Genomic DNA, 72089 nt, shown 5'->3' on the forward strand with positions numbered 1-72089 from the left:
TGTTCATATGGGCTGTTAGCACTGTTCCCATTTTCATGGTTTTATTTCATTAGTTAGGCTGGTACTGCAATCTTAAATTGAAGACAATAGCCTTGACTACAAAATTTGGGCTAATATTTGACAGTCCTAAGGGAGTATTGCACTGACAGGAATGTAATATTTTCTGTTTTGCTCACTAATGCCCTTCGATACCTCGTTTGGCATAGTCTTGAAGTACTTTGAAGTGATTGCCTTTTGTCTGTTGATTAGTCTGCAAATATTGTGAACAAGCCAAGTGTGGCCACACCACTCTTCCGTAAATCCCTAATAGTTGGCGATTTTGATTGACATTTGGTCAAACGGAGGGAGAAGCACAATCTATATTATCATTAATAATCCTGACTCATACAAAGCAGTGGGAAGAGAGGAAGCATTATTCTCAACAGAAAGGGCTCTTGAACCAAATTGTTGACTCAGTCTTATTAGAAGATGAATAGGCGAGAAGGCAGCTTGGCTGCACTTACTCAGGTTTAGTAGTGTGCACAATCATGAATATTAAAGAGGTACCGACATCTGCCGATTCCCTTCCATTGCCATTTGTAGGTTTCAAGTAAATGGTGTGTGTAACATGATGACAATGGTGCGATATGTGGAAATATCTCAAAGGCAAAGTGGCCAGATACTAAAATAATCTTCCTTTCCTCAGCACAGAGAGACCTCAGAGCTGTGCAGAGGAGAGGTTGTCAAGAAAACAACCTCTCCCTCAATGTTGCTAAAACAAAGGGGCTGGTTGTGGACTACAGGAGGGATGGAGACGGGCTAACCCCTATTGACATCAATGGATCTGGGTTGAGAGGGTGAACAGCTTTAAGTTCCTCGGCAAACACATCACCAAGGAACTCACATGGTCTGTACACACTAGCTGTGTGGTGAAAAAGGCACATCAGTGCCTCCTTCAACTCAGACTGTTGAGGAAGTTTGGTATGGGCCCCCAAATCCCAAGAACATTCTACAGGGGTACAATTGAGAGCATCCTGACTGACTGCATCACTGCCTGGTATGGGAACTGTACTTCCCTTAATCACAGAACTCTGCAGAGAGTGGTGCAGACAGCCCAGTGCATCTGTGGATGTGAACTTCCCATGATTCAGGTCATTTACAGTGACAGGTGTGTAAAAGGGGCCCGTGGGATCATTGGGGACCACAGCTATCCCAACCACAATCTATTCCAGCTGTTACCATCCAGGAAGTGTTACCACAGCATAAAAGCCAGGACCAACAGGCTCCGGGACAGCTTCTTCCACCAGGCCATCAGACCGAAGAACTCAAGCTGACTTGAGTGTACTCTATATTACATTGGCTATTTTATTTATTATAAATTACTATGATTGCACATTGCACGTTTAGATGGAGACATAATGTAAAGATTTTTGCTCCTCATGTAAGTGAAGGATGTAAGAAAGTCAATTCAATTCAAGCAACAAACAATCTGCTGGAGGAACTCAGCAGTTCAATGAGTATCTGTTGATACATTAGGTTGAAACCCTACATCAGGACTATGTTTGTTTCTGGTAAGGATGTAAATGTCTCTTGACCCTGTTTCTTGTAAAAACACCATCTTTTTGCCCCGTTTCTCAGTCTCCGCTACATTGCTCTCAAAACGAGGCCTTCTATCTAAAATGTTTTTTTTTCAGGAAATGTGGCTTCCCTTCTACTATGGTTAATGGCACCTATTCTTCCATTTCTTCTCTTCCTCAGCATTCTGCACTCTGTTACTGCTTTTCCCTTGTATTACCTTGACGTGTGACGACATGCAAAACAAAGACTTTTTTTCATTTTATCTTAGTACCAGTCACAATTATAAACCAATTTACCAATTTGCCCTCCAAACAAAACAGGGATAGAGTTGCCTCAGTCCTCACCTTTCACCGAATGCGTTTCCACATCCAAGACAATTGATGCTAATGCAGTGTAACCCAAAACATCAACAACTCCTTTCCTCCCACCACAGATGCTGCTCAGCCCACTGAATACCTGCAGATTATACTTTGTTGACCTGCATTCCAGCATCTGCAGCATCTTGTATCTCCAAGACATGCAGGTAAACCTGGATCAGAAGGCCATAAATGGAAGATAGTTATCGAAAGTTCCAATGAGAAATTTAGGAGAAAGTTCTTTGGCAGAGAGTGGTACAAATGTGGAACTCACTATCAACTAGGGAACACGAGATCCCGCAGATGTTGGGGATCCAGAGCAACACACAGAAAATGCAGGGGGAGCTCAGCTGGTCAGGCAGCATCTACGGAAATGAATAATCTGCCGATGTTTCGAGCTGAGAACCTTCATCAGGATTGGAAAGGAAGGAGGAAGACAGGCTAGTAGGTGACAGGTGAAGCCAGGTATATGCGGAAGGGAGGATGAAGTAAGAAGCTGGAAGGTGATAAGTGGAAAAAACAAAGAGCTGGAGAAGGAGGAAACTGATAGGAGTGGAGAGTGGAATATGGAAAAAAGGAAGGAGGATGGGAACCAGGGGGAGATAATTGGCAGGTGAGGAGAAGGTGTAAGAGGCCAGAGTTGGAAAATGAAGAAGAGGGAAGGGGGAGGGGAAAAATACCAGAAGTTGGAGGAATAGATGTTCATGCCATCTGGTTGGAGGCAACCTGGATGGATTATGAGATATTTCTTCTCCAGCCTAACACTGGCCTCATGTAGCAGGAGGGAAGGCCATAGACCAACATGTCAGAACAGGAATGGGGCTAGGAATTAAAATGGTTGGCCACCAACAAAATGAGCATCCCAAAGAGCTTCATAAATAATTCCTGAGATATGACCTTATTTCCTCAGGTTAAAACTTTATTCCCTGGAGCACGGAGAATAAGGGCATATCTTACAGAGATGAGGGGTATAGATATGTTGAATGCATGCAGGCTTTTCCCCCTCATACTGGAGGTCATAGGTTTAGAAGGAAAGGTGAAATATTTAAGGGGAATCTGAGAGGAAAATTCTTTACACAAAGAGTGGTGTGATTGTGAGACGAACTGCCAGCAAAGGTGGTAAAAACGGGTTCAATTGTACAATTTAAGATAAGTTTGGATAGGTATATTGATGGGAGGAGTTTGGAGGACTATGCTTCGAGTGCAGGTAGATGGGATTAGGTAGAAGCTCAGGTTGGCATGGGCTAGATGGGGCAAATGGCCAGTTTCTGTGCTGTAGTACTCCATAATATATGGCTTTTCAAGTTTAGTCACTATTGTACTCTCAAAAGCTATAACCATTTGGTGCACAGAAACTCCACACAAAACAGGAGAGGGCTTTAAGTGACCAAATGATCTGATTTATTTGATGTTGCTTGTCAGCAAAATTGTCTGAGCAATAAACTCGTGGGAGAAATTATTTGCTCTCCCACGATTTAGTGTCATTAGATATAAGATAAACACACGGGGGAGGAAAGAGCAACATGTTATGGTTGATACATCTTAGAAGTGAAAAAAGAACAGAAATTTGAGTTATGATCTTGGCAAACTTTCTCCTCTGGAAATATGGATTCAAAACCCATTCCAGGAGGATGAGGTGAGTTTTTATTCTTACCACTATGCAGACATAACAAGAAACTAATTTGGTTGAAAGCAACTCGCTGTACTTTGAGAGTGTTTGCAAATATGAAAACTGCCACAATGAGAAATTAATGTGTATCAACATGGATAAAGATACTGAAATTCAGTGTTACCTATTCTGGGATTGGAGTTAAACCATGCAGATGTTTAACTCAAGAGAGAGTGTGAATTTGCTTTGCTGCTCCTATTCTGGGAGTGTTTATGGAGGAGAGACAGAGAGAGATTTACCCTGGATTCACACTTTCTTCCTTTGGGAATGTTTGATTGGATGATGTAGAGGGAATTTGATTCTCCCTCTCTAACCCATTCTGTTCCTTAAACAAGCAATGTTTCATGGGATAGTATAGCTTTACTCTATATCAAACATATGTTACAGTTCTGGGAACAAGGCAGTGGGAGATTTATTCTATGTTCCAGAACTGTGACGTGAGAATGCAGAGGGAGCGTATGGAGAAAGTTTTGCTCCATTTAATTTAATGCAGTACGTGACCAAAGAGCACTTGTCATGAATATAAATAAACACAAACCTCTAATGCCTGGCACTGAGAAACTCAAATCAATATGTTAACTCTCAAAAAAAAAGAAACAAGGGAGGTTGAGGAGCTTTAGTACATGTTGGGAATCTATGTGATCTTCTTTAGACTCTCCAATTCTATATCTTCTATATGCTGCAAAGTCAGAAGCTTCCCTTTAGTATCAGTTGAAAATATTATCATTGATGCTTTTCTTCTTTCCTTCAAACACTGCCAGAAACTCACTCTCTCCCATATTGGTCTTCTCATTTTTCCTTCCTGATCTCGGCTGACTCATATTCATTGGGGTGGCACGGTAGCGTAGTGGTTAGCACAACGCGTTACAGTACAGGTGGCGCGGGTTCAATTCCTACCGCTGCCTGTGAGAATTCTGCATGTTCTCCCTGTGACCGTGTGGGTTGTTTCCTCCGGTTTCTGCCCCCCAACGGTCTGAAAATGTACCTGTTGGCAGGTTAATTGGTCATTGTAAATTGTCCCTTGATTAGGCTAGGGTTAAATCGGGGGTTGCTGGATGGTGTGCCTCGAAGGACTGAAAGGGCCTATTCCTCATTGTATCTCAATAGATGGATAAGTAGATAAAACTTTTCATAAAGCCACAAGTGAATCATCAATTGCTAAGGTCACTTTAGTTCAGCAAAGCATTGATAAGTTACTTTTATGTCTCTGTGTCCAATACATTTACAGTAATCCCAGATCTAAGCAATGAACTCCAGTGTATTAACCAATCATTTATCTAGCCCTGGATTGGTTGAACTACTGCCAGCCATTTTTTCCACTTTATTGTCAACCGACCACTGCAATTGTTAAATAATAGAAGATGCTTTGGAGGATTATAATCAATGCTTAAAGCACAGAGAGAATCTAAAATATATGCATGATATCAATATGTATGAGAGCAAGCTGTAGAAATCTGAAACAAAAGCAGAGAAGTAAGAACATAAGACGTAAGGACAGAGTTAGGCCATTCAGCCCATTGATTCTTCTCCACCATTCCATCATGGCTGATTTATTATCTCTCTCAAACCCATACTCCTGCCTTCTCTCTTTAACATTTGACACCCTTACTAATCAAGAACCTATCAACCTCTGCTTTAAATGATCTAGTCGCTACAGCTGTCTGTGGCAATGAATTCCAGAGATTCAACACCCCCTCTGGCTAAAGAAATTTCTCCTCATCTCTGTTCTAAAAGGATGTCCCTTTATCCTGAGGCTGCACCCTCTAGTCCTAGACTTCCCCACTATAGAAAACATCCTTTCCATGTCCACTCTATCTAGGTCTTTCAATATTTGATAGTTTTCAATGAGATCCCCCTTCATTCTTCTAAACCCCAGCAAGTACAGGCCCAGAGCCTTCAAACACTCCTCCTGTAGGATGAGCTGCATAAAAGTACATATAGCTCAGTGGTACCTGGAATAGAAATCATTTTGTAGGTTGAAACTTGAGCCAAAAAGAAACTTGGTTATCCTTGAGCTTACACTACAGGATTGGACAAGGATACGACCTACGTTTCTTTACTCTGTCCCAAGCAATTACTATCAATTTGTGCCTACATACAAAAATTCCCAGACAATCCACGTTAGTACCAATTATTGGATAAATATTGGCCATAATATAAGGAATACAAAGCTTCCTTACCTTCAAGCAGCACCATGGGAACCATTTTTCATAATTCATTCTCTCTCTTACATCAGGACTGGAGAAAAAAGGTTGAGGAGTCAGGGTAAGTGTCCTTTATGCTACTGTGACCCTCAGATTTCCGTTGGGATCAATAAAGTATATATCTATCTGTCAGCTGATAACCAGAGAAAGTCCCTTTCATTCCCTGTCTGTCCTTTATGCCGAGCCTTGTGCTCACTGTCCATTAAGTGCTGATGTTAGATAGCCAACATTGCCTGCTGCAAGAAATAGTTTTAATCTTCTTTACAATCCATTCACTTTCCTGGTCGAGAACCCCATGAGATTCAATGCCTCATTCCTGGACTAACTTTACTTGATCCAGTATGAAGTTATACTACATACAAAGATGGCCTGAGTTTAGACAAGAGTAATGCCCTGGTTCATATTTTTACTGTAATACTGTATGTATTTCATTTAGCATTTCTGTAAGGGCCCTCTGTTCTGTTTTCTGCTTGTTTGGGTTATTGCTGAAGATAAAAGATGTGGAGAAATGTGTGCCATTCAATTAGAATGGTCGAATTAAGGGAGGTTTCTCTGATGAGGGACACCAAGTTTAATCTTGGGCTTGTGCTCGGTGGGAGATGGAGAAGACGCTGGGGAGAACCGATCGCAGAACTGGTGGGAGGCCCATATGTTTCAGATGGGTTGTGAGCGACGTTGGGAAGGTGGTGTGTGCTTTCACATTGACCGAGGGCCCAGCATGTGAGCAACAGAGAAGTTCAAGATGAGCTCCAACGTACACATTTGACTGTTTAATTAGAATGGGCCCTTTTCTTTTTGTTATTCTTTACTAACCCTTCAGTTAAGATTCATAAATATAATTCCTCTAATCGTATGCAGTGTACTATCAGATATTTCGTGGCACTAATTTGTAAGAGTAGCAAATGACACAGCATCCACACAAACTGGGGATGGGGGCGGGATGAGCCATATCAATCTCATGAGTTTGGCGGGACTTGAGAGTGTCTTCCCCAGACTTTTCACAGCCAAGGAAACTAGGGGGTTTCATAAGAATATTTATTTGGAGTTGGTTGTGTAGGCAGAGGAAGTGGAGCTGATCCAGCGATCAAAATTCTCCTAGACATTGTGGCATAATGACAAGGCTGTGAACAATTTTGTTCAATCTAAAGCATTTACCAGGGACAGGATTGAAGCTGCTGACCAGGTAGCAGAGACTGATGTAAAGACTAAAGTTGTATTTAAGTCATAGATCACAGAAACAGGTCCTTCAGCCCACAATGTACTATACTGACCATCGAGTACTTATCTATATTAATCCCGTTTGCTAGCATAGCCGTATCCTATGTCTATAGTCTATGTCTTGGCAAGTCAAGTATTCATCTAGATCAGGGTTCCCAATTATTTTTATGCCATAGACCCCATCATTAACCGAGGGATCCATGGACTTCAGGTTGGCAACCTTTGATCTAGATACTTCTTAACTGTTCTGACAGTACCTGCCTCCACTATGGCTCTCAGGCAAAGCATTACAGATTCCAAACATCCTTGTGTGACAAAAAGATCCTCCTCCAATCTCTTCCAAGCCTCTTTCCCTTGTCATAAAGTCAAAGCCAAAGTAAAATTATTATCAAATTATGTATATGTCACCATTTACTACCTTGAGATTTATTTTCTTGCAAGCGTTTACAGGGAAAAGAAAAAGAAATGTAATGGTAATTACACAAACAGGAGAAAATCTTCAGATGCTAGAAATCCAAACCAACACACACAAAATGCTGGAGGAGCTCAGCAGGGCAGGCAACAACTATGGAACAGAGTAAACAGTCAACATTTCAGGCCAAGACCCTTCGCCAGGACTGGAAAGAAAGAGCAAGAAGGTGGGGTAAGGGGAGGAGTAAGTACAAGATGGTAGGTGAAACCAGTAGAGGGAGAGAGGTGGGGAGTTCATTGGCGAAAGAGGCAAAGGGCTGAAGAATGAAAAATCTGATAGGAGAGGATAGAAGACCATGGAAGAAAAGGAAGGGGAGGAACACCAGAGGAAGGTGATGGGCAGGTAAGGAGACAAGGTGAGAGAGTGGAATGGGAATGTTGAAGGGCAGTGGGGGGGGGCATTACTGGAAGGTAGAGAAATGGATGCTCATGCCATCAGGCTGGAGGCTGCCCAGACGGAATATGAGGCGTGGCTCTCCCAAACTGAGTAGCCCCATCACAGCAGTAGAGGAGTCCAAGGACTGACGTGTCGGACAGGGAATAGGAAGTAGAGTTGAAATGGGTGGCTACTGGGAGGTCCTATTTTTTTCCAGTGGATGGAGTGTGGGTGCTGGGCAAAGTGGTCTCCCAATCTACGCTGGGCTTCACCAACATACAGGAGGCTACACCGGGACCATCAGATACGGCAGATGTCTCCAACAGTCATGCAGCTGAAGTGTCACCTCACCTGGAAGGGCAGCATTGCACCCTGAATGGTAATGAGGGAAGAGGTGCAGAGGAAGGTGTGGCATTTGTTCTGCTTGCAAGGGTATCAGGAGGGAGATCAGTAGGGAGGGATGAGTGGACAAGGGAGTCCTGTAGGGAGCAATCCCTGCGAAAAACGGAAAGTGACGGAGAGGGAAAGATGGGCTTTTTGGTGGGATCCCATTGGAGATGGCAGAAATTACGGAGAATAACGTGCTGGATGCAGAAGCTGGTGGGGTGGTAGGTGAGGCCAAGAGGAACTCTTTCCCTGGTGTGGCAGTGGGAGGATCTTTCCTTCCCCCCCACTCCCTCCAGCTTTCTGTTTTCTGCAGGAATCACTCCCGATGTGACTCCCCTGTCCATTCGTCCCTTCCCACTGATCACTTACTCATGCAAGCAGAACAAGTGCCAAACTTGCCCCTACACCTCCTCCCTCCATATCATTCAGGGCCCTAAACAGTCCTTCCAGTCGAGGCGACACTTCAGCTGAGAGTCTGTTGGGGCCATCTACTATATCTGGTACTCCTGGTGTAGTCTTCTGTATATCGGCGAGATCCAACATAGATTGGGAGACTGCTTCGTCAAGCACCTTTGCTCTGTTTGCCAGAAAATGCAGGATCTCCCGGTAGCCACCTATTTCAACTCTTTATTCCATTCCCATTCTGTCATGTCAGTCCATAGCCTCTTCTACTGCCTTGATGAAACCACACTCAGCTTGGAGGAGCAACATCTTATATTCCATCTGGATGCCTCCAACCTCATGGCATGAACATCGATTTCTCCAGCTTCTGGTAATCGTGGCCCCCTCCTTCACCATTCCCCATTTCTGTTTCACTCTCTCACCTTATTTCCTTACCTGCCCATCACCTCCCTCTGGTGCTCTTCCCCCTTCCCTTCCTTCCATGGTCTTCTATCCTCTCCTATCAGATTCCCCCTTCTGCAGCCTTTTAATCTCTTTCATGAATCAACTTCCCAGCTCTTTACTTCACCCCCTCCCCCTCTCCTGGTTTCACCTGTCACCTGCCACCTTGTACTGTTTCCCCCCCAACCTTCTTACTCCAACTTCTCCTCTTTCTTTTCAGTCCCGATGAAGGGTCTCAGCCCAAAAAGTCGACTGTGTTCTCTTTTCCATAGATGCTGCCTGCCCTGCTGGGTTCTTCCAGCATTTTGCGTGCGTTACAATGAAAGTTACAGAGATTGACAACAACCAATGTGGAAAAGATAACAAACTGTACAAATTAAATTTTTAAAAATATATCATTTATATTGAGAATGTGAATTTGTAGAGACCTTGAAAGTGAGTCTGTAGGTTGTGGAGTCAATTCAGAGTTGAAGTGAGGGAAGTTATCCACACTGGTTCAGGTGTATGATTGTTGAAAGGTAAACACTGTTCCTAAACGTGGTGGTGTGGGACCTCAGGCTCCTGTACCTCCTACCTGATGGTAGTAATGAGAAGAGGGTATGGCCTAGATGGTGGGTGCCCATGATGATGGACCTTTGCCCTAAAGTTTTAAACACTTCTCCCATGGAGAAAGTTTTATATCACCTACCATACCTATGGCTTCAATAGTTTGTTATATCTCTATCAGGTCTCAAATTTTGGTGCTCAGTAGGATAACGGACAAGAACAAAATTAGGAATGTGGTGTCACGGTGGCCATTGGCAGGACTGGACCCAAGTGCGGAGGAACGGCAGACTCTCTCTGTCACGGTGAGTGCTGGCAATGACTCGACCCAGGAAAAGAGGAATGGCAGACTCCCCATGAAGAGACAAAAACAAGAGGCTGGGCACAGGAATACCAACAGGGATAAGAGGCACAACTGAATAATATCAGGATACAAATCATTTTCCACAAGCACACAGGGGATTCCACTTACCAAGCACAATGAGAGTGCTCTTTAAATAATCATAGAATCCCTGAAAGACGTGCTGATCACAATTAACTTGATAAAATAGAAACATGGAAAGCCTACAGTGCAGTACAGGCCCTTCGGCCCACAAAACTGTGCCGAACATGTCCTCACCTTAGAAATTGCCTAGGGTTACCCATAGCTCTCTGTTTTTCTAAGCTGCATGTACCTATCCAGGAGTCTCTTAAAAGACCCTGTCATATCCACCTTCACCACTGCCACCGGCAGCCCATTCCATACACTCACCACTCTGCGTAAAAAAACTTACTGCTGACATCTCCTCTGTACCTACTTCCAAGCACCTGAAAACTATGCCCTCTCGTGCTAGTCATTTCAGCTCTGAGAAAAAGCCTCTGACTATCCACACAATCAATGCCTCTCATCATCTTGTACACCTCTATCAGGTCACTTCTCATCCTCTGTCACTCCAAGGAGAAAAGGCCGATTTCACTCAACCTATTCTCATAAGGCATGCTCCCCCGATCCAGGCAACATCCTTGTAAATCTCCTCTGCACCGTTTCTATGGTTTCCATGTCCTTCCTGTAGTGAGGCAACCAGAACTGAGCACAGTACCTCAAGTGGGCTCTGACCAGGTCCTATATAGCTGTAACATTACCTCTCAGCTCTTAAACTCAATCCCACGATTGATGAAGGCCAATGTACCATATGCCTTCTTAACCACAGGGTCCTATGGACTTGGACCCCACGATCCTTCTGATCCTCCACACTGCCCAGAGTCTTACCATTAATACTATATTCTGCCATCATATTTGACCTACCAAAATGGACCACCTCACACTTATCTGAGTTGATCTCCATTTGCCAAGGTTAAACAGAAAGCACTTGGGCTTAATGGCTCTAAAAGTTAGTAAATACAGGTGCTTCAGAAACCTTGAAGCCCAACGCTCTATAGCAAGCTGCAAAGCTCATTGCATGTGGTGTCTGGGATTCGAAGGCTGTGGATTGGAGGTTGGAAGGGACACTTAATATTGAGACCCAGATATGCAGAGCTCAGAGCTGGCCTAGTTAGCATACTGTATGGACGAACACACATAACTAGCTCAATTTCTCTGCTCAGCCTGCTATTTCTTCCCATGTTACCATAACTTTACATAGAAAGCCTTGACAGTGACATATAACATAATTATTGATCCTCAAATCCAATCAGGGGAAAAAAGCAACAAATAAATCATTCCTTCTTGTTGCAAGCCATCTTGAATTCTCCTTCTAGACTGAGGCAGAAGAAAAAGCTATTGATTGACAGTGGCCTTCATTAGTGGTGACATAAAAGTCCTTAACAGCATTTTCATTGTCCTATAGATTCCTCCCACACAATTTGCTTCAATCAATAACCCACCATGACAGCTTATTTACTGTTGTTTCAGCAAACAGAAGTAAATTAAAACCATCTTTGGCACATCGCCTGGACATGTCGAATAATGTAACAGTTATATATAAACACACTCACAAAAAAATTAAAATTGAGCTTTACAAGTCTATCCTGGAGCTCTAAATCATTTTCCCATTAGTATTTCTGTCTTCCAATGAGCTGATTCACATAATGGTTCTCAATCTCTTCACACTGACGTGGTGGCTATGCCATAGGGATCATTGATTTAATAGTGGATGCTCTGTTAATCAATAGGGAATTCTGTTGAGTTCTAGAGATCCGAAGCTTGAGGCAACATCTGTGGCTCAGTTAGTGGCCCTTAAACTTTCATTCAAGAAGTCAGGGGCTCAGCCTGGTGAATGGAAATCTGGGCCGCCACCTCGAGGCAGTGCTCTCGAGTGGCACATTTCAGATAATATTATTATTATTATTGGTGTTTTTTTTCTCAGCTCTAGCTGATAAAACCTGAGGTACAAGCATAGTCAAGCACACTCATTTGTCAATTGCTAGGAACTTTTGGACTAATCTCGTGGTGTTTATTATTTTAGCTTTCTGAAGTTTTACATAAAAATTGCTGTGAAGGCCTAATTGTTCAATACTATTGTGTAGTGTCTTTGGGATGGAACCAGTTGTGGATATTACTATTTGGACAATGTGTATCCTGTTCACGTTCCATAGTCTTTCAATTTCCTCTTTTAATTCAGCTTATTTCTGATGTTTTTCACTTACTGATTTCTGTATGTTATGTGTGTCTGGAATGGCTGTATCTATTAAACAAGTTATTATTATTATTATTCACAGATGCAGCACGTAACAGGCCATTCCAGTCCAATGAGCTCATATGACCCAATTACACCCATGTGACCAATTAAGCTACAAACTCACTCATCTTGGAAAGTGGGAGAAAACCAGAGCACCACGAGGAAACCCACATATTCACGGGGATAACATACAAACTCCTTACAAACAGTGTCAGAATTCAACTTAGGTTGCTAATAGCTTTACGCCAACCATTACACTGCTATGTCAAAGTGGCCTGCTCCTTCGGGACCACAGAAAAGTTTTCAAAGTGCCGTAACTTATGGTTACGTTGATAAACTCCCAATGTGCGACTGTGGTGTTGGAACTCAAGAGTGAATGAACGACAGACTCCAATGTAGAGACAGCAACCAGAATTTATTCATAAGATTTCCAATGGAATATCAGTGGCTCAGCTGAGCAACAACTCAAGATGCAACATTCTCAAAATTTAGGAACCAACATTTACCGCTAATCGGGCATCCACTTAAATAATACAGTAACATGGAATCCCTGAGCCTTAACAAGTTTAGACAGAAAGCAACAGGACACCGCATTACAAAGAGCGAATCCCTTGGGGAAAACACAAGGAACTCTAAATGATTAATGACTCTCATTAAACGACAATTAACCATTTCAGAAAACCTCGTAGCCCAGTGCTCTCCAGCACCCCACACAGGCCTGAAGAGTTCATTACAGACACTAAAGTAGGCTATTTGGCCATTGGGTTCATGCTGGGGAGAAGTCCCAAAGTCCGTTTCCCCCTTTCTTTCTTTCTCTCCAAATTATTTCTACTGACACAAACCATCAACGCACTTCTGGTTATTTTTGATGCTATTATCCTACTTCAAGTTGTAACTTTGAGGAGCCAATTAACTTACCAGCATATCTTTGGGATGTGAGAGCAAACAGGAATAACTGGGGAAAATCCATGTGGGTACTGATGTGGCGGGCAGTAAGGCAAAATGCCTCACAGCACTGGTCAACTAGTTTCAGTCCTGGACTCTGATGTTGTCTGTGTGGAGCTTGAGCACTTCTTGCTGTGACTGTGGGCATTTCCCTGACCGATCCAGTTTCCTCTCACATCCATTTGGGCAGGCAGTTGACTGGTCTCTGTAAGTAGTCCCTAGTGTGTGAGCGACTGGTGGAATTCATGAGGAGTGAGGAGGAAGAGTCATGGGGGAAATTGGTAAGGGGATGAGATTGCTCTGTGAGCTGGCAGAGACCAAATGGCCTCCTTCAATAATGTAAGGAAAGACAAAGTATGGAGAGAACGTGCAAACTCTTCACACACAGCAAACAGAATCAGACAAAAGTCCATGTCCCAGAGTTCTGAGGCAGTAGCTCTGTCAGGCAACCGTACCTCACTGGGTTCCTTGCCACTGTTTTGAACAAGATTCCTTGCTAATATTTATCTCTCAGTCTGTGTCACTGAAGCACATTATTTAGGTCATCATCACATTGCCACATGCAGGAGCTTGCAGTGTAGATAGTGGATATCAGTCATTTTACAAGACAGCAATGTGTAGGATACTCTGTGGTATTGTCTGCCACTTGACCTCAGAGAGCAGTGTGAGGTAAACAGGAGAAGGAATCCCACTAATGCTAGAAGACTGAAGGTACAGTAAGCAAGTGTTGGGTCCTGCAAGCATCTGTCAGGAGAGCAACACCATCATCTTCTCAATTCAGCTCCATATCTTTTCTTTATATCTGGCACGGTAGCGTAATGCATTAGTGTAATAATATTACGACGCCAATGACCCAGCTTCAATTCGGTTGCTGTAACTATCTTCAGGACTATCTTCAGAGTAGAAATTGATGACGAAGAGTTATTCAGAGAATAGTACAAGGATTCGTCAAACTAAGAGGTCTCTTATTCTGGACTTGAGCCACAGACTGGTGGTTGACACAGAACTCGAATCCGTGACTGACTGATAAGCACGGGTCCAGAATAACCTTAAATAGAAAATAAAACACAGGAAACCTGCAAGGGTCAAAATCAAAGACTAATCACTTAAGAATAAGAAGCACAAGGAAACCGTACTCACGGAAAGAGCGACAGGGATAAAAGTAGTCACTGAACAACTCTAATAAACTCAAATAAAGGATGTTCAGGTGTATGGAGACCTGTGGCTACCTGGCGCCCCCTGTTGGTCAGAAGGGTTCATGACCATTGCTATCTGTAAGGAAGTTGCATGTTCCCCTTGTGACCACGTGGGTTTCCCCCAGGTGTGTTTCCCCTCACACATCGCAAAGGCGTACAGTTTTGTAATTTAATTGGCCACGTGGCTGTAAATGGGTGGGCCGTGGACTCATTGTGCTGGAAAGGCCTTTTACCATGTTGTATATCTAAATAATACTCAAATACAGAGTCATAGAGTTATAGAACACTACTGCACAGAAACAGGCCATTCAGCTTATCCAGTCCATGCTGAACTATTAATCTGCCTGGTCCTATTAATATTATACTATAAAATATAATTAAACAAAACCAGCAAATGAGAAGGTGTTTGGTTGTGTCAATGGTAGTGGTGAACATAGGGTAGAGAGAAAGATGAGAAGGTCTGAGATGGACCAGTTGGCAGATGTGTTTCAGTAATGATAGCAATGATGGTATAAAGCAAATGGAGGTACTTTAGAGTTAAGAGCTAAAAGATGAGTCTAGAGAAATTGTGTAACTTATTACAACAGAATGATGGTGGAGTGGAATGGGGCACACAGATTGCCTGGCAAGGCGAAAAATGATGCAAAAGCCTAAAGGTGTGAGGAGTCTCCAAGAATATAGACCAGTACACCAGCCATGTACCAGTGAGAGATCCTTCTCCTTTCTAGCTGTCTGCTCCTAGTGCAGCCACTTTCCTGCAGCCTGCTCCTTCCTGCACAAACTGAGACTCCGCTGCAGCCACTTTCCATTGCCACATCTGTTGTGTGAGAAACACAGGTGTTAAGATATGAAGTTGTTAAACTGAACACTAAACAAATTAAAACCTGCAAATCATCTGCTCATTCTTTGAGAAATTTAACTCATTAACATTTTATTTAACACTTACAAATTTTGTGCTAATTGAGATGAGCTTCATCTGTGGTGAGAAATAGAATATTAACACTTATAATATTTGAGTGAAGCAGATATGATACTAAGATGGTTTTTAACATGGCGAGGCACTTCTTTCTGTGGTGGAAACTAAACGACAGGTCACTGCTTAAAAATAAATGGTTATAATGAGTCCCGATGAAAGGTCTTGTACTGAACTGTCAGCTATCAATTCCCCTCCAAATGCTGTATGACTTGTTGAGTTCCTCCAGCATTTTGTGCATGTTGCTTGTGATGAGGTAACATTTTGTCCCACAGATGGCCTCTCCTCTTCAGGAAAAAGGCAGGAGGTTGAGGTAGGTAGAGTGTTGATATGCAACAGGATGAAAGGTTACTATGGGTTTGAGATTACAGTCAAAGTTCAAAGTTAAAATATTCAAAGGAAATTTATTATCAAGGTATGTATATGTCACCAGATACTATCCTGAGATCTATTTTCTTACAGGCATTCGCAGTAGAACAAAGAAATACAATAGAATCAAAGTAAAACCATACACAAGGACTGATAAGCAACCAATGTGCAAAAGGAGACAAACTGTGCAAATACAAAAACACAGGTAGTAATAATAATAATAATAATAATAATAATAATAATAATAACCATATAACATATAATCATATAACAATTACAGCATGGAAACAGGCCATCTTGGCCCTTGAGATCCGTGCCGAACGCTTACTCTCACCTAGTCCAACCGACCTGCACTCAGCCCATAACCCTCCATTCCTTTCCTATCCCTATACCTATCCAATTTTTTTTTAAATCACAATATCGAACCTGCCTCTATCACTTCTACTGGAAGCTCGTTCCACACAGTTACCACTCTCCGAGTAAAGAAATTCCCCCTCGTGTTACCCCTAAACTTTTGCCCCTTAACTCTCAACTTATGTCCTCTTGTTTGAATCTCCCCTACTCCGAATGGAAAAAGCCTATCCACGTCAACTCTATCTACCCCCCTCTTAATTTTAAATACCTCTATCAAGTCCCTCTTCAACCTTCTACGTTCCAAAGAATAAAGACCTAACTTGTTCTACCTTTCTCTGTAACTTAAATAAGAAGAAGAAATATAAATATGATTGACACGCAAATGTTGGAAGAACTCAACAGGTCAGGTGGCATTTGTAGATAGAAATAGAGACAGCATTTCAGGCTGAGACCCTTCATCAGGACTGGCCAACAGGCTTTTGCATCTTCAGTCTCGGCCTGAAGGGCCTTGTTCTAAAACCTCATCTCTGAATTCCTCTCCGTAGATGCTGCCTGACCCTCTGTGTGTCAAACATTTTGTGTGCGCTATTCTGAAGTTTCAGCATCTACAGGCTTTCTTGTATTTATAAGTAAATAAATAATACTGAGAGCATTAATACGCGAAAACAGTCAGACTAGTTTATGAGCTCTCTAAACAATGGAGCAGGTTCAAGTGGCCCATAGGTTCTCATCTGTTCCAAATTTGTATTCTCCTCTGTTCACCATTATCATACTCTGGCCACATGAGTGCAAAGTGCTAAATACAGGGTGAGAGTCTTCTTTGTGCTTCCCCATTGTGCTTCCCCATAGACTCCACAGCAGTCTATGGCAACAAATTCCATAGATTCATCATCCTCCAGTTAAAGAACTCCCTCTGCTAAATACATTCTTTCTCATCTTTGTTCTAAAGGGATATGCTTATATTCTGAGGCTGTGTCATCTGGCCCTGAACTCCCCAACTAATGGAAACAGCCTCTCCATGTCTGCTGTATCTGGGCCATTCAATATTCCATAGGTTTCAATGAGATCTCCCTCATTCTTGTAAACTCCAATGATCACAAACTCAGAGCATGATTTGTTGTGGACACTTTTGACAGATCACTGTGGGTACACGTACACTCACAATGTGACTCTCTAGGGAACAGTAAGTGGTATTGTCTGGGCGATCATCAAATGAATAAGCTGTTAGATATTACAGTCACTTGCTCGATTCTATTCTCATATTAACCCTCAATGTGACAGATGTCATTCAGAAGTGGCCTCATTGACCCATATGTTTTGGTCATGTCCCACTTTACATAATTACTGGAAGGACATATTTACTACTATTTCCTCAACTTGGAATATAGATTTACAACCTCATTTTATTACCGCAATTTTTGGCATACCAAATGAAGATGGTAATCAGTTTTCCCCTTCAATCAGACGAATGATTGCTTTTGTAACATTAATGGCCAGAAGGTCTATATTACAAAACTGGAAAGAAGTAAATCCTCCTACCACGTTTCAGTGGCTTTCTCAAACTGTTTCTTATCTGAGCCTGGAAAAAATTAGAAGCACTATTTTTGACTCATCAATTAAATTTGAAGAAACTTGGAGACCGTTTATTCGACATTTTCATATGAATTAATTTGGCCTTTTCCAGACCTCCTTTCTGCTTATTCATGTTCAGGTATGGAGTTCTGGAGTTTGTTGACACTATCATATACTTGTAAACTATTATTATTGCCCATGTTAGTTTAGTTTAGTGTTTTATTTTTCTTAATATATACTTTTTTTCACATATTTTCAAATTTTTTCTTCTTTTAATGGTTATTTTTGTTTTTTTTCATATATAATCATATGGACTTGATTGATTAAGGTATTTTTTTTCCTGCTGATGTTTAATAGGATATTGTTATCTTATTATCAACGTGACTTCAAGTCTATTGTATTCATAATTTACTCATTATTATGTTATGTTTTTATATGCATATATGAAAATCAATAAAAAAAATTGAAAAAGAAAGAAAAGAAAGATATTACAGTCCACTTGCAAAGACAGCTAACATATATTCAACGTGAAAAAGAAGCTTGTTAATGTGCATGGGTTAAGGAAATGTGTAAAGTGGATACTTCCCTCACTTTTGCCCGTGGAGGTTAGTACAGAGGAATGCATCTGAATCTAAAACTTAATGCTAATCTCGCTTATGTTAATTACTCTTTGCCTAATGAAGAGTCTCGGCTTGAAACATCGACTCTTCCTTTCCATAGATGCAGCCTGACCCGCAGAGTTCCTCCAGCACTTTGTCTGTGTGTGTGTGTGTGTGTGTGTGTGTGTGTGTTGTTATGGGCCATGTTGTCACAGGGTTAAGAGTGGAATTTTATATCCCTTTGGGTACAGCTGTACTGGCCTTTTCTGCAATCAGAATGATAGCCTTATGTTAAAACCTATGTGATAAGATGGTATAGCTGGAAGTTGAAGTAATGAAATAAATATCCCAGTAAATGGTTATTTGGTAACTGACATTTGCATCTTTCTAACATGTTCCATTCAGTTGCTTGAAGACCAACAGAGACCTATGTTTGGTGAAATGAAGCAAGATAAGAGTCATAAATCAGTTTTCTTGTACAGACAGTGAACGTTCAGTGCAGTGAGCACGGTAAGATGCAGAATTTCAATCAATATAGATTGTCATTGTATGTTGATATATTAAAAGATAACAAACTCTTTCTTCTCCACCGTCTGTACATTCTCCTTATGATCGTGTGTTTCTTCTGGGTGCTCTAGTTTCCTCCCACGTTTCAATGGCGTACGGGTAGGGTTGGTGAGTTGTGGAAGTGCTATGCTGGTGCCGCAAGCTTGGTGACATTTGCAGCTGCCCAGCACAATCCTCACTGATTTGATGCAAACAATGCATTTCACCTTGCGTTTCGAATTACATGTGACAAATAAAGCTAATCTTTTACAAATCTGTGGGTCATTTGCCCAAGTGAAATCAGGATAACTTGTAATATCAAAATACCTTCGGAAAAAGCTGCCTTCATAACTTTAAATTTACAGACCTAAGAGTTCTGTATGCTAATCTTTTACAAACCTGTGGGTCATTTACCCAAGTGAAATCAGGATAACTTGTAGTATCAAAATACCTTCAGAAAAAGATGCCTTCTTGATTTTTAGTTTACAGACCTGAGAATTTTGTATCTGTATTTCTCTTTTTATGCATAAAACCCTCTGGTTTTTTTCTAGAAAGAGACTGTGGGATCATTATGTGGTGAATTTTCAGTATCACTAACTTACTAATGACTAATTAAGGGAGAGGAAGTGGGTGTTCGGCTACTTTGCAAAATGTGTAGGATAGACGGACTTTTGAAAGTTTCCACAGCTCTTTTGTCAAAGTTATAGTTGATAAACTGAGGAATGGTCCATGAATATTCAACCTGGAGTCTTTATATTACTGCTGTTCAGTTTTGGAAAACAGCCCTTCAAATATCAGCTAATTATCTTGTTAATGTTCTATTGATAGCCAGAATAGATCCATGCTGACAACTAATGTGTGATAAATGTGTGTGAGAATGAGAAATAACGTGAGCTACTGGAGTCAGTGAGAGAAAGCGAGAGTGAGTGGTAAATAGAGGTGCTTCGAGATTTCAATAAAATACCAAGAGTATTTGTAAGTTTTTGTCAAATCCAGAATTTCATTGCCAACTAACTAAGTAGATGGCAATGATTCTGTCCAGGTATTCATGAGTGAAGGGATTTAAAGTGCATTCATTATAAAGTATGTGTGCAGTATACGTCCCCGAGATTTGTCTTTCTACTGGGAGCCATGGAACACATTCAAAGAAAAACTTCAAACTCTCAATTTGCAAAGGACAAATCATGGAAATGGCACCTGAAATCTGCAGGGTATCAAATATCAAACTGCAAGTCAATGAAACAGTTCAGAAATATCCAGATCAGTTCAATCTAGTGCTGAGTTGTTGTTGACTGCAGGCCACACCGCCAGTCCGCCCCGATCTAAACCACACAAGTTAGCAACAAAAAAAAGAGCAACCAGGTACAAGAAACGCATCTTAACGTGAATCCATTCCACACGTCACGCCGATTAAACTTTGCCCAAGACCCAAGACTCTGGCATCATCCTTGCGGTAGCATCGAGTGAGTGAGTGAGAGTGAGTAAAAATCGAACACACCTTCCTCCGGAAGCACTGAGAGAGAGCAAGAGAGAGGCCTTTCTGTGAATGTGGATGTCGATGCAGACAAGTGCAGCAAGCAGCTGAGATAAGTATCTTGCTGGGGAACGTGTGGAGTGGTAATCAGTGCTGTGGTATCTGAGCAACGCACATGTAAAGGGGGTTTCTTCTTTTTTCTTTGTTACTGTGTATGTAATCAAAAGAGCTTCTTTTGTTTTGTTAACTGGCAGGAATGCTTCTTTGTTGCGAGAGAGTGCTGGGAGAATTGTATTCCTTTGTAAACCAAATGGGGATTAATGTTCTTTCTTCTGAATCTGTAAGCTTTTGTTGACGGGCTTTTGGGCAGATCGGCGCAAGGGGGTTGAGAGAGAGAGGGCGCGAAGCTGTAAGCTGGGCGAGGAACGGACCCCAAGCGGGGGTCCAAGGCCAGGAGGTACTCCGAGGAGGGGGGATGAAGCTAGATGTGCTTGGTTGACCACTCGGAAGGTTCTGAGCTGCGAGTCGAGGAGTTCGGAGGGGATCGAATGGTGGCCAGAAGACTTCAGTAATTGAGCTCCAACGGTTGTGCACGAAGTGGTTTGGACTTTGATAAGTTTGGCGCCTTTTCTTTATTTTTTCTCTTTATATATACTGTATCGTTATTAATCACTTAGTTATAGTAACCTTTATAAATTGTACTCATTTAATCACTTATGGTGTACTGTCTGTTTTTGGGCGAGGCGGGGACATCACACAGCAACCACACCAGCTGATTACCCAGTTTGGCGGGGCCGAAGGCTGCTCCTCCTAGACAAGAATGAGCTGAGCGAGCCTGAGGCGACCCAGGGGGTTACACACATAAAATGCTGGAAGAACCTAGCAAGCTGGCAGCATCTATGGATTGGAATTAGCAGGCATTTCGGTTTGGGACCGAGGCATTGACTGTTTATTCCCCTCCATGAGTGATGCCTGACTTGCTGAGCTCCTCCAACATTCTGTGCTTGTTGGCAAATTTCCAGCTTCCGCAGAACCTCTTGCATTTCTGAGATGTCTGAGAATGGGACAGCCTCGGCGTGAGCAGTGCCAGAGGAAGCTGCAGGTGCTGGAAGCTGGAAGAACAGAGTGCTGGGGAACTCAGCGGGTCAGGCAGCATCTGTGGGAGGAAAGGAACTACCGAGATTTCAGGTCAAAGCTCCACATCATTACTGAGGGCGGAGAGGCGAGATGACCAGTACAGAGGAGAAGGGCAGTGGTGCGAGAGGGTTGTGAGATAACTTGGAGGCTGAGGAGGAGTGTGAGATGACAGGCAGGTGCTGACAGGTAGGAGAGGTGAGCAGGTAGGCAGGAGTTGGAAGACTGTGGCAGGGGAATGATAGATAAGAAGCAGACAAAAGGATAGAAAAAAACAGATGGAACAATGTGGGAGGAGGGGAGTATGATGGTAGGATGTATCTTCCGGAGGAATATAAGCAGGAAGGCTTGAAGTTTGTTTTCCACTTTTCGGCAACACCACCTCCTCACCTCTTCCCTGTTTTCCCTTTCTTTTCACCCACTTTTTATCCTCATCTCCCTCCTGCTGATACTCTGGTCCATCCATTTGTGTCCTTTTACTCATTCCCCCCCCCCCACCAACCCCATTCACCCATCTTCCTCCCCCATCAGCCTTCTGGTTCCATGCAACCACTTCACACACAGATTCTCCCTCCACCTCTCACCTGGTTCCAGCTGTCTCTCACATCCCTGCTAATGGATGCCATTCTCTCCTCGTTTATTTATCCGAATCCAGCTCTGGTAGCCGTAAGACTGTAAGACATAGGAGTAAGATTAGGCCATTCTGCCCATTGAGTCTGCTCCACCATTCCACCATCATTGCAGATTTATTGTCCCTCTCAAACCATTCTCCTGTCTTCTCCCCGAAAACATTGACACCCTGACTAACCAAAGACCTATCAACCTCCACTTTAAATATACACAATATATTAAATAAACACATACACATACAGCTGAGAGAACATTGAGAAAAACTGGACTAGAAGTCCACCCTGATATTTTGTGTTAACTACCTGGTCCTGAATTGCCACAGAGAACGCCTCTGTTTCCGGGAAGAGGTCTCCAAGTCTGAGCCAGGCGTTCAATGCTTCCTTGTTGACATCTAGTCTGCTCAGATCATGGAGATGACTCCCATGAAGGGTTCTTGGTTAACTTTTTCTTCAACTGTGAAAATTTCTTCATTTAGGTTCAGTGGTGTGTACTACTTATCAGAATTGCACATGCTCATGTGGAGTGTGTAATCCTGTTTCTGTTGATGAAAATATATCTTTGATCTTTTAACTGACTGTTATATAAACTTTCAATGACTGTTATTCCTCTTCCTCCTGTCCAAGATACAGTTAATCTAAGTGCATTCGAATGTACATGGAAATGGAAAGTGCCCAGTGAGTGAGTGGGCCAGTGAAGGAGTGGAGATTTGAGGCTTTAACTCGAGAGGCTTCGACAAGAAGAGGCTGAGGACGAGCTTCACTCCAAGTGAGGTAAGGCTGGGTAAGTTCCTTTCAAAGGAGAAAGTTTCAAAAGTTGAGGCAAGTATTGGGTCATGTCAGCTGAGATTGGCCCAGTGGTTTGTTCATCCTGCAGCATGTGGGAAATCAGGGATACTTCCAGTGTCCCTGACGACTATGTGTGCAGGAAGTGTGTCCAACTGCAGCTTCTGGCAGACCGCATTGAGCATCTGGAGCTGCGATTGGATTCATACTGGAGCATCCACAATGCTGAGAAGTCGTGAATAGCACGTTCAGTGAGTTGGCCACACCGCAGGTAAAGGCTACACAGGCAGGAATGGAAGGGGTGGCCACTAGACAGCATAGCAGTAGGCAGGTAGTGCAGGAGTCCCCTGAGGTCATCTCCCTCCTAATCAGATATACTGTTTTGGATACTGTTGGGGGAGATGTCTCATCAGGGGAAGGCAGCAGCAGTCGAGTTCATTGCACCATGGGTGGTTCTGCAGCACAGGAGAGAAGGAAAAGGAGTGGGAGAGCTATAGTGATAGGGGATTTGATTGTAAGGGGAATAGTTAGGCACTTATGCGGCCGCAAACAAGACTCCAGGATGGTATGTTGCCTCCCTGGTGCAAGGGTCAAGGATGTCTCTGAGCGGCTGCAGGACATTCTGGAATGGGAGGGTGAACAGCCAGTGGTCGTGGTGCACATAGGTACCAATGATATAGGTAAAAAAAGGGATGAAGTCCTACAAGGTGAATTTAGGGAGTTAGGAGATAAACTAAAAAGTAGGACCACAAAGGTAATAATCTCTGGATTACTACCAGTGCCATGTGCTAGTCAGAGTAGAAATAGGAGGATATTTCAGATGAATACGTGGCTTGAAAAATGGTGCAAGGGGGAGGGATACAAATTTCTGGGGCATTGGAACCAGTTCTGGGGGAGGTGGGACCGGTATAAATAGGATGGTCTGCACCTGGGCTGGACGGGAACCAATTTCCTAGGGGGAGCTGTTCAGGAGGCTTTAAACTAATGTGGCAGGGGGATGGGAACAAGTGCAGAGAGACAGAGGGGTGTAAAATGAGGGTAGAAGCAAAAAGTACTAAGGTGAAAAGTAAAAGTGGCAGGCAGGCAAATCCGGGGCAAAAAGCAAAAAGAACCACTTTTCAACATAATTGTATAAGGGCTAAGAATGTTGTAAAAACAAGCCTGAAGGCTTTGTGTGTCAATGCGAGGAGCATTCGTAACAAGGTGGATGAATTGAATGTGCAGATAGTAATTAATGAATATGATATAGTTGGGATCACAGAGACATGGCTCCAGGGTGACCAAGGATGGGAGCTCAACATCCAGGGATATTCAATATTCAGGAGGGATAGACAGGAAAGAAAAGGAGGTGGGGTAGCATTGCTGGTTAGAGAGGAGATTAACACAATAGAAAGGAAGGACATTAGCCTGGAGGATGTGGAATCGATATGGGTAGAGCTGCATAACACTAAGGGGCAGAAAATGCTGGTGGGAGTTGTGTACAGGCCACCTAACAGTAGTAGTGAGGTTGGGGATGGCATTAAACAGGAAATTAGAAATGCGTGCAATAAAGGATCAGTAGTTATAATGGGTGACTTCAATCTACATATAGATTGGGTGAACCAAATTGGTAAGGGTGCTGAGGAAGAAGATTTCTTGGAATGTACGTGGGATGGTTTTCTGAACCAACATGTCGAGGAACCAACTAGAGAGCAGGCCATTCTCGATTGGGTATTGAGCAATGAGGAAGGGTTAGTTAGCAATCTTGTCATGCGAGGCCCCTTGAGTAAGAGTAACCATAATATAGTGGAATTCTTCATTAAGATGGAAAGTGACATAGTTAATTCAGAAACAAAGGTTCTGAACTTAAAGAAGGGTAACTTTGAAGGTATGAGATGTGAATTAGCTAAGATAGACTGGCAAATGATACTTCAAGGGTTGTGGGTGGATATGCAATGGCAAGCATTTAAAGATCACATGGATAAACTACAACAATTGTTCATCCCAGTTTGGCAAAAGAATAAACCAGGGAAGGTAGTGCACCTGTGGCTGACAAGGGAAATTAGGGATAGTATCAAGTCCAAAGAAGAAACATATAAATTAGCAAAAAAAAGTGGCACACCTGAGGACCGGGAGAAATTCAGGGACCAGCAGAAGAGGACAAAGGGCATAATTAGGAAAGGGAAAAAAGATTGAGAGAAAGCTGGCAGGGAACATAAAAACTGACTGTAAAAGCTTTTATAGATACGTGAAAAGAAAAAGATTGGTCAAGACAAATGTAGGTCCTTTACAGTCAGAAACAGGTGAATTGATCTTAGGGAACAAAGACATGGCAGACCAATTGAATAACTACTTTGGTTCTGTCTTCACTAAGGAGGACATAAATAATCTTCCGGAAATAGAAAGGCGACCAAGGGTCTAGTGAGATGGAGGAACTGAGGGAAGTACATGTTAGTAGGGAAGTGATGTTAAGTAAATTGAAGGGATTAAAGGCAGATAATCCCTAGGGCCAACTGGTCTGCATCCCAGAGTGCTTAAGGAAGTAGCCCGAGAAATAGTGGATGCATTAGTGATAATTTTTCAAAACTCCTTAGATTTTGGATTAGTTCCTGAGGATTGGACTGTGGCTAATGTAACCCCACTTTTTAAAAAAGGAGGGAGAGAGAAACCAGGGAATTACAGACCGGTTAGTCTGACATCAGTGGTGGGGAAAATGCTAGAGTCGGTTATCAAAGATGTGATAACAGCACATTTGGAAAGAGGTGAAATCATCGGACAAAGTCAGCATGGATTTGTGAAAGGAAAATCATGTCTGACGAATCTTATAGAATTTTTTGAAGATGTAACTAGTAGAGTGGATAGAGGAGAGCCAGCGGATGTGGTATACTTAAATTTTCAAAAGGCTTTTGACAAGGTCCCACACAGGAGATTAGTGTGCAAACTTAAAGCACACGGTATTGGGGGTATGGTATTGATGTGGATAGAGAATTGGTCGGCAGACAGGAAGCAAAGAGTGGGAGTAAACGGGACCTTTTCAGAATGGCAGGCAGTGACTAGTTGGGTACCGCAAGGCTCAGTGCTGGGACCCCAGTTGTTTACAATATATATTAATGATCTAGACGAGGGAATTAAATGCAGCATCTCCAAGTTTGCGGATGACATGAAGCTGAATGGCAATGCAGGCTCGAAGGGCCGAATGGCCTACTCCTGCTTCTATTTTCTATGTTTCTACATAGTGTTTTCTAAAAGTTGGCATTTCTGCTTTTATTTTTGTTTGTAAATTTTCAAGATTAGTATTGGACCAAGATATTATGTAATAATAATAATAATAAGAAGAAGAAGAAGAATTTAAAACATTTTTTTCTCAGCTCAAGCTGCAAAAACCTGAGGTGAAGGCGTAGTCAAGCATGCTCATTTGTCAATGTTAAGAACTTCAGGGCTATCCTAGTGCTGTTAGTAATGTGGCTTTCTGAAGATTTACATGGATCTTGCTGTGTAGGTCTAATTGTTTAATGCTATTGTGTAATGACTTTGGGATGATACCAGTTGTAGATATTACTATTGGGACAATGTATACCTTGTTCATGTTTCATAGTCTTTCAATTTCCTCTTTTAATTCAGCATATTTCTGGTGACTTTCATTTATTGATTTCTGTAAGTTATGTGCATTTGGAGTGGTTCTATCTATTAAGTAAGTTATAGTTGTTTCTTTAACCTGCATTATCAATATTATTAGAATGATTTGGCTTCCACAGCCACTTGTGGCAATGAATTCCACAGATTCACCACCCTCTGGCGAAAGAAATTCCGCCTCATCTCTGTTCGAAAGGGATGAGGTTGTTTACACTGGTTCTAGACTCTCCCGCTACAGGGACCGTCCTCTCCACATTCAATCTGTCTAGGCCTTTGTGCTTTGTGTTTCTGCTTACCTCCCTCCAGCAGCTGTGTCCTAGCTTTGCACTCCCTTCAGCCCTCTTTACTCCACCTGTACATTTTTCATTTGTCTCTCTCCCTTTGCCACCAACTCCCATTCACCTGCCAGTCTTGCATCACCACCTGCCCATCGTCTTGTACCCCTCCTCAGCCCACTAATCCTTTCATACCACTCGCCTTCTGCTCTTCATACTGGCCATCTCACCTCTCCACTCTCAATCCTGATGCGGGGTTTCAACCCTAAACATCGACAATTTCTTTTCTCCCACATCTGCTGCCTGACCCGCTGAGTTTCCTCCAGCAGATTGCTTCCGGATTCTGGTGCAAACACACTGATGTGATCCATAAAGTGTTAATAAAACATTCTGACATCTCAGTCCCTGCCTGTGATACCAGTGAATGCTCGTTTCATCACTGCTTCACTCCCATTATTTAATGGAGAGCTGACATACTCAACATTAAAATTGCAAACCGCACACAGCTTTTGGGCATCTAATCGTGACAGATATAACTGTTTTCACCGAATTTCATTGTGTTCAACAAGAAAACAGAGACTGTGGAAGATAAAATGCATTAATTTTCTATTTACGTCCATCTATTTACCTCAGTAATTCAAGATTCACGATTCAAAAATGTTTATTGTCATTCTTAAGTACCAGTGTAGAGGAGAACAAAATTCTTCTTACTTCGAATCCTATACCGCATAAAAATCACATTAAATGTAAATAAAAAAGCAATCGTATAAAATATCGTGTGCAAGTAACTGCTGACTGTGGCCGCATATCCATAAGGCTCGCTTATGTACAGAGATTGATTGAATGTACATAAAGTGACGCTAGGTGTTATGATACGCACCAAATCACGTTAGCTTCTGGGGTTTATATGCTCTCACTCTCCGGGATATGAATAGTTGGCGCAGCCCCTTTAAGGATTCAGGGCCGTCTCGCTAATTGGCAGCCATGTTTTGGCACCAGGATTCAATATTTAAGGAGCACTTGAATGGGGGTTCAGTGCTCTGTTGTCAGTTCTACTTAGATTATCGTCCAGCATCTGGCTTAGTATTCTGTTCTCGTTTCAGTCTCGCATCGTGTCCTGTCTCCAGCCTCGGATACTCCAGCACTTGGGCCCAACCTAGGGCTCACATCACAGCGGGAGTATCTGTACATAAGGGGATTCTGTACATAAGGAAAGCGACTCTTGGCAAGAAGAAACCTTCTAAATAACAGCAGGGCCTATGAAAGCACAGTAGAACAGTGACTGTGCCAGTGTCTGTGTGAGGTGTGGAGTGTAAGCTTAAAGTGGCAGTGCGTGAGGTGATGAAGGATGTAAATTCTACACACAAGACCTTTAACAGGTGCTCACAGACTATGATGTTGTCACGGCAACTACAGCAGAGAACAAGAGACAACCCCAAAGGCCATTCATTTGGGACTGATGGGAGTGAGAGGTATGTGTGGAGAGAAGGAATACATAAAAATAATTGCATCCAGGGAAAATAAAGGCAATGATATATCTTCCCCGGCAATTCTCCAACCAGTACACCTCCACCATATGATCTTCTCTGGGGATGGGCATCCTTGAAGTGAATGGTGAGATAAAATGGGAGTGATGGCCAGGATGGGAAAGAGTTAACAACAGAGACAGTGTGGCATGCTGTGCACCAAATAAAACAGCACATGGGAGTGCAGAATGTCAAAGAAGATAAGTATTTTTATTCAGTTCTGATAAATGTAATTCTCTTCTGATGACGTGTCTGTTTTTTTGTTTTTGTGTTCACTAAAGGCAGGTATGGGTCATAGAAATTTCAGTTACTCATGGAAAACAGTAGACAGCTTTGTATTAAGGTCATGAGCCTGTAACTTCCATCCCACTCCCATTCTGACCTATCTGTCCATGGCCTCCTACTTTGTTATAACAAGGCCCAATGTGAATTTAACCTTGTCTTCAATCTGCAGGCTTTCAAACTCAGTATTTTATTATACACTTTAGGTAATTCTCTTCCTCTGCCCAGATGAGAACCAGCAATTTCTGCTGTAGGTTACCCATCCGTGCTTGTGACTCAGTTTTTCTTTCACTCTCTGTTACCATAGTCTGACCTGCCAGGCTTGCTCTACAGCTCTATATATCTCAACTCTTACCTTCCTTTGCCTTCTTAATCTCCATCTACCTCCAATTCATAGCTGTAATTCATAATTTCTCTCACTATCTCTATTTCCATCTTTAATATCTCTATTATTCCCTTCTGGGGTTCTTCTGAAGACCCTGACCTGGAGTTACACGCTGACTACGGCTCTTTGCGGGAATGGGACCCGTTCTCGGGGTTTCACCACTAACCGTTGTTCGGCACGCCAAGGGCACAGCCTAAGAGCTCAGCTCGCCTTCGGAGGACCGAGATCTCGTGGCTCTGGAGACGGCGGGATCGAAGGCTGGTGTCACAGCAGGAGATCGGTGTGTTGTCGGGGAGTTGGAAGCTCTACGGCTGTGCGCCCAGAGACCCGAGATCTTTGGGCACAGAGCTCAGAAAAAGCGATGCAACGGACTTTTAACATCCTAAACCAGTGAGTCGTTTGTTATGTCTTTGCTCTGGGCAAGAGAGAGCCTGTGGTTGGGCACAGAGCTCAGAAAAAGCGATGCAACGGACTTTTAACATCCTAAACCAGTGAGTCGTTTGTTATGTCTTTGCTCTGGCTGTGAAACAGAGACACCTCTTTTTCCCTTATTAGGGCAAGAGAGAGCCTGTGGTTTGTTAAATACCGGGTGAACATGTAATCTTTGGGGTACTGCAAGTCTCTGTATTTGCTGTTGCTTTGCTCACGTTTGGGTGCTAGGTGGCGAGTGCCAATGCTTTTTTTGCCTGTGGTTGAGGGGGGGGGGGGGATCATTGCTTGCTGCTGCTTATGCGCGAGAGGGAAGGAAGCTGGGGGGGGGTGGTCATTTGGGGTTCTAGCATATAACTGTCGTTCATTCTTTGGGGACACTGTTTTCATGGACAGTTGCAAAGAAAAAGCATTTCAGGATGTATTTGTATACATTTGTCTGATATTAAATGTACCTTTAAAACCTTTGAATGATCTGCCTCCATAAACCTTCAACCGGATGACTTCAGCAACCCATCCCCATAGCAATGCAGTAACCCAATCAGAAGTATTTCCTTTGTCCTGCCCATCCTTTCCCACCTGCCCTACAGCTGGATCCCAACTTGTTTTCTTTCCATCCCAGTTCCGACAAAGTTTCTTCAACCTGAAACGTTCACTCTGCTTTTCCCTTCCACAGACGTTGTCTGATCTTCTGAGCGTTTCCACCATTTTCTACTTTCATTTCAGAGGTCCTGCATCTATGTTTTTTAATCAATATGAAATTTCACTCCAGAATCTCCATATTAAACTGTTTCAGTTCTGAAAAAATAACCCCTTAAGACCAGTGAATTAATTTAATTGATTATACTGCTATAACTGGAGAAGTTGCTTTTCTCGTGGTAAAAGATCAAAAGGGCATGAGAGAGAGAGATTAAACTGAATTGCTGGCATAATCACTGGTGTGTTACTCAGAGAGATAATGTTTGATGTTAGAATTTTAGAGCTGGCTTCAGAATTTGCGGGGGTTTAATGGTATGCACTAAGTTTAATGCTCCCTCTGAGGTTGTTCGCTTAGTAATTTGGATTGACTTCCTAAGTGTTACAACATCTGAGCCAACTGGGGAGCAATTCCATTGGCACAGGGGATAGTAGTCATAGATAGTAATGATAACGGAAAAGATCGTTTGCTCCATGTATTTACATCAACACACACAAAATGTTGGAGGGACTCAGAAGGCTAGGCAGCATCTACAATGGGGAATAATAAGTCAACGATTTGGGCTGAGACCCTCCATCAGGACTGGAAAGGAAGAGAGGGGAGGAAGAAGCCAGAATAAAAAGGTGAGGGAACAGGAAGGAGTATCATGTTGTTCCCTTCTCAATATTTTGTGTGTGTTGCACTGGATTTCCAGCATCTGCAGAGCCTTTTGTGTTTATGCTCAACTCAACATTGTGGCTCAGCAGTTTAGTACAGCTGTCCCACGGCTCCGGGAAGACAGCTTTGTTTCTGACCTCTGGTCCCATCTGTGTGGAACTTGTGCTTTCATCTCCTGGCTCTGTGGGGGCACTGTATTCTTCCCTTGCGTCAAAGGCGTACTGGGAGAGTAGGGATTGCAGATGCTGGAATCTGGAGTAAAAATGAAACTGCTGGGAGGGAGATGGAGGGGGAGAGGAGAGAGAGGGAGATAGATATCACACCAACCCAGGAACCCCCGATTAACTCTAACCAAATCACAGGACTGTGGGAGGAAACCAGAGTATCCAGGGAAATCCCATGCATTCCACAGGGAGTACATACAGAGAGGACTTACTGAGTTGGCATTAGAATTGAGCTCTGGATTCTGGAATGCTCCAAGCTGTAGTCACATCCTGCTAACTAGTAAGCATGACTCCTGTTACAGGAAAATGGGAAGACGAGGATATGGACTCATAAGGTTTACTCTGCTAAGAGCTAGCATGGACTTGATGGGCCAAATGGGCTCCTTCTGGGTTATCATGTGCAAATATGAGCACTATTTGTGCCATAACCTTCAAGGCTATGGACAGAGAGAGGGATGGTGAATGGGATTAATTGGGAAAATCCAGCTTTAGTCCAGAAGGATAGGATGGAACAAATAGCCTCTATTTGTCCTGTAAATTTCCTTTGTTGTTTGAAGATGAAATGAGTAGGATTCAGGCTGGGTGTGTGATGGAGAGGTAAGGTGGAGGGTTCCTGGCATTTCAGGATCATGTTGCAGACTGAATAATATTCAGCACTGCAAATGTCTAATCTGTGTTTGGGAGTATCTCCACTAGATAGAGAGAGCAAATACAATATACCCGATGGAAGGATGTTTGTAAATCACTGTTTAACATGGGTGAAGGTGTTCCGTGCCTGAATAGAAGGAAGGCAGGAGGTTAAAAAGCAACCGTTGCTTCTATTGATATGTGTTCTGTTTCGCAAGTCTGGGCAAATAGCAGGAACTGAGGACATGCTGGCAAAGTATTTGTTATTAGGAAAAAGTGTCACTCAGAATGAAATCTTCTTAATAAAATTAATCTTGCAGGCAGAGCAAGGCAGTTCCCACAACTCAAGGCTGGGCAAATATTTAAACTTACTTTCTTCAAACAAGCAGAAACTTGAATTGAGGTGCAGCATAGCTTTGTGCTTGGAGGGATGAGAGAAAAGGAATGAAACTACAGAGAAAAGTCACGTGAAGAGAAGTAGAGGAAAAATTCACGATGGCTCTAGCACTGTTTGCATTGAAAAGGATTGGCCGCTGTTGCCCTGTTTTGGTGCATTGTTTCCAAAGCTACTCTTTATGGGAATGGGTATAACTGACTGCTGGTGGCACAGTAGCCTAATGGTTACCGCAACGCTGAACAGTACCAGCAACCCAGGATCAATTCCACCGCTGTTAGTAAGGAGTTTGAACATCCTTGTGACCATGTGGGTTTCCCCGGGTGCTCCAGTTTCCTCCTACAGTCCAAAGACAGACCAGTTAGGTTATTTGGTCATTGTGAGTTGTCCCGTAATTAGGCTGGGGTTAAATTTGGGGTTGCCGGGCAGACGCAAACACTAGGTTAAGCGCAGGCAAAAAGGTAGTGAGTAGTGAATCCAGAGTGGAGGAACCAAATCAACCAGTTCAGCTTCAATATCTTCAAAGCAGCAAAAGAGCCAATGAAATATGTTTGGAGTGTAATCAAAACTTGAAAACGATATGTGAGATCATGAGAAGATTTTTTTTTACTCTGGTTTGGTTAAGAGATTTGTACTCAGTGGTCACTTTATTAGGTACCGGACTGTGTGTTCATGATCTTCTGCTGCTGTAGCACATCCACTTCAAGGTTCAACACGTTGTGCGATTAGAAGTGTTCTTCTACACACCACTATTGTAATGCGTGGTTATTTGAGCAACTGTCACCTTCCTGTCAGCCTGAACCGGTCTGGCCATTCTCCTCAGACCTGTCTCATTAACAAGGCATTTTCACTCACAAAACTGCCTCTCTCTCCATGCTTTTTGGTTTTTCACTGCATTTGCTGTGTACTCTGGAGACTATTGCGCATGAAAATATCAGGAGACCTACCTACAATCATCCCACGGTCAAAGTTATTTAGATCACATTTCTTCCCCATTCGGATGTTTGGTCTGAACAGCAACCAAACCTCTTGACCATGTCTGCATGCTTTTATGCATTGAGTTGCTGCCACATGATTGGCTGATTATGTATTTGCATTAACGAGCAGGCATACAAGTGTACCTATAAACTGTCAACTGAGTGGGTATTGCCAGTACTCCATGGGATCTGCACTGGCTGTTGTCTTTAAAGTTTACTTTTACAACATGGGAGCCCTCAATATTCACAACATGTGGTTGAACATTATTGCTTGTCCTTAGTTTCCCCTCCCTAACTCCTTCATTGTACGAAGTGAGAGACCTTCACCCAGTACTATCATTACTATCAGCACTTAGCATTATCAAGGGTCTCACCCATCACTCCAATACATGCTTTGACTTTCTACCATCAAGCTGAAAACTCCAAAAAGACAAGAATAGTCCGGAAAGGAAACAGTTCCTTCCCTCTTTCCCTCAGGCCATCAGGCTTCTAAATTTCCTGCCACACAGAATTCAAAGCGTCACCGGTTAATTTCCTCTGTACCCTACAATATTTAATTTCAGCATTTTACTTTGCTTGTTTATGCATAGTTTATTTGTAGATTTTATTTTTACTTTCATAAGTTATTCTGTGTACTGCTATGCCTTACACCCTGGTCCAGAGAAATGTTGTCTTGTTTGACGGTAGACAGTACATGTATCTGGTTAAATGGCAATAAGCTTGACGTCTATGGTTGAAGAGGAGTTTTCTGGATCGTAACTCAGTGTTGATGAAGGAATATTCGTTACACATCTGTTATAGTGGCACATGATTTATCAGCTAAGTAGGAGGGTATAACGTTACTTCGATCAGAATAAGGATTGATATTACCGGCATATGTCGTGAAATTTGCTGTCTTTGCGACAGCAGTACAATGCAATGCGTAATAATAGAGGAAAAAACCTGTGAATTACAGTAAGTATGTTGGCTGGCTGGTGGTGTAGTGGCATCAGCACGGGACTTCGAGGCAGATGGTTCTGAGTTCGAATGTGGCCGGGGCCCAACCAGGGCAGCAGCAGTAGCTGAGTGGAAGAACCTTGCAATCTACATTCTGATCTTGCCATGAAAACAACTACGCAATCTATAGGTTCAACACTCAACAATAACATATATAATAGTTATGTTAAATAAGTAGTATAAAAGTAAAATTTAAAATAAGTAGTGAGGTAGTGTTCATGGATTCAATGTCCATTCAGAAATCTGATGACAGGAAGGGAAGAAGCTGTTCCTGAATCATTGAGTGTGTACTTTCAGGCTTCTGTATGTCCCCTCTGATGGTAGCAATGAGAATAGGGTGATGGGGGTCCTCAATGATGGATGCCATCTTCTCCATCTGATCATGTTTGAGAGGTGCTACCAACCAGTCTTGCTGAATTTCTACACTGGATTCTGCATGTAGGTTACATTGTATTTTCTCCACCGCAGTTAGTGCTGGTGAATAGTTAAAAAAAGCATGTGCGAAGCGAAGGAAGCATTTAGCCCCTCAAGCTTCTTGTACTAGTTAATTAGATGACTGATTCATATCCATTTTATTTATTCATTATTCCTCCATAACTTTTCTCTGCAATTAATCAAATAAAAATCAATTCATATCAAAGCAGAATATTTTATTTCAACCCAGAACTGAAAAAGAAACACAGTTTGATCGCGTCGTCATATTATGGTGGAGGAAACCCGTTTCATATTTCCACCGCTCTTTGTGGGAAAGTAATCTGCAAGCTAAAAGACCTTGCATCGTTTACCATCTTTGTTCTGCAGTTCCCTAGGATACCTTATATAAATATTCCTGCATTTGACAGCTCCTCTCTCATAAGATGGTATCACTGATTGAATGATGCCCATTAAATTTGACACCCTTCCTAAGTGATGAAATGCTCCTGACACACGCTTCGCATGGTCTGCACAAGAGAAGTTGCGCTCCGTAGAGTGGCCTTATGATATCAACTGTTTTATCCTCAATTGCCAACCTGCTCTTCCAGAAAATCAGATGAACTTTCATTTGCATTTGGCACACATAATTTCCCAGTCCCTCTCACATGCTGCTAAAAATAGATACGTGATAAAAATTGCTTTCCCTGTTCAATTTTGCACTAGTATCTGCATCTGTCTGTGTTTTATATATATATATATATAATACACACCCATATGTATATGTACACACACACACACACACACACACACACATGCATACATATCAATTAAATACAGTATATGCGCGTGCACACACACATTTTATATATATGTATATACATACACACACATAGTATATAAAGGCAGCACAGAGGCAGAGTGGCTAACAGAGTAGTTTACAGAGCCAGCGGAGTTCAAATTCCATCACTTTTTGTAAGGAGTTTGTACATTCTCCACATGACTGTGTGGGTTCCCTCCTGGTGCTCCGGTTTCTTCCCATGTTCCAAACATGTACGGGTTAGTAAGTTGTGGACATGCTATGTTCACACCAGAACCACTGCTGCATCCTTGGACTCTGTTGGTCTTTGATACAGACGATGCCTTTCATTGTTTATTTCTATGTACATGTGACAAATAAAACTAATCTTGTCCTCTCCGTGTATCCTATCAGTCTGAGTAGGCCCAGGATATCGCTGCTGTTCTGCTGGTCACAACCTTCCCCTCACTCGTCCTCCTGGAACAATTAGCTGAAGTGTAGGCTACTGCCAAATGCTAGTACAGGACTGGATGTGCATCTGTGGGTCCTTAGGCCAGGTTTTTTCTCAAAAACCTGCCATATGGCAAAGGGCGCACACCAATGTGACTGCCCACCGCTTTGCTTCAAGGACTTCTGCAAAAAGGATCTGAAGCTGGCTGACATCGATGTGAAGAGCTGGGAAGACGTAGCAGTCTGGCAGCTCGAAGAGGTGTGCAAAGAGCAGAAAATGTCCGCATAATTGAGCTGGCCACCAAGCGAGCTCAACGGATGCAGAGGACCACTCCATCTCCGTTCATCTGCAGCCAGTGTGGGAGCGACTGTCACTCCAGAGTGGAACTCCTCAGCCACTCTAGGAAGTGCACCATCACCAGCTAACTTTTTTCCTGCATTACCCACCGTCTGTCGAGGCAGAGGATGCCAAAAACATTCCAAAATCCATTGGAGGAATGGTTACTTCTATAATTGCAGAGAAGACGGTTTGAATCTGGGGAATTCCCAGGTGTGTTCACCAGAGTGGTAAAGTGGCAAAAACAGATGTTTAAAAACCTGGCTTTGTACTGATTGATGGACGTCAGCTTCAAATAGAATAGTCCATTCTCTTGCTGTCTCTGCCTCAGCATACGGTGCCAACATGTTAGACTTGCGTAAGTTTTTTACACAGAGAGTGGTGAGTGCGTGGAATGGGCTGCCGGCGACGGTGGTGAAGGTGGATACGATAGGGTCTTTTAAGAGACTCCTGGATAGGTACATGGAGCTTAGAAAAATGGAGGTAATTTCTAAGGTAAGGACATGTTTGGCACAGCTTTGTGGGCTGAAGGGCCTGCATTGTGCTGTAGGTTTTCAATGTTTCTGTGTTTGCTGGAGGTTACGTTTCAAAGGTTCAAATAGATTTATTATCGTATATATGCAGTATACAACTCTGAGATTCATGTTCCCACAGACAGCCACAAAACAAAGAAAACCAGGGAATCCATTCAAAGAAAAACATCAAATCCCCAATGTTCCAAAAAAGGAACAAATCCCGCAAAATGGCAAAAAAACAAGTGAGAAGCATAGAATATGCAACACAAAACATGAAACAGTCCAGTCGTATTCAGTTCAGTGCAACCCAGCACTGTGTGTTGGTTAACTTCCGGCCACAGAGCCAGTCTGCCCCAATCAAAATCGCACCAAATAGCAACAAAATAGCAAGCAGAAACACATCATCACATATACTACAGAGTCCAGTCCACAAACCGGATTGGTGAAACCTTGCCCAAGACCCATGACTCCGTTGCCATCCTCCAGCAGCATCAAGAGAGAGAGAGACTTCAAATGCAGGGACCTTCCTCTGGAAACAGGACGAGAGGGAGCCCATTACTTGCAGCCACCGTCCTTTCGGCAGCAGAGTGTGAGAGGGAATTGCAGACTGTCACCTGCAGGTAAACAGCGCTGAACGCCCGCTGCTCTTGTCCTCGATGATTTCAGTCTTCCATGATGCTTTAATTAGCGAGCTCAGCGAGAAACGTATTCGATCACGGGCTTGCGCGCCCACCCCAGGCTTCTTGGCCTCCAGGCCTCACGCTTTGTTCGCAACCTCGCTGAAGCCCCTTGGAGACAGCAAAGCACCAGATTGCTCAATAGGCCTGAAAACACACCACCAAAGTGTCATAGTCCGAAGGAAGTCGTCATTGTTCGCTGGCACCATCTTCCCCCCCGGAATGTCATCACATTCAGTCTTCTGTTCCGTCACTGGTCTGACCTTTGAGCTGAACAACAGAGTGATGTCCCAAAGAGAGTCTGGATGCACTTTGCATCTGACTCCTCAGATTTACAGAAAGGACAACTGTCAGTGAACAGTACGTCCATTCATTTAACAAGATCACCAAAAATGAGGACAGAGTTAAGTACTTTGCTTATGTCACTTTATTTTAATACTTTAATTATTTTAATATCTTGATGTGCTTCTAATTAAGTTTATTTTCAAAGTGTTTTTATCCTCATAATAAATTGAATAATTTTGAATGCCTTTGATAGGATGGATCCAAGTATTTTACAGGATGTGGTGAGTGGCCCAATCACACTTCCACACTTCTTAAGTAGAATAATCTGCTACTAATCACTTTTTTTTCTGGCAAACCAAAGAAAAGAGTGGTCAAATTTAGCTATGAATGTGACACTGAAAATGCAAGTTTAGAATGAAAGGTTGCAGACTCCAGCACAAACAGGCAGCAACTTATGTATTTGCAGACTTACTCAGTGATGTTTAAATATTCCTCCTGAGGTGTGAAGGTAGCCTGAACCTTGTGAAGTCTACCCAATCAGCATTTGTAATGATGCAACCATCTCACAAAGCCGGGCATGCCTTTCAGTAATGATCTTCGTGATCTATAACAAAATAAGCACTTTTGTGACATTGACAAAGGGCACAAGCAAGTTGTGCACAGCAAATTCCCACAAATGTCAATGAGAAAATAACCAGCTTTTTCTTTAACTGATGAGTCTGAGGGGGTTAAATGTCAGAGCACTTAGCTGTTCTGGAAAAACATGTGGCATGCAATCTTTAATATTCATCTCGGGTGCAAGAGGGCCTCATTTTATTGTCACCTCTGATCATATATTGTTCTCTCAGTGCTGCCCTAGGACTGCCTAGGTATATCAGCCTTACCCCTGGAATAGTATGAGCTATTGATCTTCAGTCCTGAGGTTCAGCCAATATTTTAATACTTCCTGAATAAGCTCACTGTGACAGCAATGAGTTAAGCAGGTACTCATTTAAAGTTCTCAGCTGAAGCCAATGTGTTGGCCTAAATAATGTGATAATAGATTTTCTTTGCTTGTCTCTACCATGGCTGTCTTGATAAATGTTTTGTAAGCAGAAGCAGAGGATTAATGAACGTGTCCAAAAGGCACTATGTTTCAGGAAAATATAATTCAAATTATGTAGATTGGGTCCTTCTGTATATATCAATCAAAGTTGAGGTTTGATGACCTCAAGAACCATTAGCAGCAAAGTCCTTCCGATGGTCTTGACAGTCATAACGTGCATAAGATGATTAAAGATTAGCTTTATTTGTTGCATGCACATTGACGCATGCGGTGAAATGTGTCGTTAGCATCAAATCCAATTAGTGAGAATCGTGCTGTAGAAAGCCAGCAAGTGTCGCCACACTTTTGGTGCCAACGTAGCAGGCCCACAACGTCCCAACCCTAACCCTAACCGTACCTCTTTGAAATGTGGGTGGAAGTCAGAACCACTGGAGGAAGCCCACGTGGTCACGCAGAGGATGTACCAATTCCTTACTGGCAGTGGCAGGAAATTGAACTCTGAACGGTGATTGCTGGCACTGTTCTAGTGCTACAGCAACCGCCATGTTACTGTGCCGCCCGTCCGAGGTAACAATTGAATCAAAAGTCTGGACTAAAAGAGAATAGAAGCCAGCAGTAGGTTTGCAAACACACAAACAGAAACTCAGCTATCATATCAATTTGGATCTATGTCCCTGAGAATGCTATTAACCTGCTAATCTACAGCCAAACAGTTAAATTCTAGGATGTGCACCCAAATTAGTTCCCACCAGGTCCTTTAGAAATCCCCTTATTTAATCAACCCAAATATCATACTGCACCTAGACTGAACTGGAACCACATGTAGTGGATAATTGACCTTTGGTGGTGAGCGCCATTGTTAACTCACTGAGCGGAATGAGAAGACACACTGGTACGGGCTGGCAAGTGTCCATGTTATCTGTGAGTATGTTTCTACCCAAACTAATCCACCAGAAGTGGTTAGGCATCCAACCTGCTTCTCTGCATCAGGTTGAAATGTCGCGTCCCAAAACTTCAACTCTTTACTCCCTTCCATGGGTGCTGCCTGACCTGCTGAGCTCTTGCAGCATTTTGTCTGTGTTACTCTGGATCTCCAGCACCTGCAGAATCTCTGGTATTTTTAACTTTTTCAAAGTATTGTCCCTGGTCTTCTATGGAGGGATCTCAACCCAGTTTGGAACTGCACCCCAAATCAAGGGATACTAGCTTACTGTTGAATTTAACAAGGCAATTAGCCTGCTACCTATCAGTGTGTCAGGCTTGAAGCTTGTGCAAGGGTCTGAAGATTGTCTCGGGGAAACCCTATCACATGTATCCTCAGTGTCAAGCTTATCTAGGTTATAGTTATCTGAGGGCAGGAGCCACAGGGGTATTTGATGTCCCTGGATCTGTACTCCCTGAGGCTTAGGTGAATGAGGAGGTATCTGAATGAAACCAACCAGATAATGGTGACAGAGAAAATGCTTCCAGTTTTGGGAGCGTCTAACACCAGAGGACACAGTCACAGAATACAGGAATGTCCCTTTAGACAGAGTTGAGGAGGCATTCTTATAGCCAGAGGAAGGTGAATCTGTGGAATTCACTGCCACAGACGGCTGTGGAGGCCGAATCACTGGGTACATGTGAAGCGGAAGTTGATGGGTTCTTGATGAGTAAGGGCATCAAAGGTAGGAGAATGGTGTTGAGAGGGAGAATAAATCAGGCCATGATTGAATGACAGAAGCTGAACAGCCTAATTCTGCTTCTACATTTTATGGTCTTATTGGAGTCCCGACTCAGATGAAAGATTTATATCCAGAATCCAGCAAGCCCGAGCCCTGGTGGTTATCAGGGAGTCTGCAGGAGTGTTAAATGTATAGCATATTTAGCCACAATTAACATAAGGCTTAATGCAGTCTCACTGTGTCTCAACACCACCTAATTATTTTCCCATCTTGTTCAGCTGGTTTGATCCTACAAGCTGGTTCTGGATCTTTATCAAGGTTTCTCAAATGACATCAGTGCAGATTTCCTAAGTGAACTTTGATAATCTGATAAATGTTCAAAGGAATTGTCTCACAATATTGATGCAAATGATAGGTAAAAGAACCAATGTGTTTGCTGCTGTGCTAGACTGGTTTCTGAATAATCATGTGGTGAGGACAGACCAGAGAGCAGATGTTCCTCATGTAATATTCATTGTTCTTGCATATTGTTAACTAAGCATTAGATAATGTCCTGATGGCTGTGGGCACATTACAACAATTACAGATCTCTCACATTACTTTTGTCAGACTTTAAAAGGAATGTTCTAGAATGTTCTGGAAAATACAAAGCAATTAATTATCAGCAGAGTAAATTGGGATGTTTCATTGAGCATAACAGTAGATAGGAAGAATTTTGGAAAGAGGTTATTAATTCAACTCATCATGAAGCAGTGTGAGGCTGTTGTGTTTAAGAATGTTATTCCTTTTCCAACCCTTTGCAATTTTTGTTATTAATCAACCCAACTTCCAACAACCTTCAGAATCAGAATCAAGCTTAATATCACTGGCATATGTCATGAAATTCATTAACTTTACAGTAGCATTTCAATGCAATTCATGATAAATAAATATAGAAAAAACTTGAATTACATGAAGTGTATATATATATATATATGTCTATTAAATAATTGGGTTAAATAGGTATTAAGAAAAATAAATAATTTTAAATAAACAGGTAGTGTCCAAGGTTTCAATGTCCATATAGGAATCAGATGGCAAAGGGGAAGAAGCTGTCCCTGAATCATTGAGTCTCCCTTCAGGCTTCTGTACCTCCTTCCTAATGGTAACAATGAGAAAAGGGCATGTCCTGGGCGGTGGGGTTTCGGAGATCAATGTAGTTCCCTATGTCATCATCCTTCTGGTTTGCCAACCGGTTTCCTCTTGTTACAGACCTTCATTTTAATGGAAATAGTTTCTTTGTATATATTTAAAAATAAGACATAATTTTGAACACCTAGATTAATTAATCTTCAGTGCTGCAAAGTAAACATATCCATCTTCTCCAACTCTCCACATAACTCAATTCCTAAGGTCTGATAGTTTTCCAGTAGATTTCCACAGCAAACTTTTCAATTCCCTGACTCCCTTCCCATATTGAATGTCTGAGGAACACTTAAAATGATCTCCATCTTTGCTTCGCTTGATTTTAAAAAAACTATCGTCGTTTAGTTCTTTCTTCTTTTAATGCACTTTCCCTTTTACCCCTGTAATAAGTTGGTATTACTTTGACTATGGGTTGAAGACATTCCATTGATAACATAACTGGAACAAAAGGCATCTGTGCAAGAAGTTAAATGGGAGAGATTGAGCCTCCTGTACTACAAAGAAAGGAGATAGGCTTCATTTGTCACATGTACATTGAAACATACAGGGAAATGTGTGATTTATGTCAAACCAAATCAGAGAGTTTTGTGCTGGGCAGCCCACAAGAGGTGCCACACAGGCCCACAACTCACTATCCCTAACTGTATGTCTTTGGAATGTGGGAGGAAACCCATGCAGTCAATGGTGAGAATGTATAGATTATTTATAGGCAATGGCAGGAATTTAACCCCAATGTCACTGTTGGTGCTATAAATGCATTACAGGAACAGCTATGCTACCTTGCGTATTAACAGACACTGCGTATTGCCAAGAGTACAACTTATCAATGGATGCTTTAATTCTCTTGCCCACTGTTCGGAAGGTTTTTTGCTGGGGGCTATTCAAAAAGTGTTCAACCTGAAAATCAGACCAGGTAGCTGTAACCTTTACCATCCTCTCTCAATGGGTAGATATTAACACTTAGATCAACCACCATCTAATTGAATAATGGAACAAAGTCAAGGGACTGAATTTTTGAATTTCCAAGTAGAAAAGTGCACTTGAGTAAGATGTATCTCAATCAATTTTTCAACTGTAATTTCATTGTTGTTTTATTTTAAAGTCAATTTTTATTCATCTCATACTAGTAAATATTGAATCTAAGAGTAATAAGCTTCAAGAGATGATAAAGGAACTAGAACTGAAGGCTAAAAATTGGACGTCACCTACTTTAAGTACACTAAATTGTCCTTGCATTTATTACTAACCTCTACCAAAATCTGTGGAATTGCATTAGTGTTAGCATATTTTAAATTCAAAAGTTAAACCAAATGAGATCTGCCCTGGTTCTGATGGGAACCATTTGCTGATATTCCACCTGGGTTGCCTCCAACTTGATGGCATGGATATAATTTTCTCTAATTTCCAATATATTTTCTCCTCTTCCTCCTTCTCTTTTTCTTCCATTCCCTGATCTGTTTACCATCTCACTTCTTTTCTACTCATGTGTCCAATACCTCAATCTTCTTCTCCTCTTCCTTCCCTTTTTTCCATGGTCCACTGGTCTCTCCTATTAGGTTCCTTCTTCTTTAGCCCAATACCTCTTCCACCCATTTCCTCCCAGCTTCTTACTTCACCCCTCTCCCCCACCTACCCATCTTCCATCTCACCTGGTTTCATCTAATGCCTGCCATCTTGGACTCCTTCCCTTCACCTCACCTTCCTATTTTGGCCTCTGTTCCCTTCCGTTCCAGTCCTGATGAAAGGTCTCGCCCAAAACATTGTCTGTTTATTCCTCTCAATGCCAGACTTGCTTAGTTCCTCCAGCATTTAGTGTGGGTTGATGGTTAAACTTTATTTTAATAAACTATAGTATGTTTGCTAATTGGCATTCAATGTGATTTTGTGGTTTGTTTTTGCTTCTTGACTTTAAAGAAACATATATATATACATATTTTAGCAACACACTCAAAATGCTGAATGAACTCAGAAGGCCAGGCAGCATCTAAGGAAGAAAGTACAGTTGACATTTCGGGCTGAAACATTGACCGTACTTTTTTCCGTAGATGCTGCCCAGCCTGCTGAGTCCTCCGACATTTTGTGTGTGTCACTTGGATTTCCAGCATCTGCAGATTTTCTCTTGTTTGTGATTGGTATGCATATTTTAAATGTCTTTGATCATCAGAGACAATGGGAAGTGGTAGGAAAGGCCAGAGATTGCCAGGACGGTCTTTAGCTCAGGCATTCATTTCAACTGCCTCTAGTCTTGCTGTAGCCGATGGATTCCTCCACTGTACTGCAGACCCACAGCAGCAAGACCAGGTCAGTAACACACACAAAAGGAGGGAGATCAGTTGAGTGGACAAGGGAGTGATACAGAGAGTGAAGGGAAAGATGTGCTTTGTGGTGGGATCCCATTGTATATTGCAGAAGTTACAGAGACTGATGTGCTGGATACAGAGGCTCCTGAGGTGGCAGGTAAGGACAAGGGGAACTCTATCCCTGTTATGGCAGTCGGAGGATGGGATGAGGGCGGATGTTGTGAGGGATGGAGGAGATGTGGGCGAAGGGCAGCATTAATGGAGGTAAAAGGGAAATCCCGTTCTTTGAAACAGGAGAACACCTCAGAAGTTCTAGAATGGAAAGCCTCATCCTGAGAACAGATGTGGCAGGGATGAAGGAACTCAGAACCTAAGGGAATGGCATTTTTACACTGATGGGAAGAGGTTGTCGACAAGATAGCTGTGAGAATCAGTAGGTTTGTAAAGCATATGTATAGATAGTCTCTCTCCAGAGATGGAGACAAAGAGAGTGTTCGTGTGTGTCCAGGCAAATGTTCGGAACTATCAGTCATAAAAGATACGGGCAACAGGGTGGGGCTATTGACCATGGGGGTGGGATCCATGCAATGCAATCACGGTTCAAGGCAGATCCATATGAACAGCCTGCCTCAAGTGAGAAGCACAAATGACATTCTATTGCAAGATTCAAATGAAATTAGCTTGCAAACTAATTGATTTAAATGTGAATGTAAACCACTCTGTGTTCATTTGCAATACACTATGCCTGGAGAGTAATCCAGTACAAATCAGCAGCAGTGTTCAATTTGGCAAGCGTGAGATGAAGCTTTGAAAGATCACAAACAGCAACATGATAATGATCAGATCATCCGTTGAACGTGGGATAAATGTCGGTCAGAGCACCAGGGAGATTTTTCCTTCTCTCTCTCCAAATAGATAAATAGGATCTTAAATGTTTATCTGAGAGGACAGACTGGACCCACTGAAACACAGCTGTGCTCACAGTGTGATTCTGCTTTACTTCTACAGGAGCTAACTATGCTGTTTTAGCCATAGAGCACTACAACACAGAAACAGGCCATTTGGCCCATCTAATCTGTGATGGTCTAGCTTTATGCCCAGACCTATCTACCTAACCATACCCCATGATACCTCTCTCATCTTTGCACCTATCCAAACTTCTTAAATGTTACATTTGAACCTGCCTCTCGCACTACCACAAATGTATCATCCCCTGAGTGAAGGAGCTCCTCCTCAGATTCCCCTATCACCATCAACCTGTGCCTTCCAGTTCCAGTCTCACCCAACATGAGGGAGGAAATCCTGCATGCATTCATCCTAATTATACACATCATAATATTTTTATACATCTACAAGATCTCGTCTCATTCTTCTACGCTCGCAGGGAATAAAGTCCTAACCTATTCGATCTCTCCCTACACCTCAGGTCTCCAACTCTTGGAAACATTAATGTAAACTTTCTCTGTACACTTTCAATCTTACAGACTTAGAATACAAGAGCATCTTTTTAGAACAGAGATGAGGAAGACTTTCTTTAGCCAGAGGATGGTGAATCTGTGGAAACCAAGCCTTTGGATACATTTAAAGCAGAGACTGATAGGTTCTTATTTAGAAAGAGCTTCACATGGTGAGCAGAATTGATGGGCTGAAGTGTCGATTTCTGTTGCTATGCTTTACAGTCTTATGGTCTTATTGATGTCTTTCCTGTAGGTGACCAGAACTACACACAATTTAGTCTGACACTTAGGGAAATCTGCAACTTTCTGACTCCAAGGCATATGCGTTATCAACCATTGTTAAAACTACACACGATGCAAGGCAGAAGGAAGGGATTCCAGGAACAGAATTATTTTATTTTTTTAGTTAGGAAGACGCTATTCAGTTTACATTTACAGAGAAATTTGACATGTAATTTCAACTTGCCCTTTGAGAATAAACCTTCATTTGCACCTCTGACAGATGAGATATATTTTTTTTTATTATCTTGTATCTGGGACATGTCCTCCTTCTGATGGTTGACAGGGGTTTTACTTTGTATTCCTGCAATGTCTAATGAAGAAACTAATGCTTCTGACAAACAGAACAATTGCTTCTCTGTAAAGGGAAATATGTTTCCTTCCGATCAGCGGTTCACTAACTTATTTCAGCAAATGTCGAGTGGGATTTACATTTTTTTTAAAGCTTACTTCTGAATGCTTATTATTCCTTAATTAATACTTAATAAATATCCGGTCATTATCAATTTTGTGTGTGTGTGTCAATTAACTGCTGTGTTTCTAAGATAACCACACACACAAAATGCTGGAGGAGCTCAGCAGGTCAGGCAGCATCTATGGAAAAGAGTAAACTGTCGACCAATGTTTTGGGCCGAGACCCTTCATCAGAAAGGGGAGATATCAGAGTAAGAGCCGGGGGTTGGGGGGGGGGGAGTGGAGGAAGAAGTACGAGGAGGCAGGTTTTAGGTGAAACCAGGAGAGGGGGGAGGAGTGAAGTGACGAGCGGAGAAGTTGATTGGTGAAAGAGATAAAGAGCAGGAGAAGGGGGAATTTGATAGGAGAGGACAGAATAACATGGAAGAAAGAGAAGGGAAAGGAGCAACAATATGGGAAGGTAAGGAGATAAGGTGTAAAACATAAAACATATCTCATTTTGGGATGCTCAGACATTGTGAAAAGTAGTTAATTATAGATATTTTTCCTTGAGTGTTGGTCTTCCTTTATTTGAGTGTGATGACTATCTCAGGGACACTCCAATTACAGCAAATATGTTTACACCACTTTAATTTTATTTTAACCTGTATATTTTAACTTAATTTCTGTAGGTGTACAGTGAAAAGCGTCATTCCAAAGAAGGCACAACAGCGCCCCTGCTTACTTTGAAGTTTGCGTTGGCTTGGGATGTCACCAAAATCTTTGACAAGCTTCTATAGATGTACATGGCCTGGTAGGACAATAGTGATGCCCAGGAATGGTAAAGGCTACAGAAAGTGATGGATCCAGCCAAATCTATTATGAGCAACGCCATCCCCACCACTGAGTATACTTACATGGAGCACTGCTGCAAGAATCCATCATCAAAGATTCGCACCATTCAGGCCATACCCACTGCTTCCTACAACCATTGGGCAGGAGCTACAGGATCCTTGGATCCCACACTGCTAGGTTCAGGAGCATCTATTACCCTCCAGCCATCAGGTTCCTGAACCAGCATGGATAACTTCACTCACCCCAACTCTGAACTGATTCTACAACCTTCAGTCCCATTTTCAAAGATTCTTTACAAATCATATTTTCAGTTTATTTTTGTATTTGCACATCGGTTGTTTATCAGTCTTTATGTGGAGTATTTGCAAATACTATTATTTTTCTCTATTTTGTAAATGCCTGCATAGTATATTGGAACATACATGTACTTTGTTAATAAATTTTGCTTTGAACTTTCAACTTTGAACCAACAGGTCAGAGAAAGACCTTAAGATTCAATCAGAATTTGGCCATAGTACCAGGTTGCTTAACCGCCAAGACCATATGCACTATCTGGCACAAACCATCCCGACATCAGGAGAAGTTTGACAATGGGTAGCATGAGACAGGGTTGATGGCTGCCTGCCTGCTATATAGACCTCAGTATTGGAAGGAGAGCGTGCACAGAAGGTGGAAAGAGATGAAGAGGGACTATTAGACAATAGGTGCAGAAGTAGACCATTGTGGGTATTCGCTTGCTGGGACTGTAGAAAATTGCCCTCTAGGTCTTAGCTCCTCATCTTAGTCCAAAATCTGCAGCAAACAGATGAGGAGTTCCCAACCTTTCTTATGCCATGGACCAATACCATTAAGCAAGGGGTCCGGGTCCCCAGGTTGAGAACCCCTGATCTAGACTGATATTTTAATGAGATTTTTATGAAGACATTAGACATTAGACCAGTGATCCATTGAGGAAGGCAATGGAGTTCTATTTGCTGCCAGTTTATTGCATAGCACTAATTCCTTAACAAACAGCAATTCATCAATCATTTTGTGTTAGCGGCTGCTTACTGTGAGCAAATATTGTGCTCACAGTAAACGTCAAAGGTAAGATCACCAACAGTAATCTTCATGAATTAATTTTTTTCTCTAGTAACGCAGATGGTCTATAAATCTAAATACTTGCTTGATAAATTGCAGAAATCTTAACATCCCATGACACATTTTATGATGGTGTAGCTAAGCCTAATGAGATATAATGGTGTCATAAATCAAAAAGTTGTATACAAACAGACCCTGCATCACAAAAGTCAGGGTTACAGAAAGGTGCCTTTACATAATTCACTGATCACCACCCAGAAATTTGACATACAGAATAAATAAAATTTGCAATTTCCAAGGGAAGTGCAAGCGCTGATACAGGTCGGCACCAGTGTTGTCGCAGAGGTTGCCAGAGTGAAGTTGTAAGCAACATCAAATGGCCTTAGGGACCCCAGCTCCAAATTTCTTCCTCAGGGTTTACCCCCGAAGCCTTTCCCCTGGGTAGGTATGGCTCTCCAGTCCAGTCCAGTCCAGAGACTTCTAAGCAGAACTCTCTGAACACAGCACAACCACATTGTTCATCTGTGAGGTATTTTCTGACATGCCGCAGTGTGGGAGGCTGCTGTAGCCATGGGCGGGTCTTTAGATTAATCCTTGACCTTCCAGTAAGCCATAGCATCCTCCCACACTGCAGCACTTCACATTAACCCCACGAGCTTACTCTACATTACCTTTCTCTTGTAAATGATGATGATCACAACCTCACAATTTTGCTCTGTTATGCGCCATTTATTTACTTATTATATTTTATAGTAATTTTTATGTATTGCAGTGAACTGCTACTGCAAAACAACAAATGTCACAATATGTGTTGGTGATAATAACCCTGATTCTGATGGTTTCTCAAATCATACCTCTTCCCCAGGTTTCCCCATTCCTAACCCCTTTCCTAATCTATGATCATTGTGCTCTGGAGAAGATGCCTTTAAGGTGAAGAGCTCACTCTGAGACATTTGTTCCCATGTCCTTGGACTGGCGACGAGGTGGCAAAGTAGGGACTTAATTGTGACTGCCAAGCCAACTAATGTGGTGGTGTCATATCCAATATTGCCCCACAGAAGTGGTTGACTCAGAATAAAACTGACAGAACTTGTTGCCTTTTTTGCAAAAGCCTTGTCCATCCCAAGCCTAATGTTGGCCTCAACTGGTCAATAATGGCAGTTTCATTGCTGATAAGCTTTCATTGCTGAAGGGATTCAGCCTGAAACGTTGACTGTGCTTTTTACCCCAGATGCCGCCTGGCCTGCTGAGTTCCCCCAGCATTTTGTGTGGCTCAGATTTACTGCATCTGCAGATTTTCTCATGTTTGTTATTTATTTATCTATTTATTTCAATAAAAAAGCACAATATGAGAGTAAAACATCCTGGAGGAACATATCTCCACTTATAACACGGGATTCTATTGGAAAAAGGGGACTGGTGACGTGTGGGTGTTGCATCACAGAAAATCGCACCACAGATTTCACAAACTACCCTTCAAAATTCAAAGTAAATTTTATTACTGAAGTACATATATGTCACCATATACAACCTTGAGATTCATTTTCCTGGGACATACTCAGCAAATCTATAGAATAGTAACTGTAACGGGATCAGTGAAAGATCAGCCAGAGTGCAGAAGACCACAAACTTCTGCAAATATAAATAAATAGCAATAAGTACAAGGTAAGGAGTCCTCAAAGTGAGATCGTTGGTTGTGGGAGCATCTCAACGGATGGGCCTTAATGCAAAGTTCAGTCATGATCTCAAGCAGATTCGTTGGAAGTATTCAAACCCTGTTTGAAATCACCCTTCTGGCTGTTACAGCACCAGTAACCTGGGTTCAATTCTGTCGCTGGCTGTAAGGAAGCTATACATTATACCTGCGACTGTGTGGGCTTCCTTTGGGTGTTCTGGCTTCCTCACATATTCCCAAGATGAATGAGTTAGTAGGTTAATCAGTCACATGGGTGTAACTGGCCAGTGCCTGTTATCCTGATGTATCTGTACATAAGTGAATGGATAGAACAAGGAAGACAACAGAGCCATTAGTAACAGCAAACCTGCCCACTAGTAAATGCTGACATTCACCCACTAGGATAAAGGACCACACCATCGACACTGCAAGTTCATCAAAATATATTTAGCCAGATATGAGGGGATTCAGTCAGTGGCATGCCCCAAGCCTCGAAGAGCTCGCCGAAATTGCTCAGCCCACTACCCGTGGACCATGAGGGCAAATGCACCACTCCCTTAACCTGCCTCGATAATCAACATCTAATAGTTATTCTGCTAAGGAGCTCAGAACAAAACATCCTCAGTCAGCTTCTGCATCAGATTAATGAAAGGGGAATTTTGTAGCTGCTGTAGTTGGAAATACCATGGCTATTTTTAGATCCCATCTTATTAATAAAACGAGCATGTTTTTATCAGAAACCTTTTAAACTACAAACCATTTCCATCCACCAAGAGAAAAAAATAACTTGGTTTTGGAAGTGGTGTTGGAATTGGTTTATTATTGTCTCATGTACTGAGGTAAAGTGAAAAGTTTGTTTGCACGCTGTTCACATGGATGCAGTGCATTGAGGCAGTGCAAGATAAAACAATAACAGAATGCAGAATCAAGTGTAACAGCTACAGAGACAGTGCAGTGCAGGTAAATAATTAAGTTCAAGATTATAACTTGGTATTTGTGAGGTCATGAGTCTATTTTATCCCACTGGACAAACATTCAATAGTCTTATGATAGAGGTGTAGAAGCTGTCCTTGAGCCTGGTGGTATTTGCTTTCAGGCTTTTGTATCTTTTACTTGATGGGAGTGGGGGTGAGAAAACAGAATATCTGTGCATAGTTTGGTCCGTGGTTAAACTGGCTGCTTTACTGAGACAGCGAGAAGTATAGTTCATTCGTTACGTGCTGTATCATATGACATAGAAGATCAAGGTCTTTCCACGACCGTGATTGTTTTTGGCAAGTTTTCTGCAGAACTGGTTTGCCGTTGCCTTCTTCTGGACAGTGTCTTTATAAGACGGGTGACCCCAGCCATTTACTCTTCAGAGCTTGTCTGCCTGGTGTCAGTGGTCACATAACCAGGACTTGTGATATGATCCAGCTTCTCATATGACCATCCACCACCTGCTCCCTTGGCTTCACATCACTCTGATCCAGTGGGGGGGGGGGGGGGAGCTGTTACTAAGCAGGTGCTACATCTTGCCCAAGGTTGACCTGCTGGCTAGTGGAGGGAAGGAACACCGCATACTTCCTTTGGTAGAGATACATTTCCACCTTGAGATCCAAAGAGTATAGACAAATTCCTTACAGGAGAGACTGTTTTTCATGATGCACTGAGCTAAGTCCACAACTTTCTGTGGTTTCTTGTGGTTATGGGCAGAGCCATTGCCATGATGCATCCAGTTAGGATGCTTTCTATAGTGTATCAATAAAAATTGGTAAGGGTCAATGAGGCATGCCTCCTGAAATAGAGGTGTTTAAAGTTCAAAAGTTCCAAGTAAGTGTATTCTCAAAGTATATACATGTCACAGTACACAACCCTGAGATTCATTTTCTTATGGGCATTCACGGTGGTTGTTGTTGTGGCATCACTGAGTCGGATTTTCAATCTCCCTCCTCTATGATGATTCATTACAACCTTTTATTCAGCCTACAGCAGTGGTGTCATCTGCAAACTTAAATATGGCTTTGGAGCTGTGCTTGGTCTCACAGTCATAAAGTGAGAAGATTAGTGGCTGAGCACACAGCCGTGTGGTGCACTTGTGGCGATGGAGATCGTGGAGGAGATGTTGTTGCCAATCCAAACTGACTGGGGTCTCTAAGTGAGGAAATTGAAGATCTAGTTGCACAAGGAGGTATTGAGGCCAAGGTCTTGGAGATTATTGATCAGTTCTGAGGGGATGACAATATTGAATACCAAGCTGTAGTCAATGAAGAACGTCCTGATATATGCATCTTCACTGCCCAAATGTTCCAGGGTTGAATGAAGAGCCAATAAAATGATACAAAAGGCAAACCAAAGTGGATCCAAGTCACTCCTCAGGCAGGGGTTGATATGATTCATCACCAACCTCTCAAAGCACAGTGGATCTAAGTGTTTCTGGATGATAGTCATTGAGGTAGCTTACCATGTTCTACTTGTGTACCGCTATAATTGAACGAGGTGGGTACCTCGGACAACTGAAGCGAGAGTTTAAAGATATCGTAAACACTCCAGCCAATTGATCAGCACAGGTCTTTAAAACTTGGCCAGTTACCCCATTGGGGCCAGATGTTTCCTCAGGGTTCATCCTCCTGAAGGATGCCCTCATGTCAGCCTTATGTCACCAACTTTAAATTCCTGACGGTTATCATTTCAGAGGACCTGCACTGGGCCCAGTACGTAAGTGCAATTATGAAGAAAGCATGGCATCTCCTCCACTTCCTTAAGAGTTAGTGAAGATTCAGCATGACAACTAAAACTTTGAAACCTTTCTCTGGAAGTATGGTGGAGAGTATATTGTCTGGCAGTATCACAGCCTGGTATGGAAACACCAATGCCCTTGAATGTAACGTCCTGTAAAACATAATGGATATGGCCCAGTCCATCTTGGGTAAAGCCCTCCCCACCATTGAGCACATCCATATGGAGCACTCTTGGAGGATTTCAGTATCCATCATCACAGAATCCACCCCCCCCCCCCCCCCCGCCAACCCCATCTCTCAGGTCATGCTCCCTTCTTGCTGCTATCATCAGGAAGAAGGTACAGGAGCGTGAGGACTCACATCACCAGATTCAGGAACAGTTATCACCTCTCAACCATCAGGTACTTGAACCAAAATAGATAACTTCATTCAACTTCACTTGGCCCATCAGTGAAATGCTCCCATAACATATGGACACACTTTTAAGGACTCTTCATCTCATCTTCTTGATATTTATTGCTCATTTGTTTATTATTATTATTATTTCTTTCTTTTTTATTTGCACAGTTCGTTGTCTTTTGCACATTTGTTTTAGACCTAGTTGGAGTGGTCTTTCATTGATTCTATTATGGTTATTGGATTTATTGAGTGTGCCTGCAAGGAAATGAATCTCAGGGTTTTACATATATGTACTTTGAACTTTGCCTCCATGTTTTGTCAGTGAAAGTGAGCATAAAAGGAATAGTGAGCTTTCATGACCTTGGATCAGATCGATGCAGATCTTTGAAATATCATGGAATTGCTGTCACTGTTCTAATATATGAAATATAACTGCTATGCTCGATATTCTAACCATTGAAACTCCACAGGGAAGATTTTCAAAATCATTAACTATCTCTGCCTGAAGCACATCTATTGTTGTGGCCTCAACCACCCTCAGTGGCAGAGAATTCCAGGGACTCACTGCCTTCTGAGAGCAGGAGTGTCTAGGAATCTTGTTGAAATCTCTTCTAATCTTCATAAGTATCCCAGGCCCTACAAGATCTCTGGGCCCCTCTAATTCTGGCGGACAGCTGCACCACCGATTTCCTTCACTCTAACAAAGGTGGTTCTGACCAGTTTTAATAGGCTGTAGCTTCTCTGACAAATCTCTCCACCTGATAAAGTTGTTACTAAACCTCCATTCAAGATGTTGGCCACCATCTTCTTGTATCTCCTGGTGTACAATTTCTTATGCATTACTCTTACACAAAAAACAAACTGTTGAAAAGCCAGTATATACAGTGAGGCAATGAGTAATCTTTAAGAAGTTTTTATTACACAGTGAGTGGTGGGTGTGTGGAACACACTGCAGACACCGATTCATTAGAGGCATATGGATGATAGAAAAATGGAGGGATATGTGGGAGGGAAACATGAGATTTACATCTTAGAGTGTTTTAAATGATTGGCATTACATTGTGGGGTGAAGTGTTTGTGCTCTGCTGTAATGTTCTATATTAAAATAGAAAATGCTGTAAAACTCAGCAGGACAAGCAGCATTAGCGGAAAGAGATAAAATTAATGTTTTAGTTCTGGTGTCTTCTCATTGACTTTTTTTTAATGTTAGGGGTTTCCAAACTTTTTTATGCCATGGGCCCCTACCATTAACTGAGGGGTCCATGGACCCCATGTTGGGAATCCCTGCTTAATGTGTTAAGGTACTAAAGCCCAGATCCACCTTTTTCTGATCAGTCAATCATAGATGCTTACCTCCTTAAAGGAGTTTTCACATGCTAGTGAAGGTATTGCCATGGTAGGGTGGGGAATCTGTGGAATTCATTGCCACAGATGTCTGTGCAGGCCAAGGCATTGGATGTATTTAAAGTGGAGGTTGAAAAGTTCTTGATTAGTAAGAGCATCAAATGTAAGAGAATGGGGTTGAGAGGGATAATAAATCAGCCACGATAGAATAACAGACTAATCCTGATGGGCCAAAGGGCCTTTTTCTGCTCCTATGTCTTATGGCCTTATGGTAATAATCAGGGACCAGCAAACTCAATTTTTCCATATTGCCCAAAGGGACTGGAATTTAGCTAACTCAACCCTGCCTATAACATGATTTCATTATTAAAAAACAATAAAAAATAATGAAACTGATAACCTGCAAGAACTTAGACTGAATTGTCAGAGTACCAACTAGCAATTAACAATCCCCCGCTAAATATAGCACTGTGTCCAAGTGTTGGGTAATTAATTAATTGTACAGACTTCTCACTAATTATTCAAGTATTTGCTCAGCACAGCAAGTGAGCAGCAGCAAAGAGAATTAGCTGCCTTCAAAATATTCCATTGTCACTTCCGTGCTGCAAACACACAAGCCTTTGCTGATTGTGTAAAGATTCCCGACCTTTAAGAAGCCAGGCTGGTTATAGTAGTGATCAGTTCAGCTCATTGGTTTTTATGAGCCGACCATGTCTTCTGTGTCTGATGGGGGAACCTCTCAACAGCACAGTGGACATTCTGCTGTGTCATTTTCTGAGAAACTCTGTCAATGCAAAGCAAAGAGAAAGGAGAGAGAGAGAGAGAGAGAGAGAGAGAGAGAGGAGAGAGAGAGAGAGAGAGAGAGAGAGAGAGAGAGAGAGAGAGAGAGAGAGAGAAAAGAAAAAAAACAACAACAACAAGGAGATGATTTGTACTACTAAACTGGGTCTCTGAAACTCAGTGCCAGGTCCAAACATATTAAATTGCTCAAGGGTTGAAGGCCCATTTCAGAGACCTGAGCATCAAACCTAGGTTACCATGTAAGAGGGTGTACCATACTTTCATTAGACCATAAGACATAGGAACAGAATTAGCTCATTTACTTCATTGAGTCTACTCCACCATTCCATCATGGCTGATTTATCATCTGTCTCAACCCCATTCTCCTGCCTTCTCCTCGTAACTTTTGACACCCTTATTAATCAAGAACTTATCATCCTCTGTTTTAAATATACCTGATTACTTGGCCTCCACAGCCACCTGTGATGATAAAATCCATCGATTCCCGGCACTCTGGCTAAAGAAATTCTTAATTATCTCTGTTCTAGAGGGATATTCTTCTATTCTGAGGCTGTGCTCTCTGGTCCTAGAATCCCCCCCCCCCCCCGCAACCCAGACTATTAGGTTACCCAACATCACAACTGTCCCAACTAGGGCCTTTCAATATTTGACAGGTTTCACTGAGATCTCTTCTTCATCATTCATCAATCTCATCATTTTTCTAAACTCTGACGAGTACAGGTCCAGAGACACTCAGAGGGAACATTTTTTCGATGAAAGGTTAAACTCCTTTTGTTGGCGGACGATTTCCCTCCACACCGCTCTGACATATTGAGAAATCACGTACGTGGCAAGTTACAGCAGTGGTTTGCCTTTGCCTTCTGCCGGGTGATTATTTTGCTCTTAAACCAGCTCTTAAACCTAGCGTGCAAGGGAGCCGGCCGGATTTGAACTCGGGACCTTTCGCCCCAAAGTCCAGCACCGATGCCACTACGCCACCTGCTCCTTCAGGCATTTGTAAAATACCCCAGGCCATTATCCGTTATAACCAGAGAGATACCCCACTGGAGCCAGAGGTCATAGGTTTAGGGTGAAAGTGGAAATATTTAAGGGGAATTTCTTCACTCATTGTGTGGAACAAGCTGCCAGTGGATATGGCGGATGTGAATGGAGTTGGAGTATTTAAGAGAAGTTTGATAGGTACATGGATGAAAAAGGTATGGAGGGCTATGGTCTGTGTGTCGATTGATGGGAGTAGGCAGGAGATCGGGCCAGCAGGTAAGAGCCTGTTTCAGTGCTTTAGTGTTCTATGACTCAGTTCAAGCCAATGTTTATTTCTTAGCTAATATTACTAAATAGATTTGACTAGTGTTCGTTAACATTCATCAACATTGAAGACATCAACCATCCCTGTTGAAGAGTCGGCAGTTGTAATGGTGAACAACTTCATGTTCCTGGGAGTCAACATCATGGAGAATCTATGCTGGGTCCAGCACATAGAACTCTTTACAATAAGATAGATCCTTGACTTCATAATTTATCCTGTCGTAGCCTTGTACTTTACTGCTGCCTGCACTACACTTTCTCTGTAACTGTGACCCTTTATTCTGCATTCTCCTGTTCTTTCTCCCTTGTACTGATGTGATGAAATGAACTGTATGGATGGCATGCAAAACAAAGTTTTCACTGTATCTCACTACATATTGAACCAATTTACAAACTTAGATTCAATCATGAAGACTCCGCACTACCGTCTACAATTTCTCGGATTTTAGGGAGATTTGACTTTCAGTGAAGACTCAGGCAAACTTTGACAGATGTATGACCGGGTATGGAAATTCCAATGCAGAGGAACACAAGAGACAACAGCCAGTTCCATCTTCCCACCATTGGGCCATCTACAGCAGACAATGTCTCTAGAGGGCATCACCAATCATCAGGGATGCCCACTATCTGGGCCATGCTTTCTTCTCGATGCTGCTTTAAGTCAGGAGCTACAACAGCCCGAAGACCAACATCTCAGGGTCCAACAGCAGCTTCTTCCCCATTGCTATCAGGTTCTTGAACTGACCTGAAGAATCCTAATTCTAACTCAGACCATATTTCCTTCAATTTGCACTAATATTATTAGGTTTATTTTTTATTTATTTTGTCCTGTAAGTTATGGGATATTAATAATAAATTATGCATTATCATATCAATTTAAATTTATGTAATTGATATTTCTCATGTTTGTAATGTACTGTGCTGCTCCTGCAGAGAGCTAACCTATGTGGCATTCATACCCTGAGTAAGTGTGCATATGGCAATAAACTTGAACTTGAAACCTGAAATTTGAAGGGAATGGGTTTCAGAGGCAAAGTGCAAGTCACTGACATGAGAATGCGGAGCACTCAAAGCTACTGACCAAGGATAAAGGCAATTACCTTGTTGTTATCTGTGGTGTGTGGGAGCATACTGTGTGGGGGAACTTACAGGCTGCAAATTAACAGGCTTCCTACATCACAGCAATGACTCACACCAAGTACTTCATTGACCATAGCATCCCGTGGGCTGTCCTGAGCTCTCGAAAGGAAAAGTTCATGTTTTGCTTTCTAAATATAGGAGTAACTGGTTGCAAAGGATGAGGCAGCACTCAAGGTTAATTAGGAAGTAGGGAGGATTATTTGGTGCTATGTTTGGCATTGATGAATGAGATAATTGGCTGAGGGTGAGGGGGGTGGAGCAGCAGGGAAAAGTGACATGATCCGCTGTGATGCTCCAGAAAATGCAATCAGGCCATTGCCAAGGTTCCCTCTAAGGTGAGCGTGAGTCTGTGCACACATCTTTTGCTACTAGCGCACAAAGGAGTTTAAACTGTTCAGTAAAGATTGTTGTCCTCTACCTCATTGGCATGTTAAGTATTTATTTCATGATCATACACAATCACATTTCCTTTTCCGGTTTCTGGTGCAGACGTATTGATAATGTGGAGTTTGTGATGTTTGTCTGCAGATTTTGGAACTGGTTTTACTGTTATTATTGATTCACTATGTTGAATTCTAAAGAAGTAAGGGGTGTGAAGCGCAAACGAACTGCTAGTTTATTTAAATCGGAATGACTCGATAAAGCAGTAGAATCTACTACACCAAGAGCTCATGAAGTCAGGAACGTGCAGCAATGAGAAATATTTATGTACAATACAGACACTGGTGTTTCCTGCATGTATTGATGTGATGCAAAAGTTGCTGGAGAATTTGTTGTGAAGAAGTGGAATGATATTTGGAAACCTGATTTTGATATTTGGAAACTTGACGTTCAAGGGTATTATTTAGCAAGCAAATCACATATGGACAGTGTGCAAAAGCTCGGGCAAGAAAACCCTTCATTACCCGCTTACAGCCTGCTATGTATGTTTTGTGAGATTGCAGATGAATGATAGTGAAAATGATCAAACTCAGAAGAGATCAAAATTCTTATTACTAACTGTTAAAATGACTGCCTCTATACATAAAATTCAGTGCACACACATCACTGGGCAAAAAAGTGCACAGCACTAGATTTTTGTGCACACTGGTCATTACAAATTAGAGGGAACATTGGCCAGTGCTGCATGTGATTTGCACAATCGTCCCGCAGAATTGCGGTGTAAGAACCAGACTGGATTTTGTTGGATTTGGGTTTGAGTTCCCTTATCCTTCCCTTTTCTTTCATTCCAAGATGGCGCTGAACTTCAAAACCTCCTTTGAAATGCAGCTCAGATTTATTTGTTTTTTAGTTGTTCTTTTAGGTTTTTGGGGACAGAGAGAGGAGTTAGGGGGTCTGGTTAGGGTTTAGGTATTGGAATGGGGGGGGGAACTAGAATTCAGGCGGGAGTCCAGATCTCTGCCCTGCATTTGAAGACCAATGATGTGATGTGGGACATCTGTGGTCAGATGTTGAATGTCAGACGAGCAGAGAGTGGATGAGAGGCCCACCACCCCAGTTCAGTGGGTTGTCGGCTGGTTCCGGAGTCGGTATTCCAGGCAGGGGGGGCTGAGTTCTGATGACCCTCTGGGTCCTTTAATCAATGAGATGGAGTTCAGGACCGAGACCGGGGTGCTGAGTTCAAGGGCTAATGTTCGGTGATCGGCATGTCCTGGGATTGTCCCCAAGGATCGAAGCCCAAGGGTCGAATCGGAAGTCTGGAAGTTAAGGCCCAAAGGCCGGAACCGGATTTGTGAGTCTGCTGGGGAGTTTGAAGCCTGGTGTCTGCAGGCCTGAGCTGGAGGCTGGAGGCCTGTCCTGGGGTTAAAGACTGTGTACTGTATGTGCGAAGGATGGGAGGAAGGAACAGGGCTTGTCTTATTGCTTGTTGTATTCTGTGAGGTTCTGCCGAGCATTGTGGACATGCTATGTTGGCACTGGAATGCATGGCAACACTTACGGGCTGTCCCCAGCACATCTTTTGGTTCTGTTGGCTGTTAACACAAATGACAGAATTCACTATCTGTTTTGATATACAGATGACAAAACCCGAATCTTGAATCTATTTATATAGTCTGAATCAGCTTTCGGCATAAAGTTTGACTGTGAGGCAAAATCCTTTGTTCCCTCTTTCCTCATGACTTACAGTAGAGTGAGTTGGTTATAGTGAGAGTTGGTTACCCACAGCTCTGCTTTACCTGTGTTGTGAGCATCCAATACATCAGATTTGCACCTCATTCTTGATTTCTGAAGAATCTTCTGGACAATATTATCTCCAGATCCAACAACTTAAAGGGACAGTTATACACCAAACAATCCAGGAATTTGTCTATGTAACATCTTGAAGGTGCTTATCAGATCTATTGGATGGAACGGACTCATCTGTAAAATCCTATTTGTGACATTCAGGAGGCTATCAGATGGGCTCATGAACATGCAGGGATCACGCACAGGGAGAAAGGGTTTAGTTCAGCTTGGCATTGTGCCCAGCACAGTCTCTGTGAGCCAAGTGCCCTACCCTGGTGCTGTTCTGTATTCTGTGTTCTGTGTTCAAGATTAATCTAACCAAATATCCTTCCATTTTCCCATCACCTATGCCTACCTAAGAGTCTCTTAAATGTCCCTAAGGTATTTAGCTCTACCACTACCCTGGACAGCCTGCTCCGTGCACCCAGTATTCACTGTATAAAACAAATTATCTCTGATGTTCCCCACTTTACCTTAAGATCACCTTAGGATTATGCCCCTCCCCTCATATATTCAGATGTCCCCTGATTCTTTCAAATAATTGAACATTAGGCTCCAAATGGCTTGGTCACTATTCATTAGCAGCCCCTGATCATTATAACAGAGTAGGCACTAAAATGAGTGCAGTAGCTGGGTGAGACCTCATGTGTCAAAACTTGACCAGGAGTCTCACGTTGAGCTCAAATTGAAAATCAGCTTTGTTCCATTCTTCTGTATTTATCAATTCCACACTCTGAACAAGGCAGCTTGCTGCAATAATTGACACTAATTTATTTTACTTTCTTAATCCCTCATAAATGTCATCTGCAGAAGAAGACAGACATTTGAGGGGAGATTTACTCATAGAATGACATGAAAAATACACTAAATCCACAAGGGATTAAGTTGGAGTAATCCCTATCAGTTTGTGCACATTTACACAATAATTATGAAAGGGAAAATGATTGCTTTATTACTCAGTATATATTTTAATAGCAAATAGTTTTTCAGATTTAGATCTTAAGACATAGAAAAGAATTAGGCCTTTCAACCCATCAGGATTTCTTCACCATTCAACCTTGGCGGATTTATTTTCCCTCTCAGCCCCCTTCTCCCTGTAAACTTTGATGCCCTTACTAATTAGGAACCAATCAATCTCCACTTTAAATATATCCAATGGTTTGGCCTCCGCACCACATCTACCCCTGGCTATGAACTCTACACATTTACCAGGCTCTGGCTAACTAACTTCCCTTTCGTCAACTGGAACAAAAAAAGTAACAACGTCCATTTTGGTGCAACGTGATCAAAGCGGTCACACTGTTGCTAAAATGTGATGATTAGGATCGCGCTGGTTGGTTCAGGAACCAAATAGCGAAAAGAAATTAACTGTTTCTGGACCTGGGTGTGTGGGATTTCAACCTTTTGTACCTCCTGCTTAATGGAAGCTACATGAAGTTGGCATGGACCAGATGGTGAGGGTATTTGATGATGGATGCTGCCTTCAGCACTTCCTGTAAGTACTACCAACTGTGGGGAGAGAACACATACCAATGCTCATAGAGTGGAGAGAGTGAGCAGTTTCAAGATCTCTGAGGACTTAACCTGGTCCCAGCATATCAATGCAGCTCCAAAGAAAGCAAGACAGCGACTATACTTCATTAAGAGTTTGAAGAGATTTGGTATATCAGGAAAAACACTCTAAAACATCTATAGATCCACCTTGGAGAGCATTCTGACAGGCTGCGTCACTGTCTAGTATGGGGAGAAGGCTACTGCACAGGACCGAAAGAAGCTGTAGAGGGTTGTAAATTTAGTTGGCGCTCTCTTGGGTGTTAGCCCACAAAGTACCCAGGACAACTTCGAGGAGTGGTGTCTCCAAAAGGCAGTGTCTATTATTAAGGACCCCCAGTACCCAAAGCATGCCCTTTTCTCATTGTTATCATCAGGTAGGGGGTACAGAAGCCTGAAGGCACACTCAGTGATTCAGGAACAGCTTCTTCCCCTCTGCCATCCGATTCCTAAATGGACGTTGGACCCGTGAACACTACCTCGCTTTTTAAAATATATATTACTTCTGTTTTTTTGCACAAAATTGATCTATTTAATATACATATACTGTAATTTATTTATTTACCTATTTTCTTCTAGATTACGTATTGCATTGAACTGCTGCTGCTAAGTTAACAAATTTCATAATACATGCCGGTGATAATGAACCTGATTCTAAATCCACCGTCTGCTGCTGCTTACATTCTTGTGTGTTTAAATTGCTTTACCAGACCATGAAGCAACCAGCCAATCAGATCAAGTGCAATAAGATCCTAAGGGGCCACAATAGGGTAGATGCTGCCATACATCTTCTAATGAGAGTGCCTCAAATGATTACGACATGCACCCAACCATGCCAGGTTCCAGTGTTCGGATTCTTTAACTCTCCAGAATATGGTGCAGTCCTTTTAAGGGTCCAGCACTGCCCCACTAATTGGTAATCATGTTTTGGGCATCAAGAATTGAGTATTTAAAGAGTTCCTGAACTGAGGTTCAATATTCAATCACATACCTAACTTGTGATGTTGTTTAGGGTTTCGTTTTTGTTCATTTCTCATTCCAGCTTTATAACGTGTTTCTATTCCAGTCTCAAATACTTCAGCACTGGGTCCAAATCATCTTCGTCAAGGTCTCTTGTCGCACTAACAAGTGGATATAGTTACAAGGTAGAGGGATGACCATTAAAAACTAATGGTCATTTATTATTGATGTATACAGCTCTGAGATTCTTCTTCTCCATATAACCACAAAACTGAGAAAATCATGGAAGTAAGTTCAAAGAGAAACAACAAATCCACCCTCTCCTCTCATGAAAAAGAATGGGAACACAATCATCAACCTCCCCCTCCCCCCAAACATCCCCCCACACTACACAAGATGCAACAAGAACCTCGAACCCCCAATCCCCCCTCCTTCGCACAAAACTCAGCAAGAATATCAGCTCCCAAATCCTCCTCCCCCCCGCACAAAAAAAAGAGAATTCCATGAAAGAGGACTCTCCTTTAGTGCCTTAGCAGAGTCATTTTGTCAGGGTTGCTCTCTGAGGACTGGACCCAGGCGTGGAGGAATGGCGGGCTTTCTCTGTCCCAGGGGAAGGGTGGGGTCGCTGGCTCCGACTCAACCCTGTAGCGGTTCATGACATGACCCAAGAGAGGAGGGTGGCAGATTCCCCACGAAGAGACGGGAACAAGAGCTTAGACATAGGAATGCCAACAGAGCCTTGGAGTAATGATTGAGTGACACTGCAAGACAAATCATTCACTCTAACACAATGACTTTGCTAAGGCACTTAGAGATTCCTCTTTAAATGCACGCATCAGCATGCCCTACCCTGGCAACCGAGAAAGGGCAATAAAAATACCAAGTCATTTCTCCTAATGCACAAGCTCTTGTGGCAGTCTGGATATCAATTTAGTTGAAAAAAAATCAGCGATAGCATCTTTACAAACAATCTTTGGTAATGTAAGAACATTATGCACCACAGTTAAAAAAGAATAAAATTCACAAGGAGTCACGCTGGACGTGTTGCAAAATGCTCTAGTATTCCGGAAAGGATTAGCATAATGATCCACTGCCAGAGTCAGGAGAGTAAAATATGATTGAAAACAACAGGAGCTGAAGATACATTATTCTGACATCTTTCCCTTTCAGGTTCAGTCCAGATGAAGGGTTTCAGCCCAAAACATTGACTATTTATCTGCTTCCATTGATGCTGTCTAACCTCCAATTTTCTCCACCATTTTGTGTGTTTTACTCAAGAGCTCCAGCATCTGCTGAGTCTCTTGTGTTCATGAAGACACTTTACTGTTCTCACTGCTCATGGAACCTGCTCCAGACACCTGGAGGATGATGGGAGCAGACAAATTTTGATCTAGGAGTAAAGCAGATGGAAAATGAAGCTAGGCTTCATTTAAATCGGGGGTTTCCGACCCTTTTTTTATGCCCTGGACCCCTACCATTAACAGAGGAGTCTGTGGACCCCCTGAGTAATATTTAGATGCAATGGCACCTTTCTGTGAGACTATGTGAGGCCTACCTGGAGGGCCTGGCAAAAGATTGCACTTAAACAGCGGCTTGAATCTGCTCATTTGGATGAGGTAGACTTCCCTTGTACCCCCAGCACCTGCTCTGTCCCTGCAACAAAGACCAGAGTAGCCAGAAATGGCAAGCGGCTGCTATTCATCATTTGTAACTCCCTCATTTCGTTTTCAGCGCAGGAAAAGATTTAAAAGGGATCTGAGCAGCAATTCTTTCACACAGAGGATGAAGAATGAGCAGACTGATGTAGATAGTGATATTTAAGAGGCACTTGGATAGGCGCTTTGAGGAGGCAGAGCATGAAGCGATATCAGCAGAAAACAAAAAAATGGGGGCTAGCTGGGTGGGCATTATGGTTAGCATGGACTCGATGGGCCAGAAGTCCTGAATCAATGCTGTGTTGCTCTATGACGCTACTGAAGCTCATTCTTCCAAATCTGTTCAGCTATGCGTCTCAATCAGCTCGTTCTCCAAAATTTCATATATAGAGCTCAAACAGCCTAAATTTTCTTTCAGTGTTCAGAGTGAGATGATCATAGTCATAGAATACTACAGCACAGAAACAGGCCCTACAGCTCATCCAGTCTATGCTAAGCTATTTATCTTCCTAGTCCCATCAACTTTTACCTGAACCATAGACCTCCATAACCCTCTCATTCATGTAACTCTGCAAATTTCTCTCAAATTTGAAAATCAACCCCACATCCACCACTTGTGCTGGCAGCTCGTTTCACATTCTCAAAACCCTCTGATTGAAGAAGTTTCTTCTTATGTTCCCTTTAAACATTTCATCTTTCACCCTTAACCCGTGACCTTCAATTGTAGTCTCATCCAACCTCAACGGAAAAATCCTACTTACATTTACCCTATCTATTCCCTTAATAATTAAGTATACCTCCATCAAATCTCCCCTCATTCTTCCTTGTTCTAGGGAATAAAGTTGCTACTTTTTCAACCTTTTCCTATAATTCACATCCTCAAGACCCAACAACATCCTTGTAAATTTTCTCAGCAATCTTTCAATTTTATGTACATGTTTTCTGTGGGTAGGTGATCAAGAATGTACACAATATTCTAAATTAGGCCTCATCAACATCTTACACAATTTCAACATAACATCCCAACTCCTGTACTCAGTACATTAATTTATGAAGCCAATATACCAAAAGCTTTCTTTATGATCCTCTTTACCTGTGATGCCACTTTCAAGGAATTATGGATCTGTATTCCCCGATCCTTCTGTTCTACCACACTCTTCAGTGCCCTATTACTCATCCTGTAAGACCTACTGTGGTGAACTACATATACCTGTCTGGACACGCCCCCTGCTGACTGCTCCTGTGGCTCCTCCCACAGACCCTGGCATAAAGGCGATTGAGGTCTGAGCCCGGCCTCTCAGTCTCCAGGATGTAGTATGGTGGTCACTCACCGCTTGTTCCTTCTTCCAGTCAATAAAAGCCGATATCTCGCCTTTACGTCTTAGAGAGAGTTATTGATGGTGCATCACCTACCCTGGCTGGTTCTCCCAAAGTGCAACACCTCATACTTGTCTGCGTTAAATTCCATCTGCCATTTCTCAGCCCATTTTTTTTCAGCTGGTACAAATCCCGCTGCAAACTTTGATAATCTTCCTGGCTATGCACTATACCCCCAATCTTGGTGTCATCCACAAATTTACTGATCCAGGTAACCACATTATCATCCAGATCATTGTTATAGATGGCAAATAACAACAACCCAGCACCATTTTCTTCACTTTGAAGCTTGTGCTCTCTGTTTCCTGGAATCTTCTCAGAGACAGCAAAGCTCTGGATCGATCACTCCACCGATCTCCAAACTGTCAATTGAAGGCTCTAACAGTTCCAGAAACAGATTTAAGAGAAAAAAAATGTAAAAGAAGTGAAATAAACAGTTTCATGGTCTATCCAGAAGATATTGACTGAAGAAGCACCGTATGGAGGCACCATCTTGATCGGAAGCTCAGAACATTAGTCCCACCATGCTCAACCTTTTGATTCCTGACCTTGTACGTAGGCGTAACAAGATATTTCTCCACAACCACTCTACTATCTGTTCTGGCACTCTTTTTCCCATCTCTCTGCAATTCTAGTTTAAACCCCTGTCTGTACAGGACTAATGAACCTTCCCACTGGGATATTATTGATCCTGATAACTTCTGACCCAGACATCAGAAGCCTACCAACTGAACCAAAGTTGAAACAAAGCAATGATCATCCCTCCCCCAAGTTAACTTATGAAGAATCATCCTGTGTTGTTTCCCATTGAAAGTACCTGAATAGATGTGGTTGAACAGTCTGTAGCTCCTCCATTGGCTACCTGTGGATTTATAGGTTACTGTCTTTGATGCATTACTTCCATTACACAACTATTAGCCTCGATATTAATGACATTTTATGAAATTTATAATTCAGAATTTCAATTGGAATTTGTCAATAATCATGATGACTGTGGTTATTAATATGCACCATACCAAAGAACAAAGATAATCAATCATGGCACAATGTTAAGCAATAATTAATAAATATGCAAGTATTATACACACAGAATTCTCACATAATCCATCAATTTAGATCCTTTAAATTAGAAAATCTTTAATGGCCTGGAGCTAAGTTGAGAGAATAAGACAGTAATTACTTCTAGATCTACTATTACAAATATCACAAAGTAACTTACTGCAACAGACATTAGATGAACACATCTTCATAAAATTCTGTTGGGCTTGATCCAAGCATAGCACTTAGCACTTTGTAAAACTTAGGTTCAATGGTTGTTCAGAAGTTACTTTGCTCCTTTTCATACCCTTTGTCTCTGGTTGATAAAGTGGTTACCAAAAGTGACCCCTTGTGTAGCCAGATGTCCCATAATGAGGTAGCAGTTGTACATTTAGCAAATGATCTCAGATGCACAAAGGGCGATGTAGTGAGGGAGGCTGAAGGTTGATGCCTGTATATAGGGAATGTATGAGAAGATACACTTGTGAGTAGGGATGAATGTTTAAACAATAAGATGCAGAAGCCAGAGGAGGTCACTTACCCCCTCAATCCTACTCTTGTGTATACTAAGATTATAGTTGATCTAATCTTCTCCTCATCTTTGGGAGTGTTGTAGAACAGAGGGACCTAGAGTATAAGTCCATGGTTCCTTGAAAGTGGCATCACAGGTAGACAGAGTGGTGAACAAGGCTTTTGGCATGTTAGATTTCATCACTATGGACAATCAGTGCAGAGGCTGGGGTTTGATATTACAGTTGTACAAGACATAAACAGGGCCACATTTGGAATATTGCATCCAGTTTTGGTCACCCTGCTACAGGAAAGATGGCATTAAGCTGGAAAGAGTGTAAAGGAGATTTAACAGGGATTTTGCCAGGATTTGAGTGAGGTTGAGCAGTGGGAATTTTTTCGTTGGTGTGTAGGCGAAGGAAGGGCGAGTTTATAGAGATTTATTTAGCGATACAGTTTGGAAGTGGCCCTTCTGACCTGACAAGTTGTGTTGCTTGGCAACTCACTTATTAACCCTAGCCTAATCACAGGACAATTTACAATGACCAGTTAACCTAGTGGCTGATCTATCTGTGGTGGACCTGGAGAAAATGTACAAACTTCTTAGAGACAGCGCTAGAATTGAACTCTGAACTCTGGAACTCCATGAGCTGTAATAGCATTTTGCTAACTGTTTCACTACTGTGGTATAAAATTATGAGGGGCATTGTTAGGGTGAGTGCACACTGTCATTTTCCAGGGCTAGAGGATCAAGAACTACATGTTTAAGGTGAGAAGGTTTAATTAGGACCCTGAGTGGCAAATTTTTCATGAATGGTCAACATGTGGAATGAGCTGCAAAAGGTCTGGTTAAGCCAGGTACATTCACAACATTTAAAAGACACTTGGGTAGGCAGATGAATAGAAATGGATTAGTGGGATACAGGGCAAATGAAGGCAAATGGGATAGCTTAGATCAGAGTCATGGTCAGTATAGACCAGTTAGGCCAAAGGGCACACCTCCATTCTCAACTTCCTGGCTCAACTGTCTGAAAGATCAATATTTCATCCATTTCAGCCTTGAATATATTCAGTGATTCAGTCTCCATAACATTCTGGATAGAACATTCTTAAGATCCATTGCATACTGAGCAAGTTGTTTGTTTTAATCGCCATTTTAAAAGGCATTGAGGAAGAATGTCTTTTCCATCCACTGATTGGTTGGAAGACATTGCCTGAGTGGGCTGTAGAAGCCAAGGTTCTCACAATGGTTAAGAAATATTTAGACAAGCACTTGAATTGCCAAGGCATAGAAAACTACAGGCCAAGTTGTGGATAGAATAAACTCACTGGTCACTTTATTAGACACACTTACACATCTGCTCATTAATGCAAATAAATAGCAGATGGGTAAGCTAATCAGCCAATCATATGGCAGCAACTCAATATACAAAAGTGTGCAGACATGGTCATGAGGCTCAGTTGCTGTTCAGGCCAAACATCAGAATGGAGAAGAATTGTGATCTAAGTGACGTTGACTGTGGAATGGATTGTTGGTGCCAGACCGGGTGGTTTGAGTATCACAGAAACTGCTGATTTCCTGAGAATGGTATGAAAAATAAATAAAAAACATCCAGTGAGAGATGTGTGCAGGAGGTATCTAATAAAGTGATCAGTGAGAGTATATAAGAAGAAAAATCAGTCTTTTCCTAAGTTATGGGAGTCTAAAACAGGGGGTGTTTATTTCAAGATGAGTAGGGTAAAATTTACAAATGAGCGAAGGGGAAACTTTTACACATGGAGGCAGGTGGTTAAATAGAATTAACTGTCAGTGATAGACACAATAGCAACATTTAAAATGCAGTTAAACAGGTTCATGGATAGGAAGGGTTTGGAGGGATATGGGCCAAATAGAGATACATGGAACTAGCTCAGTAGAGAGTTTGGTCAGCATGATGGGTTGGGCTAATGGGCTGCTTTCCATTTTGTATAACATATGACTCTAAGGTTCTTGCATGATTTTTAGTTCCCAAGAGAGTCTTAGAAGAAGATCTTGATACAGGAATGGGTGATGTTGTCAGTTTTTTGTCCCGTTTATGTTCCTGTGTAAGAGTTTATATTTCAAGTACAATGTAATGGGATAAACCATGCTTGATCAGCCTGGAGGTTTGGAAACCACACTGGTGAGGAATGTGATGGAGGTGTTTGAGATGCCCCTTGTGAGGCTTGCCAGGTGGAGTGAGATAGAACAGGCAACACATCGGGCCCTGAGATGGAACAAGCAGAGTAATAAATAGAGTTCGAGATTTAGGACAAGTAGACACAGTGTGTAGTGAAACTGTGAGGAAGGACAGGCAGTTGATAGGGCAAAATTGCTGTCAGTGGGATGGGTTGCAGTGTGTCTACTTTAATCCAAGAAGTATCAGGAACAAGGGTGATGGATTTAGAACATAGGACAGTAGACGGAACTGCGACATTGTGGCCATCACAGAGACTTGACTGTCACAAGGGCAGGAATGGCTGCTGGATGTTCCAGGGTTTAGATGTCTCAGTAGAGACAGGAAGGGAGTTAGAAGTGGTGGGGCAGTGGCATTGCTAATTAGGAAGAGTGTCACATTTGCAGAAAGGGAGGAGTTTGTAGGGGGATTGTCTACTGAGTCAGTGTGTGTGGTAAATAGAGTTCAAAATTGGGGGCCATAATTTATTATGAATAAATACACTTTTAGGGGAAAGATTGTGTAAGGAATATTGTGGTGGAATCAGAGGGAAGCTGATTGGCTTGTGATTATCACAGCTCTTTATTGTTTTTGAGATAAAGGGCAATGCTAAGCCTAAAATGTGGAAATCAAGACAGATATTGCTCTGCTAAATCAATAGTATAAAGTATCGATTACTAAACTAAAAGTAATTGATAAATAAGAGGTGTGACTAGTTAATAAGGCAAGATCTGGAGGCTTCAAAATTGAATATTATAGGCCCCTGGGATTTGCTTTAGTGAACAATCTCGTAAGTAGATTCTTGGTAGGATGTCTGGGGTCCCATTTCATGCACATCTTGATTCTATGATGCTTTTCATGTCCTGCATGATTCCTGTATTGGGGAGGTGTCATCAGCTGGAGAACTGGGTTCTGATGATGTACCCTCAGCCAGGAAGGTTAACTCAGGTTCTGCTACCTCAGATCATGGCTGAGCTGATGATATTTTCAGCATTCTCTCACTTATTTCAGGTCTTGAACAGCTGCGGTGTTTTGGTACAGAAGTTTGATTTCACTCATCTTTGGAATGCTAGATTTGTACATAACACTAACACCACGTTGTTTCACACCTGCAAAGCATTGTGAAATTGGCCACAAAGCTACTTAATAAAGCATTAGCATGGGTAGAAATCAGAATGCTTGGCGAACGCACACTTGTGAGGTACACAATAGTAGTCCCATGCCGCACTGTTCATTGGTAAGGGCTTAAAACTGAAAGGCTCTTCTTTTGTGCTGGTAACTGAAGCAACTGACAGACCCAGCCATATTCAGGAGGAGTGAAATACAAATAAAGGGTTCATGACCATTATCAGTGTGTGGGCTGCCCCCGCGTGATTATTGGCTCTGTTGAGATCTGTACCCAGAAGGAATGGTCAATAAATCAGTGATTGTGTTATATAGTTCAATGTGGCTTCATAGAAAAGTAGCAATTAATAGCTGAACAATAGTAAGGAGTGCTTAAATACAGTGGGTGTAGAAAATCCTGGCAGTGTGAAAGACATCAGGTTCAATTTCAACATTGAAGAGAAGTTTGGATAAATACATGGATGGGAGGAGCATGAGGGCTATGGTCCAAGTGCAATTGGACTAAGCAGAATAGTAGTTTGGCACAGGCTAGATGGGCTGAAGGGCCTGTTTCTGTGCTGTGACACTATGAATCTTTGTAACCAATGTGTTTCTTTGAGGAAGAAAGCCTACAACATGCTGTAGATATTAGAGGAGCTGTAGGAACTAAAACATTAGCCAAAAATAGCCCTCGAGAAGTTGATAAATCCGAATGTTCCCAAAATGGATTCCACAGATTCCTCAGTTCAGGCTCCAGGCATAAAAAAGGTCAGAAACCCCTGACACGGTGACAAAACTTGAGCCCAGGACTCAACACTTTCAACAATTTGACTATAGGGACCAAATATAAAAATTTCAGGTTTGTTGATTAAAGTGAACATGGAGGGTGTGTGGTTAAGGAGGAGAAGGATACGAGACAGATTCTCGCCGCTTCCAAGTGAGGACACACCCTTCAAAAGTTGCCCAGCCTTCAACAGAAAATGATTGTTAACAGAATTTAGTCCAGAGTAAACCCTTTCCATATGTGGTTTCCATATAAAAAGGCACCAATGAACCCATTTTCTACACCTTAATTTTTAAATAAGCACTAGTTAAGGCATATTTTAGTAATGGGTGCATTACTGGCTTCTTGTGCCCCCTAACACACCCCAAGGAGCCTCTGTGGCTGAGATTTATGCTGTTGACTATGACGCTGGTATTAATGCTGTCATGACATATAATATCATTGGAAGAAATGGCCCAGCCCCTCACATATTTGGAATTAATACAGCTACAGGAAATATTACATTGCAGGAAAAATTATTGCATAAAGACTATGGCTTATATCAACTACTGGTTAAAGTCAGTGACCTTGGACAACCGCAACCACTCTATTCCACGATAATGGTCAATTTGTTTGTCAATGAGACCGTGAGCAACAAAAGTTACTTGGAGGCTTTGTTACACAGCCAAGCTGTTTTCACAGAAGAGAAACAGTCAGAAGGATGTGATGGTTCACAGTATACCTACAAGTATATAGAAAGGGTTAGATGGATTTAGTCCTGATTAATGTTGGGCTGAGCTAGGGTTGTTTCCTTTGGAATGTCGGTGTCAAGGTGAGACCAAATCAAGAGTAATACCATTGTGAGTTCTCCATATAGGGTTTTATAAAATGGACCTATTTCGCTCGGTGGTGAGGTTGATAACAAGGGGGAAATAAGTTTAGTAATTAATTGGCGGATTATGGTTAAATTGAGGAAGTTCACTCAGTGGCCACTTTATTAGGTAGACCTGTACACCTGCTTGTTAATGCAAACATCTGACCAGCCAATCATATAGCATCAAGTCAATGCGTAAGCACATGCAGACATTGTCAGGAGGTTCAGATGTTGTTCAGACCAGACACAGGAAGGGGAAGAAGTGTGATCTAAGTGACTTTGACCATGAAATGATTCTTGGAGCTGGGTGGGGCGGCTTGAGAATATCAGAAACTATTGAACAACAGTCTCCAGTGTTCACAGAGAATGGTGTGTAAAACAAAATTCATCCAATGTGTGGCAGTTCCGTTGCAAAAATGTCCTGTTAATGGTTCAAGCTGACAGCAAGGGGATAGCAACTCAGATAACCACATGTTACAACAGGGATGTGCAGAAGACCATCTCTGAATGTATAACATATCAAAACTTGAAGAGGATAGGCTACAGCAGTGGGAGTCCATGGGCACACACTCAGTGGCCACTTTATTAGGTAAGGAAGGTAAGCGAGGTACCAATGCGTATATTTTCTTCACTCAAAGAGTGGCAGGGGTGCGAAACTCATCGTTGGAAAGGGTGATGGAGGCAGATATTCCTTTGTACATTTAAAGTCTTGATTAAGTGCTTGAAGATCGGTAACCTAGAAATCTATGGATTGAGGGCAGTTAAAATGGATCAGTCCAAGTGG

At 42.2% G+C, this 72089-nt stretch overlaps 1 long non-coding RNA gene across 1 annotated transcript; it reads left to right on the forward strand.

Annotated features, from left to right (window-relative positions):
* Positions 1–2025: 2025 nt before the first annotated feature.
* Positions 2026–47041, forward strand: LOC132381089 (uncharacterized). The gene is made up of 6 exons (XR_009507928.1): positions 2026–2080; positions 9809–9929; positions 15858–15969; positions 18695–18799; positions 22697–22843; positions 46426–47041. It is a non-coding gene; the product is annotated as an uncharacterized LOC132381089 (long non-coding RNA).
* Positions 47042–72089: the final 25048 nt, after the last annotated feature.

This window comes from Hypanus sabinus, chromosome 25 (genome assembly GCF_030144855.1).
Source record: "Hypanus sabinus isolate sHypSab1 chromosome 25, sHypSab1.hap1, whole genome shotgun sequence".
Lineage (NCBI taxonomy): Eukaryota > Metazoa > Chordata > Chondrichthyes > Myliobatiformes > Dasyatidae > Hypanus > Hypanus sabinus.